Below are 72,089 nucleotides of genomic sequence, written 5' to 3'. Positions count from 1 at the left end.
AAACTACTAATACGCACCATGGGATGGTGCGCCATTACTAGTTCAACTAGTAATGGCGCACCACTCCCAAGGTGCGCCATTAGTAATTTGGCCCAAACGTTCCCCCGAATGCACCCCCCCCCCCCGTGGACCGACTTTTCAGTTTCAAAAAAAATAAAAGATAATGATAGAAATGTTAAAAAAATAAAAGAAAATAAGATTCCCATGTGATATGTTGTCTAGTTGTTAGCAAATTTACAAACATGAATTTTCGACTTTTTTGCAAAATCTCTCGAGAATTTGTAAAAATGGGCATAATTTTTGCAAACGAACTCGGATGAAAAAGTTTTTTATATGAAAAATCATCTACTCGAAAAGTTACATCCAAATTTAATGGGGGGAACACCGTTAAACATTTTCAAAATCCTCAAAAACCTAACAGAAAAAAAGATACGGGGCTTTTAAGATCTGGAAAGGGAAAAAATTCAAAAAGATTCAAACTTACTAGTGGCGCACCTGCCTATGTTGCGCCATTACTATCTTCCCGCTTTCAAAATTCAAAATAAATCAAAAAAATAAAAAAAAGTTACTAATGGCGCACCTACCCATGGTGCGGCATTAGTATTTTCCCGCCTTCAAAATTCAAAATAAATAAATAAAATAGTAATGGCGCACCTGCCCACGGTGCGCAATTACTATGCCGTATATATGGCTGGGCGTGTCCTCTCCTCCTTACCTCTTCATTCTCTCCTCCAGTCCACCTCTCCTCCTCTCCTCCACTCCATCTTCCCTTCTCTCCTCCACCATACTACCCTCCTCCTCTCCAGCGACCTCCTCTTCCTCCTCTCCGGTGACCTCCTCCTCCTCTCCGGCGACCTCCTCTTCCCTCCTCTCCTCCCCTCCCCTCCCCTCAGGGTTTCTCCTCCCTCCTCTCTGGTGAGCTCCTCCTCCCTCCTCTCCAGTGAGCTCCTCCGCCCTCATCTCCAGTGAGGTCCTCCTCCCTCCTCTCCGATGAGCTCCTCCTCCCTCCTCTCCTCCCATCCCCTCATGGTTTCTCCTTCCTCCTGTCCGATGCTCCGGTGAACTCCTCTCTGGCGACCTCCTCCTCCTCTCTGGCGATGTAGGTGAGCGCCTCTCCGGTCACCTCCTCCTCCTCCTCCTCTCCGGCGAACTCCTCTCCGGCAAAAGAACACGGCAAAAGAACGTACAAGATCCAAAAATGGGAACAAAATTTGAAATAATATCGCGATCCAGATCCAAATTCAAAATTCAAAAATAGCAATGGCGCATGGTGGGGGTTAGACGGTGCGCCACTACTATTTCCCCGCCTTCAAAATTCAAAAATACTAATGGGGCACCGTGGTCTATACTAATGGCGCACCGTGGTTTATACTAATGGCGCACCAGTGGCCTATACTAATGGCGCATCGTGGCCTATACTAATGGCGCACCAGTGGTGCGCCATTAGTATACCAGATACTAATGGCGCACCACTGGTGCGCCATTAGTAAAAAATACTAGTGGCGTGGTACTAGTGGCGCACCAGTAGTGCGCCATTAGTAGGCAAAACTGGTGCGCCATTAGTATGCCTTTTCCTTGTAGTGTCTTCTTTAATAAATCCATTAAGGAATGCAGTTTTGTTTTTCCATTTGCCAGATTTCATAAAATGCGGCAATTGCTATCATGATTTGGACAGACTTAAGCATAGATACGAGTGAGAAACTCTCATCATAGTCAATACCTTGCACTTGTCGAAAACCTTTTGTGATAATTCTAGCGTTGTAGATAGTAACACTACTATCAACGTCCGTCTTCCTCTTGAAGATCCATTTAATCTTAATGGCTCGTTGATCATTGGGCAAGTCAATGAAAGTCCATACTTTGTTCTCATACATGGATCTCATCTCAGATTTCATGGCCTCAAGCCATTTCGCAGAATCTGGGCTCATCATTGCTTCCTCATAGTTCGTAGGTTCGTCATGGTCAATTAACATGACCTCCAGAACAGGATTACCGTACCACTCTGGTGCGGATCTCACTCTGGTTGACCTACGAGGTTCAGTAGTAACTTGATCTAAAGTTACATGATCATCATCATTAGCTTCCTCACTAATTGGTGTAGGAGTCATAGAAACAGATTTCTGTGATGAACTACTTTCCAATAAGGGAGCAGGTACAGTTACCTCATCAAGTTCTACTTTCCTCCCACTCACTTCTTTCGAGAGAAACTCCTTCTCTAGAAAGGATCCATTCTCAGCAATGAATAACTTGCCTTCAGATCTGTGATAGAAGGTGTACCCAACATTTTCTTTTGGGTATCCTATGAAGACGCACTTCTCCAATTTGGGTTTGAGCTTATTAGGTTGAAACTTTTTCACATAAGCATTGCAACCTGAAACTTTAAGAAACGACAGCTTAGGTTTCTTGCCAAACCATAGTTCATACGGTGTCGTCTCAACGGATTTAGATGGTTCCCTATTTAACGTGAATGTAGCTGTCTCTAATGCATAACCCCAAAACGATAGTGGTAAATCGGTAAGAGACATCATAGATCGCACCATATCTAATAAAGTAAAGTTACAACGTTCGGACACACCATAACACTGTGGTGTTCCAGGTGGCGTGAGTAGTGAAACTATTTCACATTGTTTTAACTGAAGAACAAACTCGTAACTCAAATGTTTTGATCATATCGTAGAAACTTTTATTCTGTTACGATGATTCTCCATGTCACTCTGAAATACTTTGAACTTTTCAAATGTTTCAGACTTTTGTTTCATCAAGTACATATACTCATATCTGCTCAAATCATTTGTGAAGATCAGAAAATAATGATACCTGATGTTGGGGATATTACTACCAGTATGACCCGCCCAGGAGGGGCCGGGTCAGCCCTAATGGCGGGTTACATAAGAAGCCCAATATACATTCAAGATGATACTTTATTAAAACATATAGAAGGCCCAAAGGCCCGGGGCCGGCTTAAGGCCTGATATTGTAAACCGCCGTATGTAAGGAAAGACTTGTAAAGAAAGGCATGTAAAGGAAGTCACCGAGCCGGACACGATTATGAGTCGGCCGGGACTATGTAGGCGACCAGGCGTCAACCCATGTATATAAGGGGACGCCCCGGTGGCGGCTTAGGGCGACAAACAACCAAATCGATAACCAAGCCGGCGAGTTGAAGCCCCTTGGAGATCGAAACTTCAGCAATAACAATCCCAACTAGACGTAGGATTTTACCTTCATCGTAAGGGGCCGAACTAGTATAAAAACTCTCATGTGTGTCCTTTGTCCCGATTAACCCCTTTAAGCTTCCTAGTGTGATGGCCCTACGACTAAGTCCTTTCTCTAGGACATCTGCCGTGTCAACTCCATGATAGTTGGCGCCCACCGTGGGGCCAGCGCACGGTGGATTTGAGTTCTTGAAGGGCAACTTCGAAGGGCTCAAGGGATACAATGTGGGCCAGATGACCAAGAGTCATCGCGGCAAGCTCTACATCGATGACAAAGGCTGGGGCCCTGAGGCCAGCTCAATCAACTACGGGTACCGGGTCCCCTTCGGCGGAATTCACGTCTTCATCGGTCGGATCGGCGAGTCAGGCCCTGAGCCGGACGTCCACACCAACCTCATTGAAACGGCTCAGCGCGCCAGGACCGCCCATGTTCAATCTGTCGTGAAACATGCCTTCGTAGGCTGCATCCACGGCAGTGAATACTCCGAAGGATCGGTGGAAGGCGGGGAGACGGCCATCTGCTTTGATACTGCATCATCAATAGGTGAGACGGACTCGTTGTACCAGCTGCAAGACGGCATGCTCGGGGGCTATTTCGATGGCAGCAGTATTTCGGACCCCCTTGAGCCGCCGAATTGGGCCGGAGTCTTCATGGCGGGGACACAGCCCGGGCAGAACTGTACCGCATCGGCAGCAGCAGCTACCGGGTCGGCAGCAGTCGGGTCAGGAGACCCTGTGTGCCCCTCGGCTCAGATTCTAATGGACCTCATGGATCGGCTGACGAATCTGTTAACCGTTGTGGTAGAGCCGGCAGATAAATCCCAACATGATGCAGAAGTGGCACATGTGCGGGAGGAGATGGTGCAAGCTAAGGAAAATCTAGCCGCAGAGGAAACCCGGATGGTAGCAGAACGAGCAGCTCTGGATGCTCGTGCTCAGCAACTTCAAGCAGAAACTTTCCGGCTCTCGGTGGATCTTAACGCATCAAATGAGGTCATGAGGAGGAGGCATCAGAAAACTCAGTTGCGTCTGCCTCTAACGCTGGATCCGAGGAACCTGTTCCATACACCCGGGGCTGGAGGGAGCCACCCGCCGGAGGCAAACCGGGTCACAACACCCGGTGCACCAGTTTAGCCAAGCGCCATGGAGCCACCTCGTGTGAATACAGCTCCTCCTCGTTATGTGTCAACACCTCCGGGTCACTTCTCCAACCCCCTGGAAAACCTCATCGCAGCGTCGGCTCGTTTGGCGGCTCTCCCAGTTTAAGGCGACTCGCCAGCAGCAGTTGAAACCCGGAGGGTAAGAGAACTACTTCAGACAGCTCTGGCCCAGCAGGATGCATACTCCTACAGTCGAGACAGGATTCATTCAACTCCTCGCCCAAGCCGGAGCCCGAGTTACAGTAGGCACATGGAGTCCGTCGAGATGTCACGTAGTGCTCAACGCCACAACCGGCCATATAGGCATGAGCCGATGCGGGCTGGAGCCCTTAACTTGGCAGATCAAGAGAGGATTCGTCAAGAGGCAGAATGAGCGGCTCAAATAGCGGCAGAGCAGGCGGCTCATCAAACCTTTCCGGCTTATCCAGCAACCTCAGTTGAGGCAGGAGTGGCCACAAGAACCAGAGGCGTGCCTTGCTTGGTACCGGCCATGCGCAATGAGCGGTTGCCAAAGGATTTCAAGGGGCCTCGTAAGGTGCCTAATTATGCGACTGACCTACAGTCGGGGCTTGGATTGAGAGTTATGAGATGGCTATGGAACTGTTGGAGGTTAGCAACGCTGCAATGCCAAGTATTTTACCATGATGTTGGATGGAACAGCTCGGACTTGGTTGAAGGGATTGCCACCCAATTCTATCGGCTCATGGGCAGAGTTGAAAGCGCGGTTCATCCAGAACTTTAAGGACACGTGTAAAAAGCCAATGTCGATTGTGGACCTGACCAATTGCAAGCAAGAGGATGGTGAATCTACAACTCATTGGGTGCACTGGGTCAAGGAGATAAATACATTCATCTGATAAGATGGATGCCGGCTCAGCAGTTTTGATGTTGGAGAAAAATTGCCTTTTTTAACCTCTGAAGCAGAAGCTGGGGCGGCTTAAACGTGACTGTAATGACATGGGAACGTTGATGGCGGCTCTTGTCAAGTATGCTGATTCTGATACCAAGGACCCGATGTCTAACGAAGAAAATGCAACGAAGGGAAAAAAGAACGGCAACGGCAAGGGTCACCAGCCTAACCCGGTGAATCAGGGAGGTAATAAACGTAAGCCTGATGAGTTTGTTGCTAATACTAATGCGCAGGGTGGTAATCAGCGGCGCAAGGGCAGACAACCCCCTCGATCGAGCGGGTCAGGCCCCACCCTTGAGCAGTTGTTGAACGAGCCTTGTCCAAAACACGGCACCCGGGAGAAACCAGCCACCCACTTGTGGAAGGATTGCATGATCATGAAAGCATTTAAAAATTCAAACGCGTTTGATGGGGGTCACGGCCCGGGTGGCGGCTCAGGTGGAGGCGGCTTCCAGGGCCCGGGCGCCGGTTCAGGTGGAGGAGGTTTTCATGGTTAGGGTTATCCTGGTCATGAAGGAGGATATAATCAGCAACCCGGCCAAGGGAATCCGCAGCAGCAATCCGGTTATCAGAGCAACCCGAAGCAGTTGAGTAGTGGACAGTATCATGTATTTACTACCAGTTTATGTAAGAGGGACCAGAAACTTCACAAGAGGGCCGTCAATGCCGTTGAGCCGGCAATTCCACGTTATCTATGTTGGTCAGAGCAGCCTATTGTGTGGAGCAAAGAGGATCACCCGCCCCGGGTTGATAATCTGGGTCACTTGGCTTTGGTAGTGGCACCGCAGGTTGGTGGATACAAGTTTACTAAGCTGCTCATGGATGGAGGCAGCAGCATCAACATCCTCTACTATGAGACGTTCCGCCGGATGGGATTGACGGATAAAAATCTTAAACAATCCAACACTGTTTTCACGGTGTGGTGCCTGGTAAGTTGGCATACCCAGTTGGTAAGATTGAGCTGGAAGTAGCCTTTGGGGATGAGTATGACTCCTGAGTGGAAAATTAACCTTTGAGGTGGTTAAGATCAAGAGCCCATATCATGCTCGGTTTGGGTGGCCGGCTTGTGCCAAGTTCATGGCTCGGCCGTGTTACGTATATTTGCAGCTCAAGATGCTAGGTCATAAAGGCACCATTACAATACATGGGAGCCGGAAGATAGCGTTGGAATGTGAAGAAGGTGATGCTGCATATGCTGAATCTGTCTGTGCAACAGAGGAGTTATAATTTTACAAGGATCATGTTGACCCGGAAGACATGACGCCATTAAAGAAACCAACAACAGAGCATGAGCCGGAGTTGAAATTCAAATCAGCTGATGACGCTAAGATGGTTGACTTTGTACCTGGCGACTCATCCAAGCAGTTCATTATCAGCGCAAACGTGGATCCGAAATAGGAAAGCACGCTCATCGAGTTCATCCGTGAGAACCAGGACATCTTTGCATGGAAAACTTCAGACATGCCGGGTGTCCCGAGGGAACTCATTGAGCACACTCTTAATATCGATCCAAAGTTCAAACCTGTCAGACAGTTTCTTCGATGGTTCAATGAAGAAAGGCACAAGGCCATCAGAGAAGAGGTGGCCCGGCTCTTGGCAGCCCGGTTCTGCACACACCCCGTATTGATCAGATCATTGATGCTATGGCGGGTTGTGCACGATTGAGTTTCTTGGATGCTTATTCCGGTTATCATCATATTAAGATAGCAATCAAGGATCAGGAGAAGACAGCTTTTATTACTCCTTTTGGAGCTTTCTGCTATGTGTCTATGCCTTTTGGGCTTAAGAGTGCCCAGGCGACTTACCAGCGGTGTGTGCAGAATTGTCTTCATGATCAAATTGGGCGTAATGTTCATGCTTATGTGGATGATATAGTGGTAAAATCCAGGAAGGAGGAAACCTTGGTCACGGATCTGAAAGAGACTTTTGATAATCTCCGGGTCAACAAAATGATGCTTAACCCGGCCAAGTGTGTTTTTGTAGTTCCAGCCGGCAAACTCTTGGGGTTTTTGGTGTCCAATCGAGGTATTGAAGCTAACCCAGAGAAGATCAAGGCAATTACATCCCTAGCCAAGCCAACATGCATCAATGACGTTCAGCGGCTGGCGAGTCATGTTGCTTCTTTGAGCCGTTTCATAAGCCGGTTGGGAGAAAAGGCAATGCCTCTGTATCAGATGATGAAGAAAACAGATGTTTTTGTTTGGAGCGATGCTGCGAACGCTACTTTTGAGGATCTAAAGGCACAGCTGGCTGAGCCGCCGGTCCTGGCTGCTCCAATTGAGAAAGAGCCACTATTGTTATACGTGGCTGCCAACTCACGAGCTGTTAGTGTGGCTATTGTGGTAGAGCGCAAGGAGGCTGGCAAAGAGCATCCGGTTCAGCGGCCGGTTTATTATGTCAGTGAAGTGCTCATTGAGTCTAAGCAACGATATCCACATTGGCAGAAGCTTGTTTATGGGGTGTTCATGGTGAGCTGGAAGCTTAAGAATTATTTTCAGGGACATCCAATCATTCTGGTTAGCTCTGCTCCTTTGGGAGACATTATTCAAAACAGAGAAGCCACTGGGCGAGTCGCCAAGTGGGCAATTGAGCTTGAGTCTCATGGGTTGAAGTATGTTCCACGTACTGCAATTAAGTCTCAAGCCCTGGTAACTTCCAGAAGAGAAGCCAGACAACACGTATTGGACTATTCATTTTGATGGGTCCAGGCAGTTGGAAGGCTCGGGGGCTGGAGTCGTGCTAACTTCCCCACGAGGTGACAAATTTTGTTATGTGTTACGGTTGATGTTTCCTTGCACTAACAACGCAGCAGAGTATGAAGCCTTGCTCCATGGTCTTCGAGTGGCAAAAGAGATGAGCTTGAGCCGGGTCAGATGTCTTGGTGACTCGAATCTAGTGGCTCAACAGGTATCTAGCAAGTGGGATTCCAAGGACCCTCTCATGGCGGCTTATCGAGAGGTTGATGCCGTTGCAGGATATTTTAAAGGTTATCAAGTGGAACACATTGACCGTCGAAAGAACGAAGCAGCTGATGCTTTAAGCCGGCTGGGGTCTCAGCGTAAGCCGGTGCCACCTAACACCTTTTTGGATGTTTTGCATAACCCCTCTGTCAAGTTGCCCACAGAAGAAGATTTAGCTGTTCCCCATGTTCAAGAATTCATCCGATTAACCAGTTAACTTGCCGATTAATCCCTACTCATAGGGTCACCGAGTAGCCCATAAACCGAAAAATCGTCTAATTAATTGATTAAATGGCCGATTAACTTGCCGATTAGCCGATTAATCCCCTACTCGCTAGCCAACCGAGCAGCTACCAGTTAACGATTTCCTCAACAATGGTTGTTCCTGACCCGGAGGTGCAGTTAGTAGCGGCTCTTCATGTCATCCCAGATTGGACGGTGCCATTCTTGGCTTACATGACCCGAGGAGAGTTGCCAGCGGATGAGACCCTGGCTCGACAGATAACCCGGCGCTCTAAGTCCATGACGATTTCAGATTGAGAGCTATATCATCGCAGTGTTTCGGAGCGTTTCAGTAGTGTGTTTCCCCCGAAGAAGGTCAAGAAATCCTTCATGAGATCCATGAAGGCGATTGCGGTCATCACACCGGGTCAAAATCTTTAGTGGCCAAGTCGTTTCTTCACGGCTTTTACTGGTTGACGGCTCACGCTGATGCAGAAGATCTGGTCAGTAGATGTGATGGATGTCAAAAATTTGCACGACGAGTGCATGTGCCCGCTCAAGAGCTCCGGATAATTCCAATCACTTGGCCGTTTGCGGTCTGGGGACTTGACATGGTGGGACCTTTCAAAAGGTCTAAGGATAAAACGACACATCTCCTGGTGGAAGTTGATAAATTCACCAAGTGGGTTGAGGCAGAGCCTATGAGTAAATGTGATGCAGCCACGGTGGTTCAGTTCATGAAAAAAGTGATTTTCCGTTTCGGTTTTCCACACAGTATTATCCCTGACAATGGCACTAATCTGTCCCAAGGAGCTATGGAAGAATTTTGTCAACGAGAACACATCCGGCTCGATGTTTCTTCTGTAGCTCACCCTCAATCCAATGGTCAAGCTGAGAGAGCCAATCAGGAAATTTTGAAAGGGCTCAAACCCCGGGTTATGGTTCCTTTACAACGAACGCCGGGTTGTTGGGTAGAGGAATTATCCTCGGTATTATGGAGTATCAATACTACGCCCAAGAGGTCTATGGATTACACACCTTTCTTCATGGTTTATGGAGCAGATGTAGTATTGCCTAGTGACATCCGTCATGACTCGCCCCGTGTGGCGGCTTATGTTGAAGATAATAATGAACAAGCCAGACAGGATGCACTTGACTTGTTGGATGAAGAAAGATACTTAGCAGCGGCCCGATCAGCAATTTATCAACAGGACCTGCGTCGTTATCACAGCCGTCGGGTTAAGTCCAGGACTTTTCAGGAAGGCGACTTGGTGCTCCGGCTCATCCAGGATCTCTCAGATGCACACAAGTTATCCCCACCTTGGGAAGGACCCTTTCTGGTCTGTAAAAATTTAAACAATGGGTCAAATTACCTCATTGACGTTCGAGAGCATGCAGACTCACGTAAGTCGGAAGAGGAGACCCGCCGGCCATGGAACATTGCTCAACTTCGGCCATATTACACCTGAGCCACCGGCTCTCATCATGTACATACGGTCACGTTGTATATACTATGATAAGCAATAAAGTAAGACCATCGGTCTCTTTTCTTTTCAAAGATTATGCATCTTTATCATTTCTTATTTACAAATGACTATTAAGGAGCTGATCATATTTGAATCAAGTTTAACCTTTTTGGTCCAGCTTATGATCGTATCCGAATCTAGTTTCAAATCTCATGGTCACTTGGGAGCTTCCTCTTCAAACATAGCTCGTATTCGAACCAAAGAGAACATAGTTGTCGTAACCCTCTTGATCAGCTCAAGGCCAAAACTCACTGGGGGCTTCTTGATCGTATCTGAATCATAGCTTAACCCCTTTGAGTCCGACTTGGATCGTATTTGAATCAGGGTCATTAAAAACCTCTCAAGGTCATTTGGGGGCTTCCTGTTCAAACATAGGTCGTCTTCGAACCAAAGAGAACATAGTTGTCGGTACCCTCTTGATCGGTGCAACGCCAAAGCCACTGGGGGCTATATGGTCGTATTCGAACCTTAGCTTAACCCCTTTGGTCCGGTTTACTGGTCGAATTATGCTTGTTATCTGTCGCTTGCCTTTTAGTTTGTTGTTGTTTCAATATTACAAATAAATTAGCCTGGTCTTCTTCACCAGCTCAATTATTGGACAACACAGCCGCCTGGGTCAGTCAAGCCGGTGGTTCAAGGATCGAAAGGTATGAGCTACTAAGGTATAATGATCAATGAGTATTCACAAAGCATTAAATTTTCATAAATATTGAGTTGTCAAATTCAATCACCCGGATTATTTAAACCGGCGATCTAAGGATCAAAAGGGACAAGGTATGGTCATTACTTATACATGCTTACCTGTTGCGTTAACTAAAAAGTTCATATTAGCCCTTATCCTTTATTTATACTTGTTCCTGCTCTTATCAAGGTAAATATATTGGCTCTACATTAGGTGTTTAAAGCCGTTTGGTTCTAAACCGCCATGCCAGTATTTTCTTTGTATTTACAGGAACAAAGTTCAAACATTGCAGAGACAAGTATTAAACGATGTATAAGGAAGTGTTAAACATTGGCATCTGGAAACACAGATTCACATATAAGTATTTTATGCGCGATGGCATAAGCAAACATGCGGTGTTTTAACAACTAAAGTTATTACAAGGCTTTATAAGCCCATGAAGATGACCATTGTCCCTCCCTAACCGGTTCACCATCTTGAGTCTGCTGGAAGTTGGGTTTTGACCAATCAAAGCTGTTCACGGCGACAAATTCGTCTTCGTCGTCAATCAGGCCGACCGGGTCAACCTCCGAGGCAAATGTATCTTCTCTCACTGGTGGGATCAAGTCTGTTACTTTATACGAGGGAGGGGCCATCTTCTTATTCTCACTATCAAAACCCGACTGTTACTTGTCCACATTGGTGTCATCTCCAAGACTAGTTGCCTAAGGCCGGACTTCGTGGACGCAGGCTATGAAGTCACCCTTATCAAAAGGAGACCCGTCCTCCTTCACGGTGGGATAGCCCCTTGCAACATCCGCCGGGTCTAGGTGTGGCACCCAAGCCTTGGAGCGGCTTAGGGCAGTCAAGGCTCCGGCTCGTGCGTAGGAGCGTTTTACTTCTTGGAACCTGGCAGGAAGGATGGATAGCTTCTTCAGGACGTCGCTGAGCTGGTTGGGTCCTTGATTAGCAGGAGAGATGGCAGCTAGAGCCCGTTGTGCGCCGATATACAATTATTCAACCAAAGTGTATACTGCCTTCAGCTTAATCAACGGGTCTTGGCTCAGATTCTTACTTCGCGGACCTGCATAAATTTTTTACAGAGTCAGTTGGCGGATTATACTCCGGATTAGCAAAAAATATATGAAAGGTCAAATCAGGTAGCTTACCAAAGATAGCAGCGACCATCTGAGACACCCGGCCCTTTAACCCGTTCAGCTCTTTTGAAATTTCTTTCAGAGCTGTTTCAGCTGTCTCAGCTCGTCGGGTCAGAAGTGTTTTCTCATTTTCCCAAGTCTTCTCCTTCGCAGTAAAGCTGGTCTTCAAATTTTCCGTTGCAGAAAGGCTTATTTGCAGTTTGGAAGTGGAAGATTTGATTTCTGACTCCTGACTCGGTAGCCGGGTCTTTGCGTCAGTCAATTGAGAGTTCAATTCAGAGAAGGCATTCTGTGAAACGTTCAGACAAGTCAAGACTTGGTTTCAAATTCAAATATCCAAATTCAAGATTCAAGTCTCAAGTACTTTACGAGTAAACCACTTGACACTTGGGGGCTAATGTATGCCAAATCAATTTTTTACAATTCTACAAACATATTTAAAGTCCCAAGTCCCTTACAAAGTAACAGTACTTGGCACTTGGGGGCTAATGTATGCAGTTCAGCGAGTTTATCAAGGTTAAACTGGAGTGTTAAGTACTTTGAAGACGGTTTTAAATTCTAAAGTACCGATTCATTAATGTCAAAATGAACCGGTCCTTGGGGACTATAGGTGAAGTTTTGTTCTATCCATATCAGGTAAGGATTCAGAGGTAAAAGTCTCGACCTATATTTTAAAGTCTATAGGTTATTCCGCTTCTCTTATAATCAGAAGACTTGGGGGCTGAAGGAATACTAGTAAATCGAAAACAACGTACCTCATACTTCAACTGAAGCTGCTTGACCATCTCGATGTCATACTTGCGACTGGAGTGTACATGACTGAGATAGCCGGATAAAATATCACTGGCATTGAGACGGTCATAGTTGGCAACGTCAAGGCGGATCTTCTGCCTCTCCAATGCCTCTTGCTTTGCTGTACACCGAGCCAGCACCATTGGGTTCCCCGGCTCAACAAAGCGGCTCCCAGTAATTTGAACACCTTGGGCAAATGGAGACGGCGGATTGGCTGAGCTTGACGGACCAGCTGTAGAGGGATCCATCGTGGCTTCATCAAAAGTCGGCTCAGGAGGGTTTGCCTCATTGTCAATAGGTAGGTGTTCTGGAGCGTTAGCCAATGGAGAAGGAGGCCTAGCCGGGTCAGATGCTAGTACTGGCGGATCTTCCGCCGGTTTTGCCGCCTTTGCCTTCTTGGAATTAGCCTGGTCGCTAAGGAAAAATATTACAGGGTTGTCAGCATAAAGATACAATTGAGCAACCCAGAAGAAAGGAGGATTTCTGATTAACCAGGAGCAGTCTTGAAAGCCAGAAATTGTGTTTGTGATGAGTCGCCTGAGGAACGAGACACCTCCAGAAAGGATAAAAGAAAAGAGTTAAAAGAAATACAAGGAGCAGGATTCATTAAAACGAGTTAAAGACAACAATAAGTAAACCTCGTTCGGGCGTTTCTGAGGGGTCTGTTGAAGGACGATAGTCGGTTCATCTTCAATCCCAACTTCACGGCGACTTTCATGTTGCTGCTTTTTCAAATGAAAGTTGGGATCCAAGTGAGCTAAAGGGTTAGAAAACCTGACTTTACGAATCACTCGTCGAACTTTGGGTCTTGGTAAGGGCTCTGAGTCGGAGGAAATAATAGTTACCTCAGCTGCCCCGGCCTGACTAGCCCTAGTGTCATCCTAGTAAGGATCAGTATCAATAAGATTGTTAAAAAATTGGCCAAGGGAATCAAGAACTACCTCCGAGTCAGATGTGTCATCAAGTTTCATCAAATCTTTAGCTGTGGTCTTCTTTTTCTTCTTCAATCTCCGGGTCATTTTCTTAGCGTTCATGGCGGCGAGTTTCGCCTTCTTGGCAGCTTCGTGATCATATTTCACTTTCCAAAAGTCAGAATTGGCCTACAAAGACAAGAGGAAGGATCAGTGATAAACAATATGGCTGGACAAAATACAAAGGAAAAAAGATCAGAATATCCTTACTTCTGGTACCGGGTTAAGTTTACAGAAGGGATTTAACCCAACAATGTTGCAATCTTCATACTTCCCATTCACCAAAAGGTTTGACATTGAGACAATGTCTTCCTCGGTTAGTTGATCTGGGGTATGACGGAGAGAGTCGTCCGGGCCTCCACCATATTCATACATCAATTTTGAACGACGGCTTAATGGAATAACCCGCCATGAGATCTAGCAGCGGGTTAGATCGACTCCGGTTAAACCATTCCCCAACAAAGCGTTGATTCTTCTGATAGATGGAAGCAGCTTCTTGCGTTCAGCAACGGTAAGTTTATCTGGCAGTGCGAACTTGGAGTCAAGACGATCAGGGCGGTAACCTGGCAGTGGCTTCTCGTTGGCGGGTGAGATGTCCTGACAGTAAAACCAAGTTTGGTTCCAGTCCTTTGGGTGACTTGGTAAAACTATGAGGGGGAAGACAGCACCCTGCCGGTGCTGAATTGAGATGCCTCCAAGCTCTAAGCTAAGGTCGTTGGTGCACTCGTTCTGCCAGTTCAGATAGAAATATTCTCTAAACAGTTCCACAGTCGGCTCTTGCTGAAGATATACATCACAGAGCACTTGGAAGTTACAAATATTGGATACGAAATTGGGCCCAATATCTTGAGGATGGAGTTTGAAAAAGTGAAGAACTTCTCTGAAAAACTTTGAACCGAGCTGAGGGAGTACTGGATTAGGGGGTCTCCGGACAGCCGGAATATATCCTTTGGCCGGACTATTGGACTATGAAGATACAAGATTGAAGACTTCGTCTCGTGTCCGCATGGGACTCTACTTGGCGTGGAAGGCAAGCTAGGCAATATGGATATGTATATCTCCTCCTTTGTAACCGACCTTGTGTAACCCTAGCCCTCTCCGGTGTCTATATAAGCCGGAGGGTTTTAGTCCGTAGGACAACATACAATCATACCATAGGCTAGCTTCTAGGGTTTAGCCTCTCTGATCTCGTGGTAGATCTACTCTTGTAGTACCCATATCATCAATATTAATCAAGCAGGACGTAGGGTTTTACCTCCATCAAGAGGGCCCGAACCTAGCTAAAACATCGTGTCCCTGCCTCCTGTTACCATCCGCCTTAGACGCACAGTTCGGGACCCCCTACCCGAGCTCCTCCGGTTTTGACACCGACATTGGTGCTTTCAAATAGAGTTCCTCTGTGCCGTCGCCAGAAGGAAGGATGTCTCATCTCGTCTTTAAAGACGGTTCTACTGTCAAGGGAGCTTTGGCTGTCGGCCAAACTCTCCGGCTAGGCGGTTTCATCATGACCGCCTGTTCGGCCGCCGCGCCGACGATAACTTCTCGGGTCATCGAAAATAGCCTCCACGTCAAATCGGCACTCGCCGAACAGATGGATCCAATAGAGCTCGCCTCCTTAAACGAGCTCTTAGATAGCATCGCTGCCCTGGGAGTTGCTACGGACTATGATCGGATTGGGCTTAAACCCGATCAAAGGGAGATTAACTCTCCACCGGTCACCCATCATATTGCAGTGGTGGAGGAACAACACGGCGACCTTTCCTCCATCTTGAGGACCAACTATGTCCGGATTCATGAGCACTCTGAGCCGGACGCCCGTTCGCGGGAGGACAACACCCAATCCCTGAACTTAGTGTCAGGCAGCGGGCCAGGGTTATCGGGTCACACCCCGGAACCGGAACTTTCAAAATTGGAAATTCCTCGGCCCCTGGATCCCAGATCAGGTGAGGGTTCGGATTCAATTGCACCCACCCACCCAAAGATAAGAGATCTTTCCCACATCAGGCAAGAGCCCCAGGAAACAGTACATCACTACTGGGCCAGATTCCTCCTTGCGATGAACAAGGTAAAGGACTGTCGCGAGGAAGATGCAATATTATTTTTCCGCAATAATTGCATTGACAAGGGAATCCTTAATGCCATAAATTGCCATGAGATAACACGCTTCGCTGACTTGGCGTCCATGGTATGGAAGTACTGTGCGATGGAAAGTGCCTGGAAAACCAAAACAAACTTTTGGGATAATCCGGCCCTGAACACAAACCCAGTCCGAAATAAAAGGGTGCATTATCACAATACACCCGGGTTAACTACCAAAAAGCAAAAGCCCTCTACGGGGCAGGGAACCGTACTGGGGGGATGGCTCAACGGACCCTGCAAAATTCATAGTACAGCAGATTTAATACCAACGCACATCCTTAGAGCATGTTGGATACTCCGGCAGGTGGCCAAAAGTGGTGAGGATCTACTCCTCCCAAATACCACAGTGCACCATCCCGTGGACAACAATACGGTGTTAACGGTCTTTGAGACCTTCATGTCAAATAATAGATGCAAGAGAACACTCCGCAACATGGCCGAAATCTTCCACGTAGCAGCAATAAATCCTTGGAGTGACACAGCTATTACCTTCAATGCCAGTGATGAACCTAAATTCTGAACAGCCCGAGCACCAGCTGCATTGGTCCTCAGTCCAATCGTGGACGGCTTTTGACTGACCAAGGTACTCATGGACGGCGGCAGCGAATTAAACCTCATCTTTGAGGAAACTCTTCAAAAGATGGAAATAGACTGGAGCCGCATTGAGCAAAGTAGCACGACCTTTAGAGGAATCATCCCCAGTCGGGAAGCACGCTGTGCTGGGAAAATCACACTAGATGTGGTATTCGCCACGCCGGATAATTACAGGTCCGAAGAAATTACATTCCAAGTGGCCCCATTCAGCAGTGGTTGTCACGCTCTTTTAGGACGGGAGGCATTCACAATCTTCCAAGCCGTACCAAATTACGGGTACATGAAGCTCAAAATGCCCGGGCCCAACGGAATCATCACTCTCGCCAGCGATCCAGACACAGCACTCCGTGCCGAAAACAAAATAGCCGCATTGGCCCTCGAGGCATTATCCAAAGCCCTCGAGGCCGAGGAATTAACTACGCTACGCTCCAAAGTGGACAGGGATGACGTGATACTCGACAAGAGATCCAAGTCCACCTCATTTAAACCAGCAGATGAAATAGTCAAATTCCAAGTCCACCCAACGGACCCTACAAAAACAGCCTCCATCGGGGCACAGCTAAGCCTCGCTGTGGACGCCGCACTACGAGAGTTCCTGCGCGAGAACTGGGACATATTCGCCTGGCATCCCTCAGACATGCCAGGAATCCCACGCAGGCTGGCCGAGCATAGCCTCAATATCCTAAAGGGATTCAAGCCGGTCAAGCAAGCTCTTCAGCGTTTCTCTGAACCTAGGAGACATGCCATGGGAGAGGAACTAGCCAAGTTATTGGAGGCCGGATTCATCAAAGAAATAAAACACCCGGACTGGCTAGCAAACCTAGTGATTGTACCAAAGAAGGGCAAATCCTGGCACCTTTGTGTCGACTTCAAAGGCCTCAATAAAGCTTGCCCAAAGGACCCTTCCCCCTCCCACGCATCGATCAAATCATTGATGCTACTGCAGGACACGAGTCATTGTGTTTCCTCGATGCATACTCTGGTTACCACCAAATCAAGATGGCGGAGTCCGGCCAAGCCGCAACGGCATTCATCACGCCATACGGTCCCTTCTGTTTTAACACAATGCCTTTTGGGCTCAAAAACGCCGGCGCAACATATCATCGCATGATTCAGACATGTCTGGAGAAACAAATCGGCAAAACAGTAGAGGCATACGTAGACGATGTGGTCGTCAAAACCAAACATGTCGACTCTTTGATAGATGACTTGAGGCTCACATTCGACAACCTCCGAACATATGAGATCAAGCTCAATCCGGAAAAATGCGTTTTCAGCGTACCATCCGGAAAGCTCCTGGGATTCATTGTCTCCAGTAGAGGTATTGAAGCTAATCCGGCCAAAATCCGAGCGTTGTCACAGTTGGCTACCCCAACAGACCTCAAACAAATCTAGAAGCTAACTGGATGTGTGGCGGCTCTAAGTCTCTTTATCTCCCACTTGGGAGAAAAGGCTGTACGCCTTTATCGCCTCCTTCGGCGCACTGAACACTTCGAGTGGACGGACGCGGCCACAGCCAGATTGGAAGAAATAAAGTCCATTCTGGCAACCAACCCAATCCAGGCCGCACCAAACATCGGCGAACCAATGATGTTGTATATTGCGGCAACTCATCAAGTTGTAAGCGCGGTGCTCGTTGTCGAATGGGAAGCAGACGGACACAAATTCCCTCTCAAAAGCCGGTATACTATGTATCCACTGTCCTCACTCCATGCAAATCACGGTACCCGCATTACCAAAAAATAGCATATGCGGTATTCATGGCATCGCGAAAACTGCGACACTACTTTCAAGAGTGTTCGATTACAGTAGCTTCGGAAGTGCCACTTAATGATATTATCAACAACTGTGATGCTACGGGCCGGATTTCCAAATCGGCCATTGAGCTCCTCCCATTCGACATAACATACAAACCTCGCCGAGCCATTAAATCGCAAGTACTGGCCGACTTCATCGCCGAATGGACGGAGGCCGAACTCCCTAAAGAGTACGGTGCATACTCCAATTAGATCATGCACATCGATGGTTCTAAAATGCCGGCGGGTCTAGGGGCTGGCGTCGTCCTAACATCCCCAACCGGAGATACCGTTCGGTACATACTGCAAATATTGTATACAAATTCCAACAATGCAGCCGAATACGAAGCTCTGTTGCATGGTCTTCGGATGGCAGTCTCCATGGGCATTCAACGCCTAGAGGTGCGTGGGGATTCAAACCACGCAATATCCCAAACAAACGGAGATTTCGACACCAAGGATCCGAAAATGGCGGCCTATCGAAATGCCGTCCTAAAAATGTCAGCTCGGTTCGAGGGACTCGAATTTCACCATGTGGCTCGGGAAAACAATCAGGCGGCGGATATCTTCGCCTGCATCAGCGCAGAACGTGACGTGGTCCCCCCAACATATTTCCGGAAAGGCTCTTCAATCCATCCATAGCATGGGAAGGGGTCACCGGTAACAACAGTCCGGACCCGGCCAAAATACCCGATACCAAACTCTCTGACACAATCGGAGGCTCCGCCACCGAAATAACACCTTCAGCCCATGAAATAATGCCATTATTGCCCCATGGACAGAGCCATTCCTGGCCTACCTAACTAGACAGGAACTTCTGGAGGACCAAAATGAGGCACGCTGCATAGTGTGGCGATCCAAGGCCTACATGGTCCATGAGGGAGAATTGTACAAGAAAAGCACTACCGGAGTCCTTCAAAGGTGCATCTCCGAAGAGGAAGGGCGGAATCTTTTGGCAGAAATTCACGCCGGACTCGGCGGTCATCATACCGCAGCCCGGGGTCTTGTAGGCAAGACCTTCCGTATAGGATTCTATTGGCCAACGGCCCGGGCAGATGCATAGGACATGGTCCAACGTTGCGCCGGTTGCCAGCTCTTTGCAAATCGAAGACACATGCCACCCACCGCCCTCCAAACAATCCCCATTACATGGCCCTTTGCGGTCTGGGGGCTTGACATGGTTGGACCCCTTAAAGGGGGAACCCACAAGAAAAAATACTTATTGGTCATGGTGGATAAATTCACCAAATGGATAGAGGCTAAACCGGTTAAAATTGTCGAATCCGGACCGGTGATAGATTTCATATCCGGGCTTGTACACCGTTACGGCGTCCCCCACATCATCATCACTGATAATGGCATGAACTTCACGGCCGACGAGGTAAAACTCTGGTGCAGCAAAATGGGCATCAAGCTCGGTTATGCTTCAGTCTATCACCCACAAACCAACGGTCAAGTAGAACGAGGAAACGGTCTTATAATGAGTGGCATTAAACCCAGATTAGTGCGTTCCTTAATGGAGTCTGACACGCACTGGGTAGAGGAGCTCGACTCCGTACTCTAGGGGCTGCGGACCACGCCGAATCGTAGTACCGGATATACACCATTTTTTATGGTGTACGGCGCAGAGGCAGTCTTGCCCTGTGACATAATTCATGACTCACCTCGAGTGCGCATGTACGAAGAAAGAGAAGCCGAGCTTGATCGGCAGGACAGTTTGGACACATCGGAGGAAGAGCGCGACGTAGCCAAAGCCCGTTCCGCATTTTACCAGCAACAGGCTCGCAGATACCAAAGTAGAGAAGTACGGGCCAAAACTTATAACATTGGCGAACTAGTTCTATGCCTGCCGGATAAGAAAAAGAATAAGCTCGAGCCCAAATGGGAAGGTCCCTTCATTATCGACCAAGTTCTGACCGACTGGGGGATGCATCGACTAGTCGACTCGAGTCGAACCCATGGAACGCAGCCAGGCTCCGAAGATTCTACACCTAGCACCGGACTCTATGTTAGTCCCCTCGCTTTGTCCATTTTCTGCATATGCATCATCTGTCTTGTTTCCCTTTCTTTCTTTCTCTTATTATTTCTCTAGCCCTCCAAGGGTCACCTTGTGCCTCACTTGTGCATTACAGATGCGCTAGCCGCACTCTCCATACCTGGGGGCTTCTTTCACAGAAGCTTAAATTATTTACCTGGTCCTCACGCCCAACACATGTGTTATACTTCCACACGTACCTTTTTTCACCATTATATGCATCGATATGACTTAAGTTTTGGCCAAGCTGGGTTGCCTGGCTCTTGTATTTATGCCCTACGTTCCCATTAATTCGGCTAGGGCATAAGGGGAGCACCTCTGCGATTGTTACTGCCGGGTCAGCCGGATGTGTACCTCAGACTGGGTGAAGCCGAAAGCTAGCGTTCTTAAGGGAATATTCGGTCGGTGAACTAAAGATGACTTTTATTTATTATCCATATCTGCCCCCAGATGCTTTTTCTGCGTTTCTTATCGTAGTGCGTACATGCTCTTTAGGGCATGCTTACCCAGGGAAAGGAACCCTTAACGGAACTATTCTCCCTGGAAGATGTTTCTTACTACCCATGTAATACGACATAACTAGTTGGGCACTTGTCAGATAAAGCAATAATGACCCCTACGCCTAGTCTCCACGCATACCCCGGTTCTTATATAACTGAGCGGGTATTCGGATTCACTCCGGACTATCGGGCCCGGAGGTTGAAGCGGAAAGGTCCACAACGACAAATGATCTACAATCCGGCTAGAAGGCATTATACATGTCACTTTAATTAAATAGTCATGTAGACTGACTAAACTCCTCTTCTATACGATCCAACAGGCGGTCTAGCTTACAATCTGTTGGGAATACTTTGCGGCTAATTCTACTTGCCCATAAACTAAGCTAACGGGGATCTCTTTTCCGTCGGGCCCCATAGGCCCGACCTCGGCCATGTGATTTGGGTCTGACTTGGTATACCGAGTCTTCACCATCGCCCAGGCCGCTTTGGCACCCTGTTGGCAGGCCAATATCTTCCATAATTGGAGGTGCCGTCGTGCTCCCTTGAGCTTCTCTGTAAGCTCTGCAACGCCCTCTGGCAAGGAGATAGATGGCCACAAAGCCTGGGTAACACCTTGCATCACCTGCCAAACTTGTTCGTGCAGATGTGACAGCTCGGACAGAAGATCACCCGCAGACCCGGGCATTTCCTCCGCAGGACGACCCGTCAGCATACCTACAGACATAAAGCTGTTAGTCGACTTCTTCGCCGAACTCCTTTAGTATGATTCGTTCAAGCACTTACTAAAAATGCCGTGCCGAAGCCACTTATTCTCCTTATCGGAGTCCGCAAGCTGGCACCGGGCGTATTTTAGTTCACCATTCAGCTAGACATTGGCATCTTGGAGACTATTTTTATCCAGCACAACCTTACTCAGCACGCGTTTGCCAGCCCCTAGCTGTCGCATAACATGCTGGTTCCCCGGACTTTCTTCGGACTCATCTGCAAAATCAATTGTTAGATCTGCAGACACGCCGCACACTATATGGTAACGACCATTCTTTAAAGTAAATGTTACCAGCGGGAGGCTTTTTCTGTTCCTGCAATGCGGCAAGAGCGGCCCCCAGTTGGGTCTTGCATTCCGCCAGCTCTTGGGACAACCTAGTATTCTTCTCTGTAAGAACCTGCACATTATAGATGATCCTTAAATTAGTTCTGCTAACTGTTTCATGTCTTAGGGGCTACTGATACATATAAATCATCAGATTTACACACCCGTATATCCTTTACATACTAATCTATGTCTCTGGCTAGACCATCTTGAGCAGCACGGAGGTACGCCTCTCCAGAATTGAAGGCGTCGAACGCCTCTGGTGAGAAACAAGTGTCGTGGAGTACGGCCCGGCGGCGCCTATGATTCATGGCACTTTCCACTTCTGAGTTTGTAGCGGACAATCTATTCGCATCCTCTGTTGGGGGATTATCTGGCGCCTGCCCCATATCGCCTTCCGCCTCTATGTTCGGTCCTGGCGGTCGACTGGTGGAAGCTTGATTGGCAGCATCGTCGGACATATTCCGGCGAGCGTTCTTTCTGTTAAAGAAACGCGGGCGTCATTACATTTTGAGAAAGACGACAACCACGAAGCAGGGTTTTTCCTATACCTTTGCGCCGGCATCTCCGTCCTGACCGCCTTCCTTTTTGGCCTACCCGGCCTCGGCAACTCTTGTTGGCGAGTTGCCGCCGGTTCGGCGGGGCGTCCCGAATGCCTTCCCTGTAAAAGATGCCATGTGTATATGGTGGGTGAAGAGCCTAAAAGGGGATCCTAGTTTTGGAGTTGGGACATTTTGATTTTTCTTACGTGCGATGCAGGGAGCAGTCTGGGATAGTCGGCCGTAATGGCCACCAGGGCATCGTCGCAGCTTAACTGATAGAACTGCCGGTCTATCAGTTCCACGGAGATAACCGGATCTTCTTTGAGTCCGGAATCGATGGCCCGATCAGGGTCCTCTGGTTGTGGAGAAGGGCTGCTGACCTCCTTTATGGCCTTTCGCAGTTCCTGCCGCAAGGTGGCAAGCTGAATACTTACGACTAAGAATGCGGGAAAAATGGGAGCAGGGAAATATAACTTACCCAGCTTGGAGGATTGTACATAGAGAATCCATCCCGTAGCTTGATGCGGGTGAACTCCTCTTCCTCGCCCTTGAACAGTTCGGACAGAATCTTCACTAAAGCGGCAGCATTGTCCGGACCCTTACGCCCGCAGCGGGTGGCATCATCCGCCCCGTTATAACACCATAAGGGTGCCCACGATATTGGAGTGGCTGCACTCCCCGCATTAAGCAAATCAACATAACTTCGATTGTTGTCAGTCTGGATCGAGCTAGTGCTTTGATCCGGCTCATCAGATAGAGGACTTCTCCGTTGTCTTTCGCCTGGGGGCTCCGTGGGCGCCAACTTCGGTGCTTCTTCAGAGGAGCATTGTTGAACTCGGGTAGACCCCGCCGAACAGGGTCCGGAAAGGGGACGTCCTCCATATAAAACCATTCTGAAGGCCAGTCTTCGGACGGCTTCTTCGGGGTACCGGACAGGTATCCGGTATCGGCAATACGCCATATTTCGGCTCCGCCCACTTGATAAAGTGATTCCCTCTGTGTGCGAGGGACAAGGCAGAATAGCCTTTTCCACAGCTCGAAGTGAGCCTCGCAGCCCAGGAACAACTCGCAGAGAGCAACATAGCCAGCGATGTGTAGGATGGAGGCAGGGGTGAGATTGTGTAGTTGGAGGCCGTAGAACTCTAGGAGCCTGCGGAGGAACGGATGGATTGGAAATCCGAGTCCCCTTATTATGTAAGGAACAAGGCAAACCCGTTCCCCCATGGAGGGACAGGGAAAGTTCTCCGCTTGCTCCTCGCCATTGTAGGTGGCGAGCCCGGCTCGAACGGGCACCATGTACGTCGGAGGGAGAAATCCCTTAGTCTGCAGCTCGACTAATCGACTGTGCGGGACTGAACACCTCTCCCAATCACCGGGCTTAGGGCTACGGGGGCGGGAGGAGGAGCTGCGGAGGTCGGCCATGCTGGAATGGATCTTTTTGAAGCACGCTCTGATGAATTCTCGTCAGAGGGAGAAGCCAAGAGGTTCAACATTTATGGAGCCGAACACTGCTTACGAACACTTGAAAGTTGAAGAAGAACCCACCTTGCAATGCCGAAGACAAAACTGCGCGCCGGACTCATCGTCATTGAAGCCTAGTTCGGGGGCTACTAAGGGAGTCCTGGATTAGGGGTCTCCGGACAGCCGGACTATTGGACTATGAAGATACAAGATTGAAGACTTCGTCTCATGTCCGGATGGGACTCTACTTGGCGTGGAAGGCAAGCTAGGCAATACGGATATGTATATCTCCTCCTTTGTAACCGACCTTGTGTAACCCTAGCCCTCTCTGATGTCTATATAAGCCGGAGGGTTTTAGCCCGTAGGACAACATACAATCATACCATATGCTAGCTTCTAGGGTTTAGCCTCTCTGATCTCGTGGTAGATCTACTCTTGTACTACCCATATCATCAATATCAATCAAGCAGGACATAGGGTTTTACCTCCATCAAGAGGGCCCGAACCTGGGTAAAACATCGTGTTCCTTGCCTCCTGTTACCATCCGCCTTAGACGCACAGTTCGGGACCCCCTACCCGAGATCCGCCGGTTTTGACACCGACACGGGCGGTGAGAAGCCACGGTTCATGTGGTCAGTAAAGACAATCACTTCGCCGTCTTTTGGATTTGGTCGTTCTTCTTCCGGGTCAGGAGCATGATAAGACATGATGCTTTTTGAGGGCAGAAACCCAATGAGGAAGAACTCTTTTAAACGATCCTCAGTTATGGTTGAGGGGAGCCAATTACAGATGGTGGGTGTCTTTGATGGCATGATGTGCAAGGAACTGAAAAAGAAATAACAACATGCCGGTTCAGTTTATGGTCAGGTTAACAGTTAAAGGTTGAAGATGTAAAACAAGTAATAGCGGCTTAACTAAGGGCTAATGACATATAAGGAAAAGAAAGCTAGAGTGGTAAGCCGCCATGACTACAGATTTTCTCAGAAAGCAGATTCAGATAAGTGTTGGCATAAACAAGTTTTACCAAGCTGTCATTATTATTTTGGATCAAATGTCCATTCTGAAAAGAAAAATATTCTAGACCTAAAAATCTAGTACAGATGGGTTCGTCAGCTATAACAAAGCATCTATATAGGAAAAAAGGATCTACTGCTATCAAAAATGGATGCAAAACAACTACCGCGCGAGTTATATCTCCTCTTTAGATCAAGAGAGGCTGCGGAGGAAGAACTACCAAAAAGGTTCATGAAGAACGGTGAAGAACACCGATGAACTCGCAAGCCCTAATGCAGATCTAAAAATTTTAAGAAGCAAGACTTACGGATGCGGATTCGTTGCGGAGGGTTGTCGCAGTTTATCTGGACAGTTCAGGGTGATGCAGCGGACAAGCTCGAGGACGATGATGAGCGTTGCGGCGGCAGCGGAGCTCGAGCAGCAGCGGAGATTGCAAGAGGAAGAAGATGAAGAAGAGGGGAGAATGAGAAAAACCGGCCGTGTGCCTATTTATAAGGGCAGATGCGAACAGACGGGCGCGAGAATCAAGGGAGCACCAAATAATGGTTATCCAGCTATATAGACGCGTCGATTCTTGAGAAGCATTAAAAATAAAAGGTCCGTTGGAAGATGACGTCATGAAAGTTTTTTGTGTTTTCAAAAGATGACGTCATGGCGGGTTACAGAGTTTTTCAGACAGAAGATGAATTTCAACTAAGTATTGAAGATTGAGAAAGAACAAAGTTCGAAGTCAACCTGGGGCCTAATGTTGGGGATATTACTACCAGTATGACCTGCCCAGGAGGGGCCGGGTCAGCCTTAATGGCGGGTTACATAAGAAGCCCATTATACATTCAAGATAATAGTTTATTAAAACATATAGAAGGCCCAAAGGCCCGAGGCCGGCTTAAGGCCCGATATTGTAAACCGCCGTATGTAAGGAAAGACTTGTAAAGAAACGCATGTAAAGGAAGTCACCGAGCCAGACACGATTATGAGCCGGCCGGGACTCTGTAGGCCACCAGGCGTCAACCCATGTATATAAGGGGACGACCGGGTGGCGGCTTAGGGCGAGAAACAACCAAACCGATAACCAAGCCAGCGAGTTGAAGCCCCTTGGAGATCGAAACTTCAGCAATAACAATCCCAACTAGACGTAGGCTTTTACCTTCATCGTAAGGGGCTGAACTAGTATAAAAACTCTCCCTTGTGTCCTTTGTCCCGATTAACCCCTTTAAGCTTCCTAGTGCGATGGCCCTACGACTAAGTCCTTGCTCTAGGATATCTGCCACGAGCCTCAATATTCATCGGACCACATACATCAGTATGTATGGTTTCCAACAAATCTGTTGCTCGCTCCATTGTTCCGGAGAACGGAGCCTTAGTCATCTTGCCTATGAGGCATGGTTCGCAAGCATCAACTGATTCATAATCAAGTGATTCCAAAAGCCCATCGGCATGGATTTTCTTCATGCCCTTTACACCAATGTGACCTAAACGGCAGTGGCACAAATAAGTTGCACTATCATTATTAACTTTGCATCTTTTGGCTTCAATATTATGAAAATGTGTATCACCACGATCGAGATCCAACAAACCATTTTCATTGGGTGTATGACCATAGAAGGTTTTATTCATCTAAATAGAACAACAATTATTCTCTAACTTACATGAATAACCATATTGCAATAAACATGATCCAATCATATTCATGCTCAACGCAAACACTAAATAACATTTATTTTAGGCTTAACACTAATCCCGAAAGTATAGGGAGTGTGCGATGATGATCATATCAATCTTGGAACCATTTCCAATACACATCGTCACTTTACCCTTAACTAGTCTTTGTTCATTCCGCAACTCCCGTTTCGAGTTACTATTCTTAGCAACTGAACTAGTATCAAATACTGAGGGGTTGCTATAAACACTAGTAAAGTACACATCAATAACATGTATATCAAATATACCTATGTTCACTTTGCCATCCTTCTTATCCGCCAATTACTTGTGGTAGTTCCGCTTCCAGTGACCAATCCCTTTGCAGAAGAAGCACTCAGTTTCAGGCTTTGGTCCAGACTTGGGTTTTTTCACTTGAGCAGCAACTTGCTTGCCGTTCTTCTTGAAGTTCCCCTTTCTTCCCTTTGTCCCTTGACTTAAAACTAGTGGTTTTGTTTACCATCAACACTTGATACTTTTCTTGATTTCTACCTTCGTTGATTTCAGCATCACGTAGAGCTTGGGAATCGTTTTCGTTATCCCTTGCATATTATAGTTCATCATGAAGTTCTACTAACTTGGTGATGGTGACTAGAGAATTCTGTCAATCACTATTTTATCTGGAAGATTAACTCCCAAATGATTCAAGCGATTGTAGTACCTAGACAATCTGAGCACATGCTCACTGCTTGAGCTATTCTCCTCCATCTTTTAGCTATAGAACTTGTTGGAGACTTCATATCTCTCAACTCGGGTATTTGCTCGAAATATTTACTTCAACTCCTGGAACATCTCTTATGGTCCATGACGTTCAAAACGTCTTTGAAGTCCCGATTCTAAGCCGTTTAAGCATGGTGCACTAAACTATCAAGTAGTCATCATATTGAGCTAGCCAAACGTTAATAACATCTGCATCTACTCCTGCAATAGGTTTGTCACCTAGCGGTGCATCAAGGACATAATTCTTCTGTGCAGCAATGAGGATAAACCTCAGACCACGGATCCAATCCGCATCATTGCTACTAACATCGTTCAACTTAGTTTTCTCTAGGAACATATCAAAAATAAAACAGGGGAGCTAAACGCGAGCTATTGATCTACAACATAGATATGCTAATACTACCGGGACTAAGTTCATGATAAATTTAAGTTCAATTAATCATATTACTTAAGAACTCCCACTTAGATAGGCATCCCTCTAATCCTCTAAGTGATCACGTGATCCATATCAACTAAACCATGTCCGATCATCACGTGAGATGGAGTAGTATCAACGGTGAACATCACTATGTTGAGCATATCTACTATATGATTCACGCTCGACCTTTCGGTCTCCGTGTTCCGAGGCCATATCTATTATATTCTAGGCTCATCAAGTTTAACCTGAGTATTCCGCGTGTGCAACTATTTTGCACCCATTGTATTTGAACGTAGAGCCTATCACACCCGATCATCACGTGGTGTCTCAGCACGAAGAACTTTCGCAACAGTGCATACTCAGGGAGAACACTTATACTTTGATAATTTAGTGAGGGATCATCTTATAATGCTACCGGCAATCAAAGCAAGATAAGATGCATAAAAGATAAACATCACATGCAATCAATAAAAGTGATATGATATGGCCATCATCATCTTGTGCTTGTGATCTCCATCTACGAAGCACCTTCATGATCACCATCATCACCGGCGCGACACCTTGATCTCCATCGTAGCATCATTGTCATCTCGCCAATCTTATGCTTCCACGACTATCGCTACCGCTTAGTGATAAAGTAAAGCATTACAGGGCGATTGCATTGCATACAATAAAGCGACAACCATATGGCTCCTACCAGTAGCCGATAACTCGGTTACAAAACATTATCATCTCATACAATAAAATTTAGCATCATGTCTTGACCATATCACATCACAACATGCCCTGCAAAAACAAGTTGGACGTCCTCTACTTTGTTGTTGCAAATTTTACGTGGCTGCTACGGGCTTAGCAAGAACCGTTCTTACCTACGCATCAAAACCACAACGATAGTTTGTCAAGTTGGTGCTGTTTTAACCTTCGCAAGGACTGGGCGTAGCCACACTCAGTTCAACTAAAGTTGTAGAAACTGACACCCACCAGCCACCTGTGTGCAAAGCATGTCGGTAGAACCAGTCTCGTGTAAGCGTACGCGTAATGTCGGTCCGAGCCGCTTCATCCAACAATACGGCCGAACCAAAGTATGACATGTTGGTAAGCAGTATGACTTATATCGCCCACAACTCACTTGTGTTCTACTCGTGCATATGAAATCTACGCATAAAACCTGGCTCAGATGCCACTGTTGGGAACGTAGTAATTTAAAAAAAATCCTACGCACATGCAGGATCATGGTGATGCATAGCAACGAGAGGGGAGAGTGTTGTCCACGTACCCTCATAGACCAAAAGCGGAAGCATTAGCACAACGCGGTTGATGTAGTCGTACGTCTTCATGATCCGACTGATCAAGTATCGAACGCATGGCACCTCCGAGTTCTGCACACGTTCAACTCGATGACGTCCCTCGAAGTCCGATCCAGCCGAGTGTTGAGGGAGAGTTTCGTCAGCATGATGGCGTGGTGACGATGTTGATGTTCTACCGACGCAGGGCTTCGCCTAAGCATCGCTACAGTATTATCGAGGCGGACTATGGTGGAGGGGGGCACCGCACACGGCTAAGAGATCAAGATATCAATTGTTGTCTCTTTGGGATGCCCCCTGCCCCCGTATATAAAGGAGTGGAGGAGGGGGAGGGTCGGCCCTCTCTATGGCGCGCCCTAGGGGAGTCCTACTCCCACCGGGAGTAGCATTCCCCTTTTCCTAGTAGAACTAGGAGCCCTTCCATGTAGTAGGAGTAGGAGGGAAGGAAAGGGAAGGGAAGAGGAGAAGGAAGGAAGGGGGCGCCCCCCCCTCCCTAGTCCAATTCGGACCAGCCCATGGGGAGGGGTGCGGCCACCCTTTGAGGCCTTTCCCTCCTTTCCCGTATGGCCCATTAAGGCCCAATACGAATTCCTGTAACTCCCCGGTACTCCCGAAAATACCCGAATCACTCGGAACATCTTCGATGTCCGAATATAGTCGTCCAATATATCGATCTTTACGTCTCAACCATTCGAGACTCCTCGTCATGTCCCCGATCTCATTTGGGACTCCGAACTCCTTCGGTACATCAAAACACATAAACTCATAATATAACTGTCATCGAACTTTAAGCGTGCGGACCCTACGGGTTCGAGAACTATGTAGACATGACCAAGACACGTCTCCGGTCAATAACCACATATTCTACGAAGATCTTTATCGGTCAAACCGCATAACAACACACGTTGTTCCCTTTGTCATCGGTATGTTACTTGCCCGAGATTCGATCGTCGGTATCTCAATACCTAGTTCAATCTCGTTACCGGCAAGTCTCTTTACTCGTTCCATAATAAATCATCCTGCAACTAACTCATTAGTTGCAATGCTTGCAAGGCTTAAGTGATGTGCATTATCGAGAGGGCCCAGAGATACATCTCCGACAATCGGAGTGACAAATCCTAATCTCAAAATATGCCAACCCAACAAGTACCTTCGGAGACACCTATAGAGCACCTTTATAATCACCCAGTTACGTTGTGACGTTTGGTAGCACACAAAGTGTTCCTCCGCTAAACGGGAGTTGCATAATCTCATAATCATAAGAACATGTATAAGTCATGAAGAAAGCAATAGCAACAAACTAAACGATCAAGTGCTAAGCTAACAGAATGGGTCAAGTCAATCACATCATTCTCCTAATGATGTGATCCCGTTAATCAAATGACAACTCTTTGTTTATGGGTAGGAAACATAACCATCTTTGATCAATGAGCTAGTCAAGTAGAGGCATACTAGTGATACTCTGTTTGTCTATGTATTCACACATGTATCATGTTTCCGGTTAATACAATTCTAGCATGAACAATAAACATTTATCATGATATAAGGAAATAAATAATAACTTTATTATTGCCTCTAGGGCATATTTCCTTCAGAAAGAACACTCCCTCGTATGTCATATGGCTTACCTTTGTAGTAATCATCATCGTTCCGGTCCTGTAGCTTACCATATGGCGACACCTTAAACACAACTTCCCAACACTTTAGGTACTCTTTTTGGCATGAGTAAGGCAGATAATATACTTGTGTGGCCCGGGTAGCGGCGATAAGCAGATCAGCTCCGGCATAGACGGTTGATGGTTTAACTTCAACTAAACCAACAGAAGGCGTATGTGTCAGACCCTTTTTGGGGTCGAACCATCGGCATTTGAACACAGTGAGACTTAGCTATTCGTGGCCACGTTTGAATGTAAGCTCATATATTTTTCCTACCCTTCTGTAGTAATGTACTTTATTATCTCCTTTGGTGAAGTCTCCGGTATTTATAGTTTTGGGATCAGGCTGACTGTTCTAGTGCTCTTCTGTATGGAAGCGATACCCATTCACATCATACTTTTCGCATGTCATGACCCGACTATTAAAACCCATGGAAACCCATCTCAATTCTTCATCCATTGATGTGTTCGGATCTTTTACCTACAAGTTTAATTGAAATTATAGGGTGCATGAGTTTACTTGGAATTGTAGGGTGATTTGGGTAATAGGGAAGTGCGAAAATTTAATTTCTCGATGAACCACGCAACAAATTTTTTCCTTCCATCATGACCCTTCCGGAGAAGAGCATGTGCCTCCGGTTTAGTAGGAGGCAGCATTCCCATCCACTCTTCATCAATGAATCGACTAAAATAAGAAAAGCGCTATGAGAACGAGGCAAAGTGAACATAATCAATTGACTACAAGAATGGTGCACAGGTAGTACCTCATCCACTCATCCTCAAGTTCCTTGATGTTGTGCAAGATATAGAACATGACATCCTCCCACTCATCTTGTGGCATGATATAAGGTGTCGAGCATCCAGCCCTGCCACCTTACCCGTTGAATAGAGGCAGCCTGGGATTATACTTGGGTTCTTCTGTATTGTATCGAGACACATTATTGTGCAGCGTTGGAACATGGTCCCGATAGTACGCTGTCCTGAGGTCTGCCACCTCCTCTAGGATAACTACCTCAGCTATGGAAGCTTCAATCTTAGCTTTGTTTCCACATTTCTGTCTCTCAGGGCCGTACTGACAATGATTCTACACAGCCCCCCCCCAACAATACCTCGTTCGCGAAGTGCCAAATGAGATGTGTCATCAGAGTAAAGAAGCTTGGTGGGAAGATATTCTCTAGCTTGCATATCAACTCCGGCGCCTTCTTATGCATTTATTTTATCATCTCAGGACATACTTATTTACCACAAAGCGTGCGAAAGAAATGGCTTAGCTCTGCAAGCACACGCTAGACACGCAAGGGAACATAGCCCCGAACCATCACCGGCATAATCTTCTCAATCCATACATGATAGTTGCTACATCTTGAGCTTGCCTTGGTTTTCCCCGAAGAGGAAGGGATGATGCAGCAGAGTAGCGTAAGTATTTCCCTCAGTATTTGAGAACCAAGGTATCAATCCAGTAGGAGGCCATGCTCAAGTCCCTTGTACCTACACAACACAAAGAGCTCAACGCAACCAACGCGATTAGGGGTTGTCAATCCCTTCACGGTCACTTACGGAAGTGAGATCCGATAGATAATATTTTTGGTATTTTTGATATAAAGATGCAAAGTGAAAAGTAAAAGGCAAAGTAAAAACAAATCAAGATTAAAGTGATGGAGATTGATATGATGAGAATAGACCTAGGGGCCATAGCTTTCACTAGTGGCTTCTGTCGAGAGCATAAGTTTTCTACGGTGGGTGAACAAATTATTGTTGAGCAATTGACAGAATTGAGCATAATTATGAGAATATCTAGGCATGATCATGTATATAGGCATCACGTCCGTGACAAGTAGATTAAAATGATTCTGCATCTACTACTATTACTCCACTCATCGACCGCTATCCAGCATGCATCTAGAGTATTAAGTTAAAAACAGAGTAACGCTTTAAGCAAGATGACATGATGTAGAGAGATAAATTCATGCAATATGAAATAAACCCCATCTTGTTATCCTTGATGGCAACGATACAACACGTGTCTTGCTGCCCCTTCTGTCACTGGGAAAGAACACCGCAAGATCGAACCCAAAGCTAAGAACTTCTCCCATGGCAAGAACTACCAATCTAGTTGGCCAAACCAAACGGATAATTCGAAGAGACTTGCAAAGATAACCAATCATACATAAAAGAATTCAGAGAAGATTCAAATATTGTTCATAGATAGACTTGATCATAAACCCACAGTTCATAGGTCTCAACAAACACACCGCAAAAGAAGAAGATTACATCGAATAGATCTCCACAAGAGAGGGGGAGAACATTGTATTGAGATCCAAAAAGAGAGAAGAAGCCATCTAGCTACTAACTATGGACCCGAAGGTCTGAGGTAAACTACTCACACTTCATCCGAGAGGCTAGGATGATGTAGAAGCCCTCCGTGATGACGGCCCTCTTCCGGCGGAGCTCTGGAACCGGCCCCAAGATGGGATCTCATGGATACAGAAAGTTGCGACGGTGGAATTAGGTTTTTGGCTCCCGTTCTGATTGTTTGGGGGTATGTGTGTATATATAGGAGGAAGAAGTACGCCGGAGGAGCAACGAGGGGCCCACGAGGCAGGGGGGCGCGCCCCCCACCCTCGTGACCGCCTCTTTTGTTCCTTGGAGCAGGGTCCAAGTCTCCTGGATCACGTTCGGTGAGAAAAGCACGTTCCCGAAGATTTTATTCCGTTTGGACTCCGTCTGATATTATGTTTCTTCGAAACACTGAAATAGGCAAAAAATAGCAATTCTGGGCCGGGCCTCCGGTTAATAGGTTAGTCCAAAAAATAATATAAAAGTAGAAAATAAGTCGTCCACTCAGTTGCAATATCTGGATTAAGGAAAAATCATCAAAGATCAAAATCAATTCTGAGACGCTCAAGTCCAGACACGACCCGGCGTTGCGGCGAGTCACGAGGAGATTTAATCGCTGCTACTATTCATCTGAGGGAATCCCACGTATGTACATACCAAAGGAAAAGTACTACTCCCTCCGTCACATAATATAAGAACATTTTTGACACCACACTAGTGTTAAAAACGTTCTTATATTATGAGACGGGGCGATAGATTAGTAGTACTACTTAAGCTAGTACCCTGCCACGTGAAGTTCATCATCAAATATTCTTTTTGAGAAGAGGGCTAGTACCATTTGAGTATTACTAGATCAGATATGTTTTGCCCTTAATTACTACATCCATCCGAGTTGGAAGAGATCGAGTACTGCTAGCTGATCATCAGAGCAAGTTTCAAAGAAAAGAAAAATATATGAGAAGGGAGGGCCACGACTCGGAAGCAGATTCTCCACGGGATTGAATTCCTCTGTTGACTCGTTCTGTTGACCCGTCGGACTACAGCCGGAGCTGCAGCAATAGCGCTTTTGTTACAAGCCATCACTACCATATCTCGCTTTAGCTCTGTTGACCCGCCAGGCTACACTGCAGGTTGTTGTTGTCGCTCGCCCAGCAGCGTTGAACCAGCCCCGCCTTTGAACCGCCGAGCACGCCTCTGAGTCGCCACCGAGCATGCCTCCGCTGGTCGATCCGCCGCGGCTGTTCTGAGCCGTCATTCGCCGCGGCCATTCCGAGTCGCCCCAGCCTTACTCTGCCTTTACAAGTCGTTGTTCGTCTCCGCCTCAAAATCGCGGACGCGCCATTGAGCCGCCCTCGCCCGGTGCGGTCTCGAGCCGTCACCAATATGTTAATCCGCCACATGCTGCTCCTATTCTGCCGAAAATCAGCATGGTCTCGAGCCCAGCCTTGCGTCGCCTCCATCGGTGAGCCATGAGCCGGCCTGCCGGAATGCATCTATCACCAGTCGCCCTGAACCGGCCATGGCTGCGCCTCTCCGATCCGCCGCTGCCACGGATGCACCTTCATCGACCCGCCCTGCAACCCGCCGGGCGCCGAGTCATCGCCATCTCATCCTTGCGATGAGCTGCCGTGGCCTGACCTTGAGCCGTTGCCACGAGCCGCCGGCCGCTGGGACTGGCCCCGAGCCACCTCGCTGCTCACCTCCTCCTCAACCGAGGCCTCGCGAGTCGCACCTGCTCTAGAGCCGCTCCTTTGAGCCGCTACTACCACCTCCGCTGTGAGTGAACCGCCCCCTGCTCCGTTGACACGCCGGGACTCGCCTGGCGGTCCGTACGTCTGCGTCCTCGTTTCCACTAACGCCGCCTAGACATCCTGCTGCTGAGCTGTTTCATGATAAACCGTCGTGGCCCAGTGGCGTTAAACCAGAGCGACCTCTGCTTACTTCAAATCGCCGCCTACAAGCCGCCTTACCACGCCGCTCTGAGCCGCCGCCATTGGCGAGTCACCATGCCTCGGTGGCTGCACCTGCGCCACCACGCTTCAAGCCAGTCCGGCCTCGCGGCCATTTCAACCATGGCATCGAGCCTCCACTCTTCGCCCTGTTGCTGTTTTATTTAAATATGCCATGGTCAGGCACCACTAAGCTGGTTGCTGCCTCCAGGATGCGGCTTCTCCTATGCCTGCAAACCGGCCCGCCCTTTGCTTCGCGCCGCTGCTGCATTACATGCGCCCTGGGCCAGCTTGCACCACTGCGCGTCCCGTCCGTGCGGTTCGTGACAAGCCTGTTAGTCTTCCGCTATAACTCGTCGACTCTACTAAACCGCCGTCGTTGTTGACTTGTCTTGTACCACGACGAGGGCACCGGTTTACCATCCGCCGATGAACCGGCCCTCACCACCTGGCTACACCTCGAGCCGCCTCGGTCTCCCTTGGCTGTCACGCCCCGAGTCGCCATGGCCGAGCTGCTGCCTACACCGCGGAAAACCTCAACTCGGACTCGTACTACTTCCAACGGTTGCCTCCGCCGCTTCTTCTGTGGCCTCGCACTTCTCCGTGTCGTTGTTTAATGTACCTCGGCCGCCCTTGATGACCGGGCCACTTCCGGCGCGGTGACAAGCCGTCCCTGCTCAAACTTACTCCGCCAGCTGCAGGAGCACTGATGGATTCACACAGTTGTGGCCTACGACCGCCTCGTTGCTGCGGTCCATGGTCACCTTGAGCCGCCATCACGCGAGCTCGCGCCTGTGGCCCTGAGTTTCTGCGCTGAGTAGCCGCTTCAGTTCGCCACTCGCCACAAGTTGCCTCAGCAGATTCTTTATGTCAGCTTTATATTTCATGTGCAAACATCGATACATCGTTTGTCAATACATCTACTAGAAAATCCGGAGGCTCCGATTCCAGACAATGGTTCTAGAGACCTCCGAATTTCTAGCCAACAAATCTGCCGCCATATTGGCCTCCCTAGGACAATGAGAAAATTCTATTGAAATAAAACTACGAGCTAAAAATGAGCATTCTTCATAAATTGCCGCTGCCGGACCAAGTGAGTTTTCTCCGTTTTGCATGATCTCAATAACTTACCCGCAAAAAATCACCTTCTACGCAAATTTTGTTACATCCCATTTCATTGGCAAGGAGGAGTCCATCTCGTAATCCCCGTGCTTCTGCCGTTGCCGCATCTTGTACGAATGGAATATTGCTATATCATGCTGCCACAAAGAAGCCCGTATGGTCCCGTAGAATCGCACCTGTCGCCCCGGTGCCGCTGTCACTATCAAAACCAGCATCAAAATTCAGTTTAAGCATGCCCTCCAATGGCTGCTGCCAGCCATGTCTTTTTATTCTGCCCTTCTTTGAATTTGCTCTTGAGAAATTTTTCGCAAGTGCTGAAATTGCTTGCGCCGATCTAGTGGGTTCATATAGTTGCTCACCATGGGTAAAGCTATGTCGCTCCCACCATAAATACCACACCGCTGTGGTAACAAGGTCATTGCGCTGGACATCACAGACCAACGCCTTCGTTGGGTTCTTGGACATAAGCAGATCAGCCATAACTGAGCCGCCCTCCCTTTCCATCATGCAAACCTCGTTAACCACTGATGCCAAACCAAGCAGGCGCCAAACTTGTTGAACACGCGGGCATAGGAAGAGAGCATGTCGAATGCTCTCACAATCTGAGTTACACAAAGGGCATTGAGAACTAGTTATTATGTGTCTATTTGCAAGAACTCCTTGACATGGGATCGCTCCGAGTAAAGTTTTCCACACGTGGATTTTTACTTTTGATGGCACATTCAATTTCCAAACGGTCCTCCAAACTGGACTAGTACTTGAGGCTTGTATTGAGTTAGTCATCCTCAACTTTCGTCCATGTTGGTGCTCCCATTCTTCATGATAGGCCGAGTTCACCGTAAATGATCCACTCCTATGTAAATGCCAAGAAACAAAGTCCTCCATCATCCCTACAGCCAATGGGATATTCAGAATACGTTGTGCATCAATTGGCCAAAACAACTCATGAATCAACTGTGCATCCCACACTCTGTTATCCGCATCAATTAATTCAGACACCTTGGTGATCACAATGTTAGCTCTAGGTGTCATAACCTTTCGAGTGGGGCTGCTTGGTATCCATGTGTCCTCCCATATATTTATCTGTGACCCATCTCCTACTCGCCATATATTCCCTCTCTTGAAAGTTTGAATGCCATACCAAAGACTTTGCCAAGTGTAAGAGCTACCCTTCTTAAGACTGCAATTAAGTAGATCACCCTCAGGAAAATATTTTGCTCTCAAGACTGTAGCACATAAAGAGTCTGGTTCACATAGAAGCCTCCAACACTGTTTAGCAAGGAGAGCAAATTAAAGCAGTGTAAATCTCTGAATCCCATACCACCTCTCTCCTTCGGTACACACATCTTCCACCAGGCAAACCAATGCATATGCTTTTTCAAGTCATCATCACCCCACCAGTATTTAGACATGGCAGAAGTTATAGCACTGCATATCTGTTTAGGTAATTTAAACACTGACATAGCGTAAGATGGGAATTGCCTGGATGATTGACTTTAATAAAACCTCTCTTCCTCCATAAGATAGTAACTTCTCTTTCCACCCTCTAATTCTGCTAAGTACTCTATCAATGAGATGTTGGAAGCAATCAGAGCGGTCCACACCCACAATTGGGGGTAGCCCCAAGTATTTGTCTGTAATCGCCTCTGCCATTATGTTTAGGGTGGTACAAACCTCCACCCTAGTCTCAACGGGTGTACATGGACTGAAAAAGATGGTAGACTTGGCCTCACTCACCATCTGACCTGAAGCTGTACAATAATCATCTAGAGCTCTTAGAAGACTAGTTGCATTCGTAGCGTCTGCTCGCATCAAGATTAATGAATCATCAGGAAAAAGACGATGTGACACCGAGGGGGCGTCTTTGCACACCTTAACTCCCAATAAATTCCCAGACTCCTCCTCATGCGATAAAAGAGTTGAAAGGCCTTCCGCACAGAGCAAAAACAAGTAAGGGGAGAGGGGGTCCCCTTGTCTGAGCCCCCTAGAAGGAATAAAATAATCAGTAAGCACGTTATTCACCCGTACCTGGTATGTCACTGACCTGACACACTCCATGATCAGGTCCACCCAATTTGCCGTGAAGCCCAAACGTAGAAGAATCATTTGCAAGAAACTCCATTCCACTCTATCATATGCCTTATGCATGTCAAGCTTCACTGCACATGTGCCATATTTGCCCGTAGTTTTCTTCTTTATCGCATGGTAAGATTCAAAGGCCACCAGAAAATTATCCGTAATGAGGCGTCCCGAAACAAATGCACTTTGGTTTGGTGAGATGATCTCAGACAAAATATATTTCAGCCGGTTAGCCAGAAGTTTGGAAATCACCTTGTATACAACGTTACATAAACTTATTGGCCGAAATTGGGTTATAACCGTAGGATTTTCAACCTTTGGGATAAGAACAATAGTGGTGTTATTCCATCCTTCAGGGATCTTCTTCGAGTTAACAACACTGAGCACTTCATCAATCAAATCCTCACCAATGATATGCCAAAACCTCTTATAAAAGACTGCATGGAGACCGTCCGACCTGGGGCCTTTAGGTCGCCTATGTTGAACAAGGCCTTCTTCACCTCCTCTCGGGTGTATGCTTTGTTTAGTTCGTCATTCATTGCATCTGTTACTCTTGGTTTGACTTTGTCAATTACATTCATGTCCGGGGCTTGCTGACCTGTAGTAAATAAAGAGGAGAAGTAATCTGCAGCATGAGGACGAATATCATCCTGGTCCTCTATCCAGTCACCATTTTCTCGTTGGAGACGCTTGATAAAAATTCTTTTCCGCCGGCCATTAGCCGCCCTATGGAAGAACTCTGAATTCCTGTCTCCCCTAGTAAGCCAGTCCTCCCGGCCCCATTGGAGCCAGTAGATTTCTTCTTGTTCTAGAAGTTTTTCAATCTGCAAGTGTAGGTCATGTTGCATAACCACTTCTTCATCTGATAGTGGTCCCGAGAGTACTATGTTCAATTCTTTCTGCAACTCCCGGAGTTTGTTACGAGGTCCCTTAAGAACCTCTCTATCCCAGCAATGAAGAGCCACATGAACATCTGCAGTGCTGATCGCTAGTGGCACAGAGCCCAACTCCTTGTGCTTGTCCCACGCAGTTTGAACGATTGTTTCAATATCTTCCTCCGCTAGCCACCGCGTCTCGAATTTACGGGTTCCTGACGGCCCCCTAGGCTGCACCCCTGGGTTAAAATCGGTATCAATAAGAACCGGCCGGTGATCAGATTTATCAAACTCCTCATTTGAAACAGCGAAACCAGGGAACAAGTTTGCCCATTGCATATTCCCCACTGCTCGATCCAAACGCTCATGTAGGTGGCCTCGACGCCATGAGAACAGGTCGCCTGTATAACCAAGGTCATCTTGTCCACAATCAGACAAAGCATCACTGAACATTTGCATATTTCTTTGTGGTCTTGCGACTCCACCGTCCTTCTCGTGTGCATGTAGTATTTCGTTGAAATCGCCTGCTGCGGCAAATTTATCATTGCATGCAACTCCCGCAAGTAATCCCAGGACAAGTGCTTCCTTTCTCCACTCGGCTCTCCGTAGAAACCTGTGAAGCGCCACCCACTAACACTTGCTTCATTAATTTGGATGTCAATGTAATTAGCCTGAACTTCAAAAGATGTGACTCCCAACCCTGTGTACCAGAACATCACTAGACCACCGCTTCTTCCATCACTTTCCGCTACCACCAAGCTATCAAAACCGAGTCTCCTCCTCAACCTTTCTGCCTTAGCTTTACACAGATGAGCTTCAGACAAAAAAAGCACATCCGGCCTCACCCGCCCTTGGACCCCCAAGAGTGCACGAACTGCCGCGGGCTTCCTCATCCCACGGCAGTTCCAACATAATATTTTCATTGCAACCGGTTGAGCCCCAGCACGGAGCTCCGTCCTCGGTAATTGAAACAATCACGCCCAGCGGCCAGGTACCAAAACACCACCACTAGAAACGCAACCAATCTGAATAGATTGGAGCACAACTTTCTTCACGAGACCTTCAAAATCTCATGCTTGAGATGTTCATCCGATCCAGTCGATTGAACAGACAGATTGATCTATCACGGATTCCAGCAGCAAGGTGGCAGAACTCGTAGTAGAGAGACAAAACCAACGATGGCACCTCACGGCAGCATCCTGGGATAAGAAACCAGCCACGACACCTTCCGGCGCCGCCCTGGGACAGAGAACACCGCCCCCCGCGCCGCCGCCGGGGAGGCGGCCGGCGGCGGACCAGCGGAACCCTAAGTCGCCCTGGGAGTTGCCCCTCGAGAGAGAAAACGCTTTTGTGCTGACGCTTTTGAGTATGGTTTGGATTCCATAGTTGTTTTCTCAGCCGCCGGACACTTCTGTTGGTGTATCTCTGCTGCAATACACCGAACCGTTGTTAGACAAGGCCACAGGGGGGGAAGGTCAGCCAGGCAAGAAAGAATAATTTCAAACACTTGCATATTTTTCCGATTCTGAGGCCGCAGTGGAAAAAGTGGTTACTGCCCATGTAATTACCAGAGTCAGGCAAAAAAGGACAAAAGTTCTGGCATGCTTTGGCATTATAATACACATTACGTGTACCTAGAAGCTACTATTAATTTACATATGAATAAAAGGGAAATCACGCAGTGGAGGAGTCAATCAATCGGAGCTGATAATACTTCATGGAGAATCAAGTAAACAACACATCCATATTGCTGGTGCCTTTGTGCATGATTTTGGATCTGTGTATGGACCATCTGTGGTCCAAATAAATCAGGTGATGTCCATTTAAGTTTATTTTACTAGCGCATATTGTTTTGTCAAAGAACAATTCCTTTGGCCTGTAATATTTTTATGCAGGACGGCTATTGAAAGAAAAAGGGGTGGTATTATACCGCGGAGGCACATTCGGCCATGCCGTGCAACTTCACGGACACACGTATCGCGGTCCGGTTTACATCAACGCGCCGGCCGACTCGCCCGTTCGCGCCACCTTACAACGCCACGGACAACTCGCCCGTCCACCCTCGTCGCCGGTTCATGCGTCCGCGCCGGTTTACAACGCGGAGGACAACTTGCTCGTCCGCACCGGTTTACAGCTCCGCGGCCAATTCATCTGTCTGCTCCCGCGGCCGACTTGGCATGGTTGATTTCAGCTTCACCGTGGTGATGATCAACTCCGCAGTGGATATTTTCTATCCTAACAAATCAGGCCGTCAATTTTTCGGCTTAAAAAGAAGGATTCCGGTTTATAATCCGGCTCGAGCGAAAGTTCCCTTCCGCAAAGCTTTGAAGCTCTCAGTATCCAGTTTAACAATTTCGATTCAAAAGAATAATCTCTCGCAAGTTCGAGTTCTCAGGAAAAGTTAAGGGGACCAAAGAGAGTTTGTTGCAAGAGCACAACTCAAACATAGGTGCCCCTTGAGCACAGCTCACAATATCGTTTGGAGGCTTCCTATTCAAACATAGGTGTATTCACCAAAGAAAACCTAGCATTACTACCCTATTGATTCCGGCTATCATGCCAATATTATCAATATTATCATAAGAGCACAGCTTTGGTTATTTCGGTAATCCGGCTATCAAGCCAATATTATCATAAGGGGTCAAAGAGAGTCTGCTGCACAACACAGCTCAAACATGGGTATCCCTTGAGCACAGCTCACAATATCACTTGGGGGCTATGTTCGAACCATAGTCACACCTCTTGATAGGCTTAAAGCCACCAGGGAAATCACTTGGGGGCTCTGGTCGTATCCGAACCATAGCTTATACCCTCTTGATCAGCATAAGGGCACCAGGGAAATCACTTGGGGGCTTGGTCGTATCCGAACCATAGCTACACCTCTTGATAGGCATAAGGCTACCAGGGAAATCACTTGGGGGCTATGGGTTCGAACCATAGTTACACCTCTTGATAGGCATAAGGGCACTAGGGAAATCACTTAGGGGCTTGGTTGTATTCGAATCGTAGTTACACCTCTTGATCGGCACAATGCCACAATTAGGAATACATGGGGGCTCTGGTCGTATCTGAACTATAGCTTAAACCCTCTTGATCATACATATACATCATCATATATTGCATCATACGTGGCATCATCATTACATCATCATAGCATGTATCATATGTGCATGGATATACCGGTTTATATGGCAGGAATCGGTTTTCAAACCTGGTTATATTATTCAAAATCTTTAATAGCCAACACGGTTGGATTTTATTATGGTTATCAATAACCAGTATTATGATTAAGGTTTTCAAAGTCGCTTTAGCGCAATGGCTATCATATTATCAATGGATATGATTTATTCTGCAATTGAAGGAATAGTCCCGAGTCGCTGCAGGCTTATGACCCGGCACTTGGGGGCTATATTATTCAAGTTAAGATTACATCGAATACACAAGTATCATGTCGCTGCAAGCATGCACCATGACACTTGGGGGCTAATGCAAAGTCATTGTTTGCTCACCTTATTGAAGACCCGACTCATCACATCGTAATGAGCCGGCCCTTGGGGGCTACCAATTGCTCCTGTCAACAATTCAAGGTACAAAGCTTTTAATCCATTATATTGAAGGGTCCACTGCTCAGTTGGTAAAGCACAAGGCTCTTAACCTTGTGGACGTGGGTTCAAGCCCCATGATGGGGGTTACATCATATAATGTTATTCACAATGAAATATATATAAAGTCCCAACTCAATATTATCTTAGTGAGCCGACCCTTGGGGATTACACGTTACTGTTCAAAGTCTACATGATTATATTTACAAAATCCCTGCTCATTATTGCATAATGACCCAGCCCTTGGGGGCTACACTGGTTGAAGTTTTTATAAGCATAAGGCAATTTCAAGTCCCAGGTTGCTGCAAGCATGACAACCCGGTACTTGGGGGCTACATATGTGGAATACTCGGTTCTGACTGGTGATTGAGATGAACAACCTGGATTTCTTCAAAGCTTGTGACATTCATATTGAAGCAAGTCTTAAGCTGTTTCTATGCTACCTTCTTAAGACTTGGGGGCTACAAGTGATAGGCATATAAGAGGTACATTTTCAAGCTTGATGTTAACTACAATTATGACCCAGTGCCATCAATATTTGTAAAACGGCAATGATAAACCGGCAAGGTTCTACATTCTTAAACCGGCAAAGTTCTACATTCTTAAACCGGCTGAAAATCAGATGAATATTTCAAAGATCAATATTTTTGTTAAGCATTGGGAGCTGAGTCAAAGGAGTTATTCTTCACAATATTTCTCTGTGACGAACCAATGTCAGCAAATTGATTATGAAGCTCTCCTATTGACCCGAATTTTATAGAAGAAGGAAGTAACAAGGACTTAAGGTTATCAGGATCAGTTTGACATTGATAAATCCAAATTAAACTGGGGGCTAATGTCGGGGATATACCCCGCGGTATGATCCGGCCGGAGTTATAACCCGGCTGGGACTTAGTAAACCGACTGACAGTTAAGACAGATGACTACGACGGACGGTAAACCGGCGGGTGGTAAACTGGCAGGTGTTAAGGCAGGTGGTAAACCGGTTGGTGTTAAGTTAGACGGTAAACCGGCAGGTTGTTAAACCGGCTGACAATTAAGACAGATAGGTAAAACAGGCAGTTAACCCAGACGGTAAACCGGCAGGTTGTTAAACCGGCTGACAATTAAGACAGGAGTTAAGTCAGATGATAACTCAGCAGACAATCATAAACCGGTAGACCATCTTAAACCGGCACCAGTTATAAACCGGCAGACAGTGATAACTAGGTTGCCAGGAGTTATGAAGCCCGAGACGTTATGAAGCCCAAGATGTTAAGAAGCCCATGAAGAGAAGTCATAATAGTTAAGTCTTAAGTCCGAGTTGGACTCTACATGTAACCCTCCCCTTCAACTTATATAAGCGGGGGCAGGGCTCCCCAAAGAGGGATAAGGAAGAAGAAACAATCTTAAAGGGTTAGGGTTAACTGGGAGAGCCGGTTTACGGTGACTTCCTCATGATCATAATGAGATCTAGCCACAAACAGCATGTAAGGCTATTACCGGATGATGTTTCCTGGGGCCCGAAGCTGTCTAAATCCTTGTCATGTGTTGCGTCTCTCGATTCCGCTCAACCCCTCTCAAGCTACCACATAGATGCATTGGCCTCACGACAAGTCCTCACACTAGGCCATCTGCTGTGACAACTCCACAACAGGAAGGATTAAACCAGGCATCAACTTGGCAAACCAAGAGTGCCGCTTGAAAGATGAGATGATTTCGTTCGAAATTGATATAAAGATCACCGGAATCGGATGCACGGTTTGCAAATAGAAAGCAAAACAAGAATGACACGATTCTGCGATTAACAACACAATGCCACCAAGAATGCAACAAGAAACTAAGCTACTGCACTCCAACATAACAACAAAGCACATGGCAGTGATCTACTCAAGAAGCTTGACAAAACATGAACACTGAGCTACGGCTAAACCACACAAGCAAGGCAACAGGTTCAAACAAGCATGGCAAAAGTGCAAAAGATATCAGCATCACAAACTTAGTGAAAATACTAACATGCCAGGAATTAACATCAGGAAGCCATGTTTAGAGCAAGCAAACAACATGCTACAGGAACAGATCATAGAAAACAAAGGCATGGCATGAAACTAATAAATACATAGAACAAAAGTCCCTTACTAACCATGAGCCAAAAAGGCACAGAAGATAAGATGGCACCCATGTAAACATAGAAAGTTTTATTGTAGTTTCAGACTTAACAGAAAACAGAGCATGGCATAAATAGAATTACAAAGGCATCTTTGCGAGCGCAGATCACTCATCACAAAGCATTGCATGACAAGATAAGCATACTACCAGCAATAAGACATGTTCATGAAGCTAACCATGGAAAGATCAAGTTCATAGCATGCATGGATCAACTACAACAACCACGGCAAAATTGATTAACATGTAAACAATCTGCCAGGAACATTTTATAGCAAAAGTAGAGCAAGATTAAGACATGCTAGGGCACTCCATAATTGCAAAAAGTGACATGGATGGATAGAGCACAACCATATGTCCAAATCATCCTTACTGAAGCAACTCAAAACAAGCATGGATCTCACTGTAGCATCACGTTTACATGGCATAAAACTAACAGCAGAACAAAGACTTAGTAAAATCCCATGTCCCTGAAATCAGCAATATCAAGAAGGCTACTTTGCATGTTTGTGCTAGTCACCACATTGATCACAAAAATACATGGAAAACACCTCTATAAATAAGGCATGACATATATCAAAACACATGTAGAGCTCATGTTCATATGAAGCACCCATCAAAAGTGGCAAAAATGACAAATCATCATAATCTGCTAAGTAACAACACCTAACATTTTATAGCACTCTTCAATCAACGATTTGGGAATCAAGATGGACTCAAACAAGCATGTCACAATGAAACAAAATTAAGAGCACATCATTATGAACATTTTGATATATTATGCACATGAAATGGAGCTACAGTGATGAAGTTACTATGCAATGAACAGGGCCTGAAAATGTTACAGATCCAGGATGGAGACGTTCCGGGACGGAGCGGTGCGGGGACGGGCGAAGGCGTTTGGATCGGGGACCGGTGGATCTGGTCTCGATCCGGATCCGGCCAGAATTTCGCCAGAGTTGGCGCCGGCGATGGCGAGGATGACTAGAAGGCGGCGGCGCGCGATGGTGCGACGCGGAGGCGGCGGGGCGACGGCGAAGCGAGGCGGAGAGGCGGTGGCGGCACGCTCCGGCACGGCGAGCGGTGGACGAGGGCGGCGGCGTGAGGCGAGGTGAAGCCGGTGGAGGCGTGCGTCGGCGGGCGGAGATCCCGGACGGGGAGGCGCGGGGCAGCGTGGCCCAGCTGCGGCCCGGGGCGGGCCGCCCTCTGGCCCCTGCGGGACTGGCGGCGGGGAGGAGAGAGAGAGAAGGTGCGGGGCTGACATGGCGTGTTGTGGTTGGCCAGAGGGCGGTGGCGGACATGTCCGACGGTGGGAGAAGGAAGAAGCTAGGGTTTGGACCCGGATTTGGACGGGGAGAGAACATATTTATAGGTGGGAGGAGGTAGGATTGTCCAAATGGAGTGTAGTTTTCGACCAGGCGATCGTGATCCGGCGGCGGAGGACATGGGAGAGGTTTGGATGGGTTATTGGGCCGTTTTGCAGGGGTGTTGGGCTGCAAAACACACGAGGCCTTGACGGTTCCCCAGTTAACCGTTGGAGTATCAAACGGACTCCAAATGACACGAAATTTGACAGGCGGTACCGGTGGTGTACCAGGGCCGCTTGGCAAATCTCGGTCCATTTCGAGAATGGTTAATACCCGCACACAAAAAGAGACAAAAGGGGCACACCGGTGCACGTAGGAGTGACGGGATGCAAAACGGACAACGGGGAAAATGCTCGGATGCAAAAGACGAACACGTGTGCAAAAGAGATGCCCATGATGACATGATATGAAATGCATGACATGAACAAAAATGCAAAACGGAAGACAAAACCCAACCGCAAAGGGAAAATCATATCACATCTCCGGAAAAGGCAAGAGTCGGAGTTACAAATATGGAAAGTTGTATCTGGGGTGTTACAACACTCCACCACTATGAGAGGATGTTGTCCCGAGATCTAGGGTGGCACCGGAGGGAAAAATGGAAGAGGAAGAGGTAAAACAAAGTTTCTTCTTTAAAAAACGAGTGAAACCAAAGAACCTCGAGAGGTTGAACAACTTGAAGGAAAGAATACAATGGAGATGATCGAAGTTGAAAACACTCCGTTAGGAAAGAGGAACAAGGAAGAATAAATTCGGGCAGCACTCCGGTTGAAAAGTGATACGAAACTTGATAAGATGAAAAGAACTTGAAGAGATGACACAACACTCCAGTTGAGAAGGGAGGTAAAACTTGACAAAATGGGAAGAACTTGAAAAGAGGGCACGACACACCGGTTAAATGGATAAGCACGACGAGAACACAGTCCTCACAATTCGAGATGATGAGAGAAAAGAGCAACATCACAATGCCTCCGGAAGAAAGAATAGAAGGTCGATCGTTGAAACAATAGAACATAGGAGAAAATGACAACTTCTGCCACAAATGAGCTTGGAAAACACCCTTTCCAAGAAAATTATAACGGAGTTGTTGGAAAACCAACAACGAAAAGAGTAAGCTTGTAGTGGGCTTATGGAAAACTTCTCAACATTGAGGCAAAATTTTGCCACTACGGAAACAATAGATTGGATTTATATCAACAAGGAGACGAGAAGCGTATTTCACCGGAAGGATAAATGAAGAACTTGGGTCATTTATGAGCACCATAAATAGCAACAATCCTTAGGGAAAGCTTTAGGTGAAATATAACCCAAGATAACTCCAATGAAGATATTGATTGGTTTAAATATCTCATTCCTGACAACTTATCACCCATGAAACATGAAGGAAACTGTCAAGGATGACATAACACCATCTCAAAAGATAAGGTAGAACGAATTGCACTTTAGAAGGCAAGATGAAGCATGCTTGAACTTCTCAAAACAAAACATGTGTTGAACACCATGTTTATTTGAGAGTATAGCTCGGCGGATCTTAACTTCGAGAGAAATCTTGAGGACAAATGAAGAATGAAAGGAATCATTGACGAACCACCATGTAGAGCCTCCATGAAGAACTCCGGTAATAAAAGAATTATCAATCGAAAAGTAAAGTTGAAAAGAACTCTCGGAGAGTCCTTGCAATGATTAGATGAAGCTTCACGATGATAAAACCGAGAAAAGTTCGAACTTCGGAAAGAAAGATGAACAAATGAAATCAGGAATTTTGATGAACCTGCGGAATAAGGAATTGAATTTACTTGATGAAACAAGAATAAGAATTACATTATGTCCATCCTTCACCAATTAAATTGATGACAAACAATGGATTTGGTATACTACTTATTCTCATAGAAAGGATTAAGATAGATATGGCACAAACTTGAGAAGGTCTTCAACGATCCACCGGTGGGATTTGAAAGAATGAACGAATCTGTATGTTAACGAAGGAGAAGAACTCTTGAATGAACCACCATAAGAATTGAACATGAAAATAGCAAAAGCACAATTTACCGGGAAGAATTGGAAAACGAAAGATGATACTTGACGGAATTTAGATGCAAGTAAACGAAGAGATCCCGAGCTGATTAGCGAATATTTGAATGATGCACCTGTAAGATTTGGAGAACAATAGCTGAAAGCTGAGGATGAATAAACCCAAAATCTTGTCCTTCAGAGAATCAACCTGAAAAGAATCTTGAATTTGCTCCGGATAGGTGAAAAGAATTCTCACAATCAAAAACAATTATGAGAGGATGGCATCAAGCTTGAACTACGCAACTTCGAGAGGACGGACCAAGATTTGAGGGAAACTCTTATTTGGTCTTCAAGTGTTGAGAATGACGATGAGAAACACCACCATGAATTGTTGAGACACTCCGGAATGAAGAAATAGAAAGTTTGAACCAATGATGAAAAGAATGTGAAAGATCTTGGAGAAGGCATTTGACTGATGACACGTCATTCTTACGTCAAAATTGGAGAAGAATTTGAGGATAACTCTGAGAAAAAATAGAAGAGCCAAGTAAGATCTTGGGAAAAGACCTGTGGGTTAGGGACCACTCAAGAGAAACACCGTTGAAATGATTACTTGAAAAGGAGATTGCACCGGTTGAATTGAATGGCTTGAATGAGATAACATCATCAAAAGAACTTGAGCGAATTGAGAATGGAAACTTGAATCTTCTGAGATATCTTCAGCACTTCGGATAAGAATAGAGAGAGATGAACGAATAAGAGGTGCACCGGCATGAGAAAACATATGAAACGTGAGAAGGATATGATCGACAAAGTTTGGCTTGAATCCACCGGAGAAGAAAGAGAACGAATAATGATGAACTTGTAGAGCATCTTCAAGAGAACCACTGGGTAAGAACATTGACGGAAAAGAATGGAGAGACTTCTCATCAATAACATGATAGTTGATTAAGAAATCTGAATCCTTGAAGGAAAAGGGTGGGAGGGCGAGAAAACAAAGGCAGCTTGGGACGGAAGAAATGAGCACCATTGAGAAGAACTAATAATTGATCTTGCGGATGTTGAAATGATCGGATCCGCTTGAAGAGAAACACACCGGTGGAAAATGATTGACATGACAATCTCGATGATCAAGAAGGATTGGTATTCACATAGAAGCATGAGAACACCACTTAGGGAAGGTATGGAATCAACATTTGACTTCGAAGCAACTTGAATACCACAACTCAAAACAAACAAAGGATTGGCTTGCAAAATAAGCCGGAAACAAACATATGATAGATCCCATATCATAACATGTGTCTATTGGAAAGATATCCTACGACATACTTGAATTCCCACTTATATACTCCCGAAACTTTCTGGTTATGCAATCAGGTGTTGGGGATACAGGGGAAGCATAATGTCTCACCCAAAACTAGCAAATCCTACATCCAGCTGTATCCATCCTTCAACACATAACTAAGAAACCTTCGGAAATCATTTACCTCAACCTTCGAAAAGCATCCGTTATACGAGTTATGGCAATACTCCCGAAATCCCGCCCCAGTACTGGGTGGCGTCGAGGTTATCTAACCAACAACTGCATAAAAGAGATTTGTGATGTCGGCGAACTCAGGTGTTCCAAAACTGCAACGATAAAATTGTGCTAACAACACCTCGGAGCTCAACTCCCCGGGACACTGCCACAACCCCTAAATGTCAGGAGGCACCAAGAACAATGTTCTCGTCACAAAACCATCGGAATGATTCCAAGATACCCGCGTGATCCTAAAATTTAGTGAAATTTGAGGAGAGAAGAATCAAAACTCTACGCCAGGAGGCCTCACCAAACCGATGAAGGAACTGGGAAGTAAAAAGAATCCTACTCTCCGATATATGTAATCCTAAGACTCAAAACATTTTTACTAGACTCAACAACGTCAGCGATTCAATCAAGAAGGAGGCTCCTAAGTCAGGGAAGGCTCTGTACCAACTTGTAACACCCACAATGCAGCTATATCTCCCACGTGTCGGGGCACGACTTAGAGGCATAGCCGCATGGTAGGAATGTCGCAAGAGGGGTAATCTTTACACATCCCATGTACTGAATAAGAAAGGGATAAAGAGTCGGCTTACAATCGCCACTTCACACAATACATAAATATATCATACGTCATCCAGAATACAATCAAGGTCCGACTACGGAACCAAAATAAAGAAAGACCACCCCAAATGCTAGATCCCCGATCGTCCCAACTGGGCTCCTCTACTGATCATCCGGAAAAGAAACATAGTAACGGCCCGAATCCTCGTCGAACTCCCACTTGAGTTCGGTAGCGTCCCCTGCACTGGCATCATCGGCACCTACATCTGTTTGGAAGTATCTGTGAGTCACGGCGACTCAGCAATCTCACATCCTCGCGATCAAAACTATTTAAGCTTAAAGGTAGGAAAGGGGTAGTGAGGTGGAGCTGCAGCAAAGCACTAAGCATATATGGTGGCTAATGTATGCAAAAGAGAGTGAGAAGAGAAGCAAAGCACGGTCGAGAAGATAATAGTGATCAAGAAATGATCCTGAAGCTACTTACGTTCAAGCATAACACGAGACCGTGTTCTCTTCCTGGACTCCGCCGAAAAGAGACCATCATGGCTACACATGCGTTTGATTCATTTAAATTAAGTGAAGTGTCAAGTTTTCTACAACCGGATATTAACAAATTCCCATCTGCCCTTAACCGCGGGCACGGCTTTTGAAAGTACAAAACCCTGCATGGGTGTCCCAACTTAGCCCATCACAAGCTCTCACGGCCAACGAAGGATATTCCTTCTCCCAGGAAGACCCGATCAGACTCGAAATCCTGGTTACAAGACATTTCAACAATGGTAAAACAAGACCAGGAAAGCCACCCGATGTGCCGACAAATCCCGATAGGAGTCGCACGTATCTCGTTCTCAGGGCACACCAGATGGGCAAGATGTCGGGTTGGCATAAACCCTGGTTGCCCAGGGGGCCGGACATCGCCCAGTTTGGACCAACACTCAGAGGAGCACTGGCCAGGAGGTTAAAAATAAAGATGACCCTTGAGTCATCGAAACCCAAGGGAACAAGGCTTAGGTGGAAAGTGGTAAAAACAAGGTTGGGCCTGGCTGGAGGAGTTTTATTCAAGGTGAACTGTCAAGGGGTTCCCATAACACCCAACCGCGTAAGGAACGTAATATCAAGGAACATAACACCGGTATGACGGAAACTACGGCAGCAAGAGTGGAACAAAACACCAGGCCTAAGGCCAAGCCTTCCACCCTTTACCAAGTATATAGATGCATTAAAGTAAACAAGATATAATAATGATATCCCAACTAAAATCCATGTTCCAAACAAGGAACAAACTTCATCTTCGCCTGCAACTAGCAACACTATAAGAGGGGTTGAGTAAAGCGGTAACATTGCCAAACAACGGTTTGCTAGGATAGGTGGGTTAGTGGATTGACATGGCAATATGGGAGGAATGATAAAGCAAGTGGTAGGTATCGCGGCATAGCAATAGAGCATGCAACTAGCAAGCAAAGATAGAAGTGATTTCGAGGGTATGGTCGTCTTGCCTGCAATGTTCTCAGAGTTGACGAAAACTTGATACTCGTTACCGTACTCAACAGGTTCCTCGATCATGTACTCCTCTCCCAGCTCTACCCAAGGCAAGAACACAAGCAAAGGCCCAACAATCAATCACGGTGCAATGCGCAAGCAACATGATGCAAAACATGGCATGACATGCCGGATGTGATATGCAATGCATAAGCGTGCTTCGGAAGGGAAGTGTCGGGGATATACACTGGGGTATGATCCGGGCGGAGTTATAACCCGGTTGGGACTTAGTAAACCGACTGACAGTTAATACAGATGACTAAGACGGACGGTAAACCGGCGGGTGGTAAACTGACAGGTGTTAAGGCAGGTGGTAAACCGGTTCGTGTTAAGTCACACGGTAAACCGGCAGGTTGTTAAACCGGCTGACAGTTAAGACAGACAGGTAAAATAGGCAGTTAACCCAGACGGTAAACTGGCAGGTTGTTAAACCGGCTGACAGTTAATATAGGAGTTAAGTCAGATGATAACTCAGCAGACAATCATAAACCGGCAGACCATCTTAATCCGACACCAATTATAACCCGGCAGACAGTGATAACTGGGTTGTCAGGAGTTATGAAGCCCGAGACGTTATGAAGCCCAAGATGTTAAGAAGCCCATGAAGAGAAGTCATAATAGTTAAGTCTTAAGTCCGAGTTGGACTCTACATGTAACCCGCCCCTTCAACTTATATAAGGAGGGGCAGGGCTCCCCAAAGAGGGACAAGGAAGAAAAAACAATCTTAAAGGGTTAGGGTTAACTGGGAGAGTCGGTTTACGGCGACTTCCTCATGATCATAATGAGATCTAGCCACAAACAACATGTGGGGCTATTACCAGATAATGTTTCCCGGGGCCAGAAGCTGTCAAAATCCTTTTCTTGTGTTGCGTCTCTCGATTCAGCTCAACCCTTCTGAAGCTACCACATCGATGCGTTGGCCTCACGACTAAGCCCTCACACTCGGACATCTGCCGTGACAACTCCACAATAGTTGGCGCCCACCGTAGGCCTGCGCACGGTGGTGTTGAGTTCTTGGAGGGAGCTCTTCAAGCATCAAGAAGCTCGTGATTTGTTGAACAAAGAGGAACCGATTTGGAAGGATCTATATCGTCCCCATAACAATCAGCCGGAATGACATACGAGATTTGAGATGAGAGAAATTTAGGATTATGTTTTTTACAAGACGCCGAAAAAAAATCATGGCGATCTACCGAGACCGAGACAAAGTATTGTTTGAGCTATCCTAGCCTCGGATGGAGTATGGTGGTTAGTCCATGATACAAATACCAGAGCTGTCGGATCATGAGTCGTCCACTCAGTTGCAATATCCGGATTAAGAAAAAATCATCAAAGATCAAAATCAATTCTGAGACGCTCAAGTCCAGACACGACCCGGCGTTGCGGCGAGTCACGAGGAGATTTAATCGCTGCTACTATTCATCTGAGGGAATCCCACGTATGTACATACCAAAGGAAAAGTACTACTCCCTCCGTCACATAATATAAGAACATTTTTGACACCACACTAGTGTTAAAAACGTTCTTATATTATGAGACGGGGCGATAGATTAGTAGTACTACTTCAGCTAGTACCCTGCCACGTGAAGTTCATCATCAAATATTCTTTTTGAGAAGAGGGCCAGTACCATTTGAGTATTACTAGATCAGATATGTTTTGCCCTTAATTACTACATCCATCCGAGTTGGAAGAGATCGAGTACTGCTAGCGGATCATCAGAGCAAGTTTCAAAGAAAAGAAAAATATATGAGAAGGGAGGGCCACGACTCGGAAGCAGATTCTCCACGGGATTGAATTCCTCTGTTGACTCGTTCTGTTGACCCGTCGGACTACACCCGGAGCTGCAGCAATGGCGCTTTTACTACAAGCCATCACTACCGTATCTCGCTTTAGCTTTGTTGACCCGCCGGGCTACACTGCGGGTTGTTGTTGTCGCTCACCCAGCAGCCTTGAACCGGCTCCGCCTCTGAACCGCCGAGCACGCCTCTGAGTCGCCACCGAGCATGCCTCCGCTGGTCGATCCGCCGCGGCTATTCTGAGCCGTCATCCGCCGCGGCCGTTCCGAGTCGCCCCAGCCTTACTCTGCCTTTACAAGCCGTTGTTTGTCTCCGCCTCAAAATCGCGGACGCGCCATTGAGCCGTCCTCGCCAGGTGCAGTCTCGAGCCGTCACCAATATGTTGATCCGCCACATGCTGCTCCTATTCTGCCGAAAATCAGCATGGTCTCGAGCCTAGCCTTGCGTCGCCTCCATCGGTGAGCCGTGAGCCGGCCTGCCGGAATGCATCTATCACCCGTCGCCCTGAACCGGCCATGGCTGCGCCTCTCCGATCTGCCGCTGTCGCGGATGCACCTTCATCGACCCGCCCTGCAACCCGCCGGGCGCCGAGTCATCGCCATCTCATCCTTGCGATGAGCTGCCGCGGCCTGACCTTGAGCCGTTGCCACGAGCCGCCGGCCGCTGGGACTGGCCCCGAGCCACCTCGCTGCTCACCTCCTCCTCAACCGAGGCCTCGCGAGTCGCACCTGCTCTAGAGCCGCTCCTTTGAGCCGCTACTACCACCTCCGCTGTGAGTGAACCGCCCCCTGCTCCGTTGACACGCCGGGACTCGCCTGGCGGTTCGTACGTCTGGGTCCTCGTTTCCACTAACGCCGCCTAGACATCCTGCTGCTGAGCTGTTTCATGATAAACCGCCGTGGCCCAGTGGCGTTAAACCGGAGCGACCTCTGCTTACTTCAAATCGCCGCCTACAAGCCGCCTTACCACGCCGCTCTGAGCCGCCGCCATTGGCGAGTCACCATGCCTCGGTGGCTGCACCTGCGCCACCACGCTTCAAGCCAGTCCGGCCTCGCGGCCATTTCAACCATGGCATCGAGCCTCCACTCTTCGCCCTGTTGCTGTTTTATTTAAATATGCCATGGTCAGGCACCACTAAGCTGGTTGCTGCCTCCAGGATGCCGCTTCTCCTGTGCCTGCAAACCGGCCCGCCCTTTGCTTTGCGCCGCTGCTGCATTACATGCGCCCTGGGCCAGCTTGCACCACTGCGCGTCCCGTCCGTGCGGTTCGTGACAAGCCTGTTAGTCTTCCGCTATAACTCGCCGACTCTACTAAACCGCCGTTGTTGTTAACTTGTCTTGTACCACGACGAGGGCACCAGTTTACCACCCGCCGATGAACCGGCCCTCACCACCTGGCTACACCTCGAGCCGCCTCGGTCTCCCTTGGCTGTCACGCCCAGAGTCGCCGTGGCCGAGCTGCTGCCTACACCGCGGAAAACCTTAACTCGGACTCGTACTGCTTCCAACGGTTGCCTCCGCCGCTTCTTCTGTGGCCTCGCACTTCTCCGTGTCCTTGTTTAATGTACCTCGGCCGCCCTTGATGATCGGGCCACTTCCGGCGCGGTGACAAGCCGTCCCTGCTCAAACTTACTCCGCCAGCTGCAGGAGCGCTGATGGATTCACACAGTTGTGGCCTACGACCGCCTCGTTGCTGCGGTCCATGGTCACCTTGAGCCGCCATCACGCGAGCTCGCGCCTGTGGCCCTGAGTTTCTGCGCTGAGTAGCCGCTTCAGTTCGCCACTCGCCACAAGTTGCCTCAGCAGATTCTTTAAGTCAGCCGCCACCAAGGTCGCCTCACACCCCTCGTCTGCCATGGTTGTTTTCTTTTTTTGAGGGAAATGCCATTATGGCGGTTTATATTTCATGTGCAAACATCGATACATCGTTTGTTAATACATCTACTAGAAAATCCGGAGGCTCCGATTCCAGACAATGGTTCTAGAGACCTCCGAATTTCTAGCCAACAAATCTGCCGCCATATTGGCCTCCCTAGGACAATGAGAAAATTCTATTGAAATAAAATTACGAGCTAAAAATAAGCATTCTTCATAAATTGCCGCTGCCGGACCAAGTGAGTTTTCTCTGTTTTGCACGATCTCAATAACTTACCCGCAAAAAATCACCTTCTACGCAAATTTTGTTACATCCCATTTCATTGGCAAGGAGGAGTCCATCTCGTAATCCCCGTGCTTCTGCCGTTGCCGCATCTTGTACGAATGGGATATTGCTACATCATGCTGCCACAAAGAAGCCCGTATGGTCCCGTAGAATCGCACCTGTCGCCCCGGTGCCGCTGTCACTATCAAAACCAGCATCAAAATTCAGTTTAAGCATGCCCTCCAATGGCTTCTCCTAGCCATGTCTCTTTATTCTGCCCTTCTTTGAATTTGCTCTTGAGAAATTTTTCGCAAGTGCTGAAATTGCTTGCGCCGATCTAGTGGGTTCATATAGTTGCTCACCATGGGTATAGCTACGTCGCTCCCACCATAAATACCACACCGCTGTGGCAACAAGGTCATTGCGCTGGACATCACAGACCAACGCCTTCGTTGGGTTCTTGGACATAAGCAGATCAGCCATAACTGAGCCGCCCTCCCTTTCCATCATGCAAACCTCGTTAACCACTGATGCCAAACCAAGCAGGCGCCAAACTTGTTGAACACGCGGGCATAGGAAGAGAGCATGTCGAATGCTCTCACAATCTGAGTTACACAAAGGGCATTGAGAACTAGTTATTATGTGTCTATTTGCAAGAACTCCTTGACATGGGATCGCTCTGAGTAAAGTTTTCCACACGTGGATTTTTACTTTTGATGGCACATTCAATTTCCAAACGGTCCTCCAAACTGGACTAGTACTTGAGGCTTGTATTGAGTTAGTCATCCTCAACTTTCGTCCATGTTGGTGCTCCCATTCTTCATGATAGGCCGAGTTCACCGTAAATTATCCACTCCTATGTAAATGCCAAGAAACAAAGTCCTCCATCATCCCTACAGCCAATGGGATATTCAGAATACGTTGTGCATCAATTGGCCAAAACAACTCATGAATCAACTGTGCATCCCACACTCTGTTATCCGCATCAATTAATTCAGACACCTTGGTGATCACAATGTTAGCTCTAGGTGTCATAACCTTTCGAGTGGGGCTGCTTGGTATCCATGTGTCCTCCCATATATTTATCTGTGACCCATCTCCTACTCGCCATATATTCCCTCGCTTGAAAGTTTGAATGCCATACCAAAGACTTTGCCAAGTGTAAGAGCTACCCTTCTTAAGACTGCAATTAAGTAGATCACCCTCAGGAAAATATTTTGCTCTCAAGACTGTAGCACATAAAGAGTCTGGTTCACATAGAAGCCTCCAACACTGTTTAGCAAGGAGAGCCAAATTAAAGCAGTGTAAATCTCTGAATCCCATACCACCTCTCTCCTTCGGTACACATATCTTCCACCAGGCAAACCAATGCATATGCTTTTTCAAGTCATCATCACCCCACCAGTATTTAGACATGGCAGAAGTTATAGCACTGCATATCTGTTTAGGTAATTTAAACACTGACATAGCGTAAGATGGAATTGCCTGGATGATTGACTTTAATAAAACCTCTCTTCCTCCATAAGATAGTAACTTCTCTTTCCACCCTCTAATTCTGCTAAGTACTCTATCAATGAGATGTTGGAAGCAATCAGAGCGGTCCACACCCACAATTGGGGGTAGCCCCAAGTATTTGTCTGTAATCGCCTCTGCCATTATGTTTAGGGTGGTACAAACCTCCACCCTAGTCTCAACGGGTGTACATGGACTGAAAAAGATGGTAGACTTGGCCTCACTCACCATCTGACCTGAAGTTGTACAATAATCATCTAGAGCTCTTCGAAGACTAGTTGCATTCATAGCGTCTGCTCGCATCAAGATTAATGAATCATCAGCAAAAAGAAGATGTGACACCAGGGGGCGTCTTTGCACACCTTAACTCCTAATAAATTCCCAGACTCCTCCTCATGTGATAAAAGACTTGAAAGGCCTTCCGCACAGAGCAAAAACAAGTAAGGGGAGAGGGGGTCCCCTTGTCTGAGCCCCCTCGAAGGAATAAAATAATCAGTAAGCACGTTATTCACCCATACCTGGTATGTCACCGACCTGACACACTCCATGATCAGGTCCACCCAATTTGCCGTGAAGCCCAAACGTAGAAGAATCATTTGCAAGAAACTCCATTCCACTCTATCATATGCCTTATGCATGTCAAGCTTCACTGCACATGTGCCATATTTGCCCGTAGTTTTCTTCTTTATCGCATGGTAAGATTCAAAGGCCACCAGAAAATTATCCGTAATGAGGCGTCCCGGAACAAATGCACTTTGGTCTGGTGAGATGATCTCAGATAAAATATATTTCAGTCGGTTAGCCAGAAGTTTGGAAATCACCTTGTATACAACGTTACATAAACTTATTGGCCGAAATTGGGTTATAACCGTAGTATTTTCAACCTTTGGGATAAGAACAATAGTGGTGTTATTCCATCCTTCAGGGATCTTCTTCGAGTTAACAACAATGAGCACTTCATCAATCAAATCCTCACGAATGATATGCCAAAACCTCTTATAAAAGACTGCATGGAGACTGTCCGGACCTGGAGCCTTTAGGTCGCCTATGTTGAACAAGGCCTTCTTCACCTCCTCTCGGGTGTATGCTTTGTTTAGTTCGTCATTCATTGCATGTGTTACTCTTGGTTTGACTTTGTCAATTACATTCATGTCCGAGGCTTGCTGACCTGTAGTAAATAAAGAGGAGAAGTAATCTGCAGCATGAGTATGAATATCATCCTGGTCCTCTATCCAGTCACCATTTTCTGGTTGGAGACGCTTGATAAAATTTCTTTTCCGCCGTCCATTAGCCGCCCTATGGAAGAACTCTGAATTCCTGTCTCGCCTAGTAAGCCAGTCCGCCCGACCCCATTGGAGCAAGTAGATTTCTTCTTGTTCTAGAAGTTTTTCAATCTGCAAGTGTAGGTCATGTTGCATAACCACTTCTTCATCTGATAGTGGTCCTGAGAGTACTATGTTCAATTCTTTCTGCAACTCCCGGAGTTTGTTACGAGGTCCCTTAAGAACCTCTCTATCCCAGCGATGAAGAGCCACATGAACATCTGCAGTGCTGATCGCTAGTGGCACAGAGCCCAACTCCTTGTGCTTGTCCCATGCAGTTTGAACGATTGTTTCAATATCTTCCTCCGCTAGCCACCGCGTCTCGAATTTGCGGGTTCCTGACGGCCCCCTAGGCTGCACCCCCGGGTTAAAATTGGTATCAATAAGAACCGGCCGGTGATCAGATTTATCAAACTCCTCATTTGAAACAGCGAAACCACGGAACAAGTCTGCCCATTGCATATTCCCCACTGCTCGATCCAAACGCTCACGTAGGTGGCCTCGACGCCATGAGAACAGGTCGCCTGTATAACCAAGGTCATCTTGTCCACAATCAGACAAAGCATCACTGAACATTTGCATATTTCTTTGTGGTCTTGCGACTCCACCGTCCTACTCGTGTGCATGTAGTATTTCGTTGAAATCGCCTGCCGCGGCAAATTTATCATTGCATGCAACTCCCGCGGCAAATTTACCATACGCATGATAGCCCAAGACCAAGCTGGTGGATCTCGGGCCGCTCAAGACCAGCATGCATGCCAAAGTGCTGGCACGAGCAGGGTGCGGTCGCCTGGACGGGATACTGCTCCTTCTAACATAGTTAGAAGTTCGAGCACGTCCCGCTCCTCGCGCTGTTCGCCGCCGCCACCCACCACTCTAGCAGAAGCTTTGGCGCGAGCTCAACTTCTCCTAGATTACCCTCCAACGTCGGACAAAATCGATGAATGGAGAGCCACCATTCAGAGTCTCATCGGCTACGCCAACGGCGACACTCCACGGCGACCGAGCGCGTCGCCGCTGCGGCAGGACCGCCGGACGCGAGCCGGTGGCGACGAGACGGGCGGAGGTGCAACCACCACGCAATCACCGCCCCGAAGGCCAAGATCGCCGACTCGCCGGATCCTCCTCGACAGCGACTCCACTGCATCGTCGGATCCACGAGCTCGTCGCGATCAGCGCCAAGTCCTTCATGATCGACAACAAGAAGACGCTCGAACCCGCATCAAGCGCCGAAGAGAAGCGCGACGTCAATCCGACAAGCGCGCTGGGCCCTCTGTTGACATGCATGCACCAGGGGAACCAGGTGATCTGCCGTAAGCGGTAGGTTGTCCTGCATTCACTCGTGAGCTGCGGCAAGTCCAGTGGCCCAGTACAAAGAACTTCAAGCCAGACGTACCGGAGAAGTACGACGGCAAGACGCATCCGTCAGAGTTCCTCAGCATCTACACCATTGCGGTACAAGCTGCCGGGGGGCGAGATGACAAGATCCTTGCCAACTACTTCCTGCTGGTGCTCAAGCCCAATGTCAGATCCTGGCTCATGCACTTGCCGGATAACTCCATATCCACTTGGGCTGATCTGTGCCATCAGTTTGTCGGCGCCTTTACAGGCGGACACAAGCCTCATGGCCAGGAGAGTGATCTTCATCTGCTCGCCCAGAAGGAAGGAGAGCCCATGTGCAAGTACATTCAGAGATTCAGCAGCGTGCAGCACAACATTCCAGACGTCCACCCTGCCGCGGTGACTCCCCGGAGAAAATATATGAGCGGAAGGATCTGACAGCAAAGATGCTGCCCCGACAAGGAAAAACCGGCGGCGGAACAACAGAAGGAGAAAAGGCAAAGAAGTGCTAGTTGTTGAGCAGTCTGGCAACGGTGGCGGCGCCAAGGAAGCCAAAACTGGTGACTCCGGCAAGGAGGTTGCAGCGGAGGTGGCGGTCGCCGACAAGCAGGACGGCACCAACAAGCAGTATTGTAAGATTCACCGCACCAAGGGCCATGATCTTCAGAACTGTAAGAGGGTCGAGCAGCTTGTTGAGCAACAAAAAGCTGAATACGAGCGGCGCGACAAGGAAAAGGCCCAGGAAGGAGCTGGTGGATCCGGCAAGAAACGTCCCGGCCGAGGAGGACACCGCGGCAAGGCCAAGCAGCGGCAAGGGGACAGACCTCCTCGCGGCCGCGACAAGGATGAAGATGACGGCGACGATGAAGATATGGATGATGAGGAGACTGATGGGAAGGAGTTCCAGAAAGCCACAGAGGTCCTGTGCGTTGACGGTGGTGCTTCTCTACATGCCTCGCACCGCCAACTCAAGCAGTGGGTGTGGGAAGTTAATGCAGCAGAACCATCCGTCGAGTCACGCAAGCCTCTGAAATGGTCCAGCACGCCTATCATCTTTGATATTGAGGACCACCCGGATCGCATAACTGCGGTCGGGTGCTTGCCGATGTTGCTCTCACCAACAATACGCAACCTCAAGGTCACTAAGATGCTAGTTGACGGCGGGGCCGGCTTGAACCTGATCTCCTCCGCGGTGCTCCAGAAGCTCCAGATCCCTGACAGCGAGCTCGAAGAGACCGGCACATTTCAAGGAATCAACCCGAGAAGGAGCAAGCCAAAGGGAAAGATCACGTTGCCGATAACATTTGGCAGTGAGCTGAACTTCAGGACTGAGAGGGTCACGTTTGACGTTGCCGACTTTCCATTACCTTACAATGGAATCCTTGGCCGTCCTGCACTCGCCAAGTTCATGGCAGCCTCTCACTATGCGTACAACATACTGAAAATGCCAGGCCCAATAAGTGTCATCTATGTCCCTGGCGACAAGAAGGATGCTCTTATCTATGCCGACAAGATCTACCGGGAAGCAGCAGCTGCAGCAGAACGAAGGACACTTGCCGCTGAAGCTCCCGGGGGGAAGAAGAAGACCAAGTCCGGCAAGAGCTCTGATGCCCACTCCGGCAAGCGCACCTCTTCGGAGTGCTGCGCTACCGTCGAGGACGCACCATCGAGCTCCACCGGCAAGTGTAAGAAGGCAATGGAAGCTCCACCTGAGACTAAGAAGGTGTCCGCCAAGGAGGATGGCACTGGTGGTACCTTCACCATCAGCGCCACTCTTGACCAAAAATAGGAAAGCGCGCTCGTTGCTTTCCTGCGGGCGAATGTCGACGTGTTTGCGTGGCAACCGTCTGATATCCCCGGTGTTCCCAGGAAAGTGATTGAGCACCACCTTGCCGTCTGTCCTCATGCGCGGCCCGTCAAGCAGAGAGTCAGGAAGCAGGCAGTAGAGCGCCAAGAATTCATCGCAGAAGAAATCAAGAAGTTGGAAGCAGCAGGCCTTGTCAGAGGAGTACTCCATCCCACGTGGTTGGCCAATCCTGTTGTTGTGCGCAAAGCTAACGGGAAATGGAGACTTTGTATTGACTTCACTGATGTTAATAAAGCTTGTCCCAAAGACCCATTTCCCTTGCCGCGTATTGACCAGATTGTTGACTCCACAGCCGGATGTGATTTGCTTTCATTTCTTGATGCATACTCAGGATACCATCAGATCTTCATGGCAGAAGAAGATGAAGAGAAAACCGCATTTATCACCCCGTGTGGCACGTACTGCTTCGTACGGATGCCTTTCGGTTTGAAGAATGCTGGTTCAACATTCGCAAGGGTAGTCCACCATGCTTTTGAGCCACAAATACACAGAAATGTGGAAGCTTACATGGATGACATAGTGGTCAAGAGCAAGAACAAAGCGACCTTGATTCAAGATTTAGATGAGACATTTGCAAACCTGCGCAAGATCAACCTCAAGCTTAACCCCGAGAAGTGCGTGTTTGGAGTCCCTTCCGGCAAGCTTCTCGGATTCTTCGTGTCTCAGCGGGGAATTGAAGCCAATCCCGACAAGATCAAAGCCATCGAGCAGATCGAAGCACCAAAGCGCGTCAAGGATGTACGAAGGCTTGCCGGTTGCGTGGCTGCTCTCAGCAGGTTTATCTCTAGATCTGCTGAGCGCGCCCTGCCATTTTTCAAAATTTTGAAAAAGGCAGGTCCAATGAAATGGACTCCGGAAGCGGAGGCTGCGCTGCAGGACTTGAAGAGATACCTGTCCTCCACTCCAACACTTGTCGCACCTAAGCCGCAAGAGAAGTTGCTGCTATATATAGCGGCAACCAATCAAGTGGTTAGTGCTGCGTTAGTGGCGGAGAGGGAGGCGGATGATGAGCCAGCAACCACGGCAGACCCATCCGACGACAAGCAGGGGGCTTCGCCAACAAGCTCTGGTCCCGACAAACATGAGTTTGCGCAGGAACATGTTAAGATGCCAAGGAGAATGGTGCAGCGCCCAGTTTACTTTGTCAGTTCCCTTCTGCAGGGGGCTAGATCAAGGTACTCTGGTGTGCAGAAGTTGCTTTTCGGCCTCCTCATGGCCTCGAGAAAGCTGCGCCATTACTTCCAAGCACATGAGATCACAGTCGTCACTCGCTTTCCGCTGAAGAGGATACTGCAAAATCCAGAAGCAACTGGCAGGATTGTCGAGTGGGCGCTGGAACTGTCAAGCTTTGGCCTCAAGTTTGAGAGCACCTCAACTATCCAAAGCAGAGCATTGGCAGAGTTCATAGCAGAGTGGACGCCAACCCCAGATGAAGAAATTCCAGAAACGAGCATCCCCGTCAAAGAGGCAAGCAAAGAGTGGCTGATGTACTTTGATGGTGCCTTCTCGCTGCAAGGCGCCGGTGCAGGCGTGCTGCTTGTCGCACCCACCGGAGAGCACCTCAAGTACGTAGTCCAGATGCACTTTCCCAAAGAGCAAGCAACCAACAATACTGCAGAGTATGAAGGATTACTTGCCGGTCTTAGAATCGCAGCAGACCTTGGGATTAAGAAGCTCATTGTCAGGGGTGACTCACAGCTTGTCGTCCGACAAGTGAACAAGAACTACCAGAGTCCGTTGATGGAAGCATATGTTGATGAAGTGAGGAAGCTAGAAGAGCACTTTGACGGCCTACAAATGGAGCATATCCCAAGAGCTCAGAATGATATTGCTGATGGCCTGTCAAAGTGCGCCGCACTAAAGTTACCTGTGGAACCAGGGATCTTTGTGCTTAAGTTGACTCAACCATCCGTAACACCATCAACTGGACAAAGCAAAAAGAGGAAGTTGGTTTCTGGTGACTACTTTCCGGCAGAGCTCCCCGAAGCCGCCGCCAAGAAAGTCCCCAAGATCAACACCAAGGATGCTGAGGGGCAGTCTGCTCCGGCAAGCCTAATGGTTTGTTCCGTTGAAGCAGACGCTCCCGACAAGTTTTGCTCCGGCAAGCTTGCCGGGGAACATCAAGCTCCGGCAGGGCCGCAAGTCCTTGCCGTAGAAGCAGATGTTCCCGCAGCAGCAGATGCGCCTTTAGTCCTTGTTGTCGAGCCACAAGCTCCAGCATGGGCACAGCAGATTGTCCATTTCCTTCAGACAGGAGAACTTCCCGAAGAACAAGAAGAAGCGGAAAGAGTAGCCCGGCAGTCAAGTATGTACCAGTTTGTCGATAGCATACTGTACAGAAGAAGACTCAACGGTGTGAAATTGAAGTGTATTCGCCGGGAAGATGGACAAAAGCTGTTGGCGGAGATACATGGAGGCATATGTGGCCACCACATTGGCGCAAGAGCACTTGCCGGCAAAGCTTTCCGGCAAGGTTTCTTTTGGCCGACAGCCCTCCAGGATGCAACTGCACAAGTAACCAAGTGTGAAGCGTGCCAGTTCCACTCCAAACATATACACCAGCCAGCTCAAGCTCTCCAGACGATCCCTTTATCCTGGCCATTTTCGGTCTGGGGGCTCGATATCCTCGGCCCCTTCCCCCGAGCTGTCGGGGGCTTTGAGTACTTGTACGTCGCAATCGACAAGTTCACAAAGTGGCCGGAAGTGCAGCCAGTGAGGAAGGTGACAGCACAGTCAGCAGTCAAGTTCTTCAGGTCGATTGTTTGCCGTTTCGGGATCCCAACAGGATCATCACCGACAACGGCACGCAATTCACGAGCCGCACCTTCATGCAGTACGTCCAAGACCTTGGCGCCAAGGTCTGCTTCGCTTCTGTTGCTCATCCGAGAAGCAACGGTCAAGCAGAGAGGGCAAATGCTGAAGTGCTGCGCGGGCTCAAGACCAGAACTTTCGACAGGCTGCACAGGTGCGGAAGGAACTGGATCGAGGAGCTGCCGGTGGTTCTTTGGTCGATCAGAACGACGCCAAATCGAGCCACTGGCCAGACACCTTTCGCTCTAGTCTATGGAGCAGAGGCAGTTCTCCCCACGGAACTCGTATACGGATCACCTCGAGTGCTCGCTTATGATGAGCTTGAGCAAGAACAGCTGCGGCAAGACGACGCGCTGCTCCTTGAGGAAGATCGTCTTCAGGCTGCTGTACGAGCTGCTCGATACCAGCAAGCTTTGCGCCGCTATCATAGCCGCAAAGTTAAAGCCAGAAGCTTCGAGGAAGGCGACCTTGTTCTTCGGCGCGTTCAGTCCGCCAAGAATTCCAACAAGTTGACGCCGAAGTGGGAAGGCCCTTATCGGGTGAGACGAGTCACAAGGCCTGGCGCTGTCCGCCTTGAGACCGAGGATGGCATTCCAGTGAGCAACTCCTGGAACATAGAACATCTTCGTAAGTTTTTCCCATAAGGCGCGGTTGCCGGAACCCGTTCCGGCAACCACCTTTTGTACAAGTCTTGCCGCTGTTGCATGTAATCCTTTGTACAAAGCCGGGCGCAGATCTCGTGCATAAGTAAAACCCCATGTGCTCCGCACAGTTTGTCCATTTCATGTGTTAGTTCCTTTCTTGCATGCAATTATCTGACACTTTGTGCAGCACCTACATCCGGTAAGCAGTAACGAGCCGAAGAGCTCCATATTATTATTTTCTCTTCTTTCTTTTTCTTTTAAAAGGAAAATAAGGTTCTCCCGCACACAAGTTTGCCGGGGGGAAGGATAAGATTGTGGTATGGATCAGGCATCGTTCAAGCAAAGACTTGCCTTACCGGGAAGGAAATGACAGAAAAGCTAAGTTGCCAAAGTTTGAGCAATCACTTTTTAAATTTTTGAGTTATCTTCCTCGAACGACCCTGCTTTGTATGGAAAACCTGTGCGCGGAGGAACCAACTCGTGGCTAGTTGCGCCCTTACTTTGTTTCGAGTCCGCTCAACAGCTTAAGCGTGCTGCATCTAGTCGCGACAAGGTTTCTTGTCGGAAGCAGCGCCGCCAGCAGGCTGCTGAAGTCCCGCACTCAGCGCTCGCGGCTCGGGCGCCTGCGCCGACAAGTTCCCTAGAAGCGTAGGGTAAAAACATACAAGGGAAGGAATCTAGTAGAGGAAATAACATAGCAATTGATAGACAGAAATAAAGTTATATTACAAAGATAACTTGTCGCAGCTCTAACAGACTGTTTTCATAACATGATTAGCAGCGACAAGGGAAAAGAAGAAATAGGCGGCCTAATCTACGCGCCCGCCCTCGACTCTCTTGATCTCGCTCACCTTGTCCACAATGGGTGCGACAAGGGCCTTGAGTGCGTCCAGATCGGCGTCAGGCGGCAAGGACCTGAGGACGTTGGTGAAGCTGAGGCCTGGGTTGCGGAAGGCCACCTTCATCAGCACCTTCTGGAGAACCCCAGCGCAGATTTTGCGCGACTCGTCGGCCAGCTGCTTCGGGATCCTCTCCCGGAGCCGCTGGAGTGCCGTCGCCACGCCCTTGAAGAATAGGCTGAGCTTGGCGCTGGGTTGAAGGCTCTCGTCGGAAGGATACCCAAAGTCCTCCATCCCCAGCTGCGCCAGCTCCTCGTTGATGACTGCGGCAGTGTTCACCAGACCTTCGGTCCAGTGCTCCACTGTGTCTCTGAACGAGTTCTGGGTAACTGCAATGCTCTCCAGCAGCGCCGCGTCAGCCTTGACCTTCTCCGCCAAGGTCTTCTCCCGCTCCTTGGCGGCCTCCAGCGTCTGCGTCAGCGTGGCCAGCTTCAGCTCCAGGTCTGCTTTGGAATCCTTGGCGGCGCTGAGCTCCTTGCCCCTTTCAGCGAGAAGGCCTTGCAGCTCACCGTGGGCGGCAGCATCCTTCTCGCGCTCACGCTTGAGCGCGGCAAGCTCCTCGCCGCTCTTCCCAATGTCGGCCTCCAGCCGCGCCACCTTCTCCTCTAGCTCTTTCTTGGCGGCCTCTGCAGTTGTCGCGGTGTCCTTTGCCTCCTTGAGCACCCCGCCAAGTGCTCGCTCGCGCTCGGCAAGCTCTTCCTCGTAGCTGTCGAGATGGGCCTTCTGCTGCACTAGTTCACCTTCCCGCGCGGATTGCCTCTCGGCAGCCAGCCTTTGATTCTCTTCAGCCTCGGCCTTCTCGAGAAGAAAGGCCGTGCGCTCCTCGTCTACTCGCTCCCGCTCCTGCGCCAGGGACCGGAGAGCTTCTTGATTTTGTCCCCTGAGCTCCTCCGCGCGCTTCTCCATGTCAACTCCCGCCTTCGCGACAAGCGCTTCCCGGGAAGCCAGCTTGGCTTGCCGGGTGCGGTAGAGTGACAGCAGCTTCCGCAGCAGCTGCTCCTCCTCAGCCTCGCCGCTGCTGCTGCCGGGCGCGTCAACCAATGACAGTCCAGCAGAGGCGAGCACCTCCCCGTCAAAAGTCTCCCCCTCGACCGGCGCCCTGGAGCTCGACGCCCAGGGTAGCTTGATGAAGATGTTGTCACCGGCCTGCAAGTAGGCGCCGGGCTGGGGCTCCTCGGAGCCCGGCTCCGCGGAAGCGGCAGAGGGTTCGGCGGTCGGTGCAGCGCCCGGCGCTCCTGCGGCCTCAGGGTCGTCAGTGCGATCGCCCGACCCCTCGCCGGCTTCCGCAGCAGCAGCCCCGGCGGCCTCCTCGCCGGCGGTCTCATCAGCACCGGCACCTTCCTCGCCGGCGCCCTCTGTCTCCATTGGCTCAGCCGAAGATGGGTCTGAAGAACGAAGAAGGGAGGAAAATCAATCAAAAATCCAAGAAAGGAAAAACAGAAGAAGCAGAACCCAAGGGAAAGTTTCTGGGCAAGTGGATTACCTGCGCCAAGATCTTCAGTTGCGGCCTCGGTCGCCGCAGGATCAGCAGTGCCGTCCCTTGCCGGAGAGTCCCCCCTTGCCGGAGAACGCTCCCTTGCCGGGGACTCCTCCCTTGGCGGCGCAGTCGAAGCAGGTGGCACTTCGGGGCCAGCCTCCGGGCGCTCCTGATGAGGCTGCTCTGCTCCTGCACAAGTCAACAAGCAAGATATCAACAAAGGAAAAAGCACTCAAGCGCGCCCGGCAGCAGAAGGCTAAACTATGAACTTACGCTGGGGGCTGCGCTGGGGGCTGCTCCGAGGGGTGATTGCCGGGTCCGTCAAGGTGGTCTCGGGCCCACCTCCTGCCGACACGATGGGGTCATCCTCGATGACGATCACCGCGGCCTTGGCCCTCTTCGCCGCTCTCTGGGCCAGTGTTCTGAAAAGAAAGGAGTCCAGATTGGAGCAAGTCAGATACAAGATATAAACAGCAAGATTGAAGGATTATAAGAGCACCAAAGAAACTCACTCTTCTTCCTCCTCGTCGGAGCTGAGCGCGGAAAGATCGAAGTCCGGCCCTCCTCCGGTGCGGCGAGGTGGAGGAGTAGGATCCCTTGCCCGCTTGGCGGGGGCAGTGGCAGTGGCCCGGGAAGATCCCGCTCCAGTTGCCGCTGCTGCGTGAGGCGCTCCCGCGGCAACATTGCTTGCCGCGGTAGAGCGCGTCGCGCGGCTCGGTGGCTGTGGAGCCGGCTGCCGCCCTGCTGCGTCCCCGGCCCTGCGAAGGCGCCTCCTTGGCGGGGCCGGGGGCTCCGCCTGCGGCAAGCTCTCTGAAGGTTCAGCCTCCTCCTCGCCGGCCTCGCTCGACTCGGCTTCGGAACCGGCAGGCTCCTCCTCGCCCATGAACTCCGCGCGTTCGGCAAGGTTTGCCGCCTCTGCAGCCTCCGCCTCCTCCACAGTAAACCCAAACACACCCGCAGCAGCTGCGGCCGCAGCCTCTTCCGCCCTAGTAGCGATGAGCTGCAGCTCCTCGTCGGTGGTGTCACGGGTGAGGCTCTTCTGCTCGTCGGCACGGACCGGCACTTCCTCCAAGGTGTCGAAGAACGCTCGCACAACGTCATCCGCAGGCTCTTGCCAAGTTGGGACGATGCCGTGTGAATCGCACAACGGCATCATGGCGCGGATCCGGTCAAGCGAAGAGTTATTGCACAAAGGAACTACGCCCCTCGGCAGTGTGAATGGGTGCTGGGGGTCGCGTTTGAATAATTCCAAGAGCATTGCGTCCAACTCCAAGACAGTGAAGTTGTAGTTGAGGCCCGGCCGCAGCCTCATGATGTCCGCCGAATTCTTGAATTCCCAGGCGGGCCTCCTCCTCTCCTGCAGGGGGGCAATGCGGCGGCGGAGGAAATCTGCCCCGACAGCACCTACGGTGAGCCCGGCAAGCCTGAGGCGAAGAATCCTAGTGATGGCGATCTTCAGCCTCTCGTCTTCCGGGGCCACGTTGCTCCAGTCATTGCCGCGCACTATTGGAGTTTGGCGCACGGCGGTGAAGGGCTGCGGATCCTCCTCGACGATCCAACACCACTCCGCTCTCCACTCCTCCCACTTGCTACGAAGCTCACCCTCCAAGTACGCATCTTTCTTGCCGACTCTCGAGACCCAGGCAATCCCTCCGGCAAGCGGCTCTCCTCTCTCTACCCGAGGCATGAAGTAATGGCGGAAAAGAGCTACACTAGGGTGGACTCCGACAAAGTTTTCGCACAAGTGTGCGAAAACTGCCATGGTCAGGACAGCATTGGGGGTGAAGTCAAGGAGGCGGAAGCCATATGTGTTCATAATGTCACAGAAGAACTCCGAGAAGGGCGGGCAGAGTCCGCAATAGAAGAATAGCGGGAAGAACGGGTACCCATTTGGAGCCGACTCCGAGGCAGTGGCCGGGAGTACCCTCGTGCGCGGATGCGCACGCGTCTCCGTCGCCCAAAAGAGGTAGAAGTACTCCCTCAGCTCCTGCACGCCGAGCTGGGGGGTGAAGATCGCCCGCTCCTTCCGCAGCGCCGCAAGCCGCTGCGCCTCGGCCGACTTCACACCCTTTCCCTTGTCGACTTTCGGGGCCATGGCGGAGGTGGTGGAGAAGGTCGACGGCGTGGTGGTGCTGGTGGCAATGGGGGCGGAGCGCTGCTCTCTCGGCTTCGAGAAGAAGGGTGGAGCGGCGGAGTTTGTGAAGAAGGAGTAGCAGCAACCAGCGAGGGGGAACGAACTGCCCCTGTTTCCTCTGCTTATAAAGAGGGACGGGGCGGGCGTTTCGGCCTTCCAAATAAACAACCACCCACGATCTCTCCCACGATGCCGCATTCAACGCGTGCCGTTATGGGAGAGTGCGGTGGATGCGGAACAAGATTTGGCGTAGCCCAGCCCGCGTCTGCCCGTGCCCTGTCTTGGGCCTGGCCCAACAGCGCTCGGCACCGTGTCTGGCCCAGGCCCGCGGGCTCCTGTCGGTGTACTAGAATAGGGGTACCCTAGTACCCCGAACTTGTGCACGGGCAGTTGCAGCACCCCGCGGCAAGGCTTGCCGGGTGAACGCCAAGACCCTCGAAGGTTCCCTTGGAGCCATCCAAGAACAAAGTATATAAGCTAAGGAGACAAGACCCCGGCAAGAGGAGCTTGCCGGGAAGGCCAATCAAGGCGCACCAAGGAACTTGCCGCGACGCGCCACGCACTCCGACAAGGCGACAAGGCCCCGGCAAGAGGAGCTTGCCGGGATGACCAAACAAGGTACCTCGAAACCCGGCGAGCGACAAGCCTCTGGGCCCGACAAGTTAGCAGCAGCAGCAAGACGCTTGCCACGGCAGGCGGCCACTCTGCGCCCACGCTCCAGCATATCCACCAACGTGTCGCTCTGGGGGCCTCTCCGGGCGCGCGTGGCAGGAGGCTGTGCAGCCAGCGGTGCACAGTGGCATGTGAAGCTGACAAGATCGCCATCGTGGCGAACGGTGGATCCCCTAACGGTCCTTTTCTGCACTGTTCGGGCGACTCAGACGGGCATTTAATGCCCTTGTCCGCTGTCGTCAGGGTTAGGTAGGGTGCACTGTACAAGCAACTGTACCAACTACCTCGCTTTTTACGTTTTTACCCTCCTCTGTGTTGCCACCTGTCGGTGACCCCTTTAGCGTATAAAAGGAGGCCCATGCGCAACGTATGGGGGGTTCGGTTCGGAGCCTCAGACAATCGGCTTCGATTCATTCGTAGCACAGGAAACATCACACACTCTCACTCGAGAGCAAGAACACCAGATAATACAACTAGACAAGCAGCAGTAGGAGTGTTATCTCTCCGGAGAGCTCCGAAGCTGGGTAAACTGCTCGTGTGCTTCGCCTCGATCCGCTCTTCGTGCGATCTCCGCCCCCGCCGAACCGAAAGGGGCTCGGTCCGCCGGCCCCATAGGTGTTCGTGGATCAGTTTCCCCGACACCTAGTAAGCCAGTCCGCCCAGCCCCGTTGGAGCCAGTAGATTTCTTCTTGTTCTAGAAGTTTTTCAATCTGCAAGTGTAGGTCATGTTGCATAACCACTTCTTCATCTGATAGTGGTCCCGAGAGTACTATGTTCAATTATTTCTGCAACTCCCAGAGTTTGTTATGAGGTCCCTTAAGAACCTCTCTATCCCAGCGATGAAGAGCCACATGAACATCTGCAGTGCTGATCGCTAGTGGCACAAAGCCCAACTCCTTGCGCTTGTCCCACGCAGTTTGAATGATTGTTTCAATATCTTCCTCCGCTAGCCACCGCGCCTTGAATTTGCGGGTTCCTGACGGCCCCCTAGGCTGCACCCCCGGATTAAAATCGGTATCAATTAGAACCGGCCGGTGATCAGATTTATCAAACTCCTAATTTGAAACAGTGAAACCAGGGAACAAGTCTGCCCATTGCATATTCCCCACTGCTCGATCCAAACTCTCACGTAGGTGGTCTCGACGCCATGAGAACAGGTCGCCTGTATAACCAAGGTCATCTAGTCCACAATCAGACAAAGCATCACTGAACATTTGCATATTTCTTTGTGGTCTTGCGACTCCATCGTCCTTCTCGTGTGCATGTAGTATTTCATTGAAATCGCCTGCCACTAGCCACGGCAAATTTATCATTGCATGTAACTCCCGCAAGTAATCCCAGGACAAGTGCTTCCTTTCTCCACTCGGCTCTCCGTAGAAACCTGTGAAGCGCCACCCACTAACACTTGCTTCATTAATTCGGATGTCAATGTAATTAGCCTGAACTTCAAAAGATGTGACTCCCAATCCTGTGTACCAGAACATCAGTAGACCATCGCTTCTTCCATCACTTTCCGCTACCGCCAAGCTATCAAAACCGAGTCTCCTCCTCAACCTTTCTGCCTTAGCTTTACACAGATGAGCTTCAGACAAAAAAAAGCACATCCGGCCTCACCCGCCCTTGGACCCCCAAGAGTGCACGAACTGCCGCGGGCTTCCTCATCCCACGGCAGTTCCAACATAATATTTTCATTGCAACCGGTCGAGCCCCAGCACGGAGCTCCGTCCTTGGTAATTGAAACAATCACGCCCAGCGGCCAGGTACCAAAACACCACCACTAGAAACGCAACCAATCTGAATAGATTGGAGCACAAATTTCT

The sequence above is a fragment of the Triticum aestivum genome, chromosome 3A, assembly GCF_018294505.1.
Source record: "Triticum aestivum cultivar Chinese Spring chromosome 3A, IWGSC CS RefSeq v2.1, whole genome shotgun sequence".
NCBI classification, from domain to species: Eukaryota; Viridiplantae; Streptophyta; class Magnoliopsida; order Poales; family Poaceae; genus Triticum; species Triticum aestivum.
Note: the sequence above shows the minus strand (reverse complement) of the source record.